Source organism: Pseudophryne corroboree, chromosome 1 (genome assembly GCF_028390025.1).
Source record: "Pseudophryne corroboree isolate aPseCor3 chromosome 1, aPseCor3.hap2, whole genome shotgun sequence".
NCBI classification, from domain to species: domain Eukaryota; kingdom Metazoa; phylum Chordata; class Amphibia; order Anura; family Myobatrachidae; genus Pseudophryne; species Pseudophryne corroboree.
In genome coordinates, this window is record NC_086444.1 from 1237330940 (window position 1) to 1237403028 (window position 72089).

Below are 72089 nucleotides of genomic sequence, written 5' to 3' on the forward strand. Positions count from 1 at the left end.
TTCGCTGGGCGGAGAATCAAGTAAGCGCACTGTCAGCAGTGTTCATTCCGGGAGAGGACACGACCTCCACCCGGGAAAGTGGTGACTTCATCAGGAAGTCTTCATGCAGTTTTGCAAATTGATGGAAACTGCCTCAGGTGGACTACATGGCGTCCCACCTCAATAAAAAGATAAAAAAGGTTTTACGCTGGGTCAAGGGACTCTCAGGCGATAGCTGTGGTTGCACTAGTAACACCATGGGTGTTCCAGTCGGTCTATATATTCCCTCCTCTTCCTCTCAGACCCAAGGGATGAGAATTGTAATAAACGGAGGAGTGTGAACAATATTCTTTGCTCCGGATTGGCCAAGAAGGACTCGGTACCCGGAACTGCAAGAAATGCTCTCAGAGGACCCATGGCCTCTGCCTCTCAGTCAGGACATGTTGCAACAGGGACCCTGTCTGATCCAAGACTTACCGCGGCTGCGTTGGACGGCATGGCGGTTGAACGCCGGATCCTAGCGGAAAAGGGCAGTCCGGATGCAGTTATTCCTACGCTGATAAAGGCTAGGAAAGACGTGACAGCAAGACTTTTTCACTGTATATGGCGAAAAAAGGTTGCTTGGTGTGTGGCCGGGAAGGCCCTACAGAGGAATTCCAGGGGGGTCGATTCCTGCACTTCCTACAGTCAGGAGTGACTATGGGCCTAAAATTAGGATCCATAAAGGCCAAGATTTCGGCCCTATCCCTTTTTCTCTCAAAAAGAACAGGCTTCACTGCCTGAAGTTCGGACGTTGTTACAGGGGTGCTGCATATTCAGCCCCTTTTGTGCCTCCAGTGGCACCTTGGGATCTTAACGTGTGTTAGATTCCTAAAATCCCACTGGTTTGAGCCACTTAAGACCGTGGAGCTAAAATATCTCACGTGGAAAGTGGTCATGCTTTTGGCCTTAGCTTGGACTAGGCGTGTGTCAGAATTGGCGGCTTTGTCATGTAAAAGCCCATATCTGATCTTCCATATGGAAAGGGCAGAATGGAGGACTCGTCCCCAATTTCTCCCTAAGGTGGTATCATCGTTTCATTTGAACCAACCTATTGTGGTGCCTGCGGCTACTAGGGACTTGGAGGATTCCAAGTTGCTGGACGTAGTCCGGGCCCTGAAACTTTATGTTTCCAGGACGGCTAGAGTCAGAAAAACTGACTCGCTATTTATCCTGCATGCACCCAACAAGCTGGGTGCTCCTGCTTAAAAGCAGACTATTGCTCGCTGGATCTGTAGCATGATTCAGCTTGCACATTCTGCGGCTGGACTGCCGCATCCTAAATCAGTAAAAGCCCATTCCACGAGGAAGGTGGGCTCTTCTTGGGCGGCTGCCCGAGGGGTCTCGGCTTTACAACTTTGCCGAGCTGCCACTTGGTCGGGTTCAAACACTTTTGCAAAATTCTACAAGTTTGATACCCTGGCTGAGGAGGACCTTGAGTTTGCTCATTCGGTGCTGCATTGTCATCCGCACTCTCCCGCCCGTTTGGGAGCTTTGGTATAATCCCCATGGTCCTTACGGAGTACCCAGCATCCACTAGGACGTCAGAGAAAATAAGAATTTACTCACCGGTAATTCTATTTCTCGTAGTCCGTAGTGGATGCTGGGAGCCCGTCCCAAGTGCGGACTCTCTGCAATACATGTATATAGTTATTGCTTAACTAAAGGGTTATTGTATGAGCCATCTGTTGAGAGAGGCTCAGTTATTGTTCATACTGTTAACTGGGTATAGTTATCACGAGTTGTACGGTGTGATTGGTGTGGCTGGTATGAGTCTTAGCCTGGATTCCAAATCCTTTCCTAATAATGTCAGCTCTTCCGGGCACAGTTTCCCTAACTGGGGTCTGGAGGAGGGGCATAGAGGGAGGAGCCAGTGCACACCAGATATAGTACCTAATCTTTCTTTTAAGAGTGCCCAGTCTCCTGCGGAGCCCGTCTATACCCGATGGTCCTTACGGAGTACCCAGCATCCACTATGGACTACGAGAAATAGAATTACCGGTGAGTAAATTCTTATTTTTCTTTACTGGAAATAACCGATATAGCGATTTAGATACTTTGTTTCATTTATCCTGCAATATGAGTCATATATTTGGTTCGGTTATACAGGGCTGTTCTTGGTAGAAAAGACATTTTTTTTAACCTATGTACAGTATATATTATATATGTTAAATATGTGTTTGTTTATAAGTAAGTCCATACATAAAAGTCAAGTTTTAGCAATTTAGTTGAAGAGTGCCCCATGAGAGAGAGATTTATTTTGTCTCTAATTCTGTGTACTTTTGTCCTAACTCTTCGGAGCACCACATTACTCTAATGAGGACCTGTGTCCTATACACAGGGAGGATATTTGTATCTATGATTATTTGCAAAGAAATATATTCATCTTGCATTTACCCCAATTCATAAACAAATGTCTCACTTATTAACTGGTGATCATACCAGTGCACCTACCTACCCCCTTTTTCTATATATTCTCACAGGTAAACTATGTATCTCATGTGTGTCATATTTATCATTAGTCATATCATCATTAGTCACTTATATATTCAAAACCCTCAATCAGAATATAGAACATGATAATCAGAGTGTCCCATCCAATAAGGTATTTCCACAGTCCCATGTCTGGCCTAGTGCCACTGCCAACTAAAATATCTGTTCATGAAGACCTTCACAGTACTCCTTAAATATATATTTCTCATTAGCATTAACTGAGCTATCAAATAGCCCAGTTTTATTACAATGACCGGAGGAACTTCTTTATTGATGTTTTGTTTTTTCCTATTGTCAAGTGGCCAGGATATGCCTGAAATAAGAAACACTTTCTGTACTTAATGCTTTTACTTGTGAAGTGAAGTAACTGTATTCTGAAGGTTGTTTTTTTGTTTGAGCTGTTTCGGGAGAATTTTCTTATTTGCAATGAGTATCATTAATCTCCATTGTCTGCTCCATTACATTAACAGCAGAATGAGTAATCAGCAGTACCTGTATTTGTACATATCAGTACTTGAAATGGTCCTTCAGTAAGCTTGATCTCAGGAAATTACAGACTATTATATAATCACCAGCCTGCAGAATATGACAAAAACGTTCCACAGGTATTGGTTGTGTAAATTTCACAGATATGCATATTTTCTTTTGCCTTTCCTTGAGATGATATCATTTACAGTAAAGTAATTTATTTCCAGGTGCATTTATAACTTTGATTAGTTTTATAAATAATATCTCAAACAGAGAAGTTTTTAATTTTCTCCTGGTGGCAATTCAAAATGTAGAACTAATAGAAAAGCTTCCGGTCACTGCCAACTAAGCTAACTGTATACTTTGGTTAGTTTGCATTTTACTGTCCTATTATTTTGTTTCACTTTCCCATTTAACAGTTATGAGTGTGGTGTGTGCAACTGATGTTTTATTCTAAGAAGCTGACATATTTTGTTTAAAAAGAAGTCCTGAAACATGTGTACTTTGAACATATGGTATTACATTAGGCATGCTATACCTACAGCAATAATCCTGTGCCTTAGCAATGACATACACTTTGGCCCTCATTCCGAGTTGTTCGCTCTGTAAAAATCTTCGCATCGCAGCGATTTTCCGCTTAATGCGCATGCGCAATGTTCGCACTGCGACTGCGCCAAGTAAATTTGCTATGCACTTAGGAATTTTACTCACGGCTTTTTCATCGGTCTGGCGATCGTAATGTGATTGACAGGAAATGGGTGTTACTGGGCGGAAACAGGCCGTTTTATTGGCGTGTGGGAAAAAACGCTACCGTTTCTGGAAAAAACGCAGGAGTGGCCGGAGAAACGGAGGAGTGTCTGGGCGAACGCTGGGAGTGTATGTGACGTCAAACCAGGAACGACAAGCACTGAACTGATCGCAGATGCCGAGTAAGTCTGAAGCTACTCAGAAACTGCTACGAGGTGTGTAATCGCAATATTGCGAATACATCGATCGCATTTTTAAGATGCTAAGATTCACTCCCAGTAGGCGGCGGCTTAGCGTGAGCAACTCTGCTAAAATCGCCTTGCGAGCGATCAACTCGGAATGACCTCCTTTATCCCATACCAAATCACACTGAATCATTCTATCCTCTGGAACTTGAAATAAATTTGGTTTTAGGATTTGTAAAAAGGAAATACATAAAGGTAGTGTTTTATCCTTCCTCACTGATTGTTTTCTGCAAACAGACAATACAGGAAACATAGGATATGTCTTAAAATTATTTGAAGATATTACTATACCAGTAGGTCTTAATCAGATTACTCATGGATGCTCTAACTGTATAGGTCAGTACATGAGAGATCTGTGAGTGATTTTGGGGTGACAGGCCATTTTGATGCTTGGCCAAAGTGATTCTGATGCTTGGCCAAAAGCCTTCCATGTCCTGATTAATCTTTGAATTTTGTCTTTTAGTTATTTTGTTTAAAGTTATGCTTTTTATATTTGGGTTAATATTTTTTCACTTTCTATACATATATAATTCACACTAGTGCATACAGTATATTTTCTCTTATGCTTTCTCTCTGAGCATCTGCATTTCTGGTGATATGTCATTGGTGATTTACAGTAGTATTTTTATCATGTTTGGCATTGGGTTTGGCATTGCAACAGCCACTAGTAGGTCATAATTGTATAGCTACTAGCAACTCCTTAACTACTTTCACATGTACATATTGGTTGTTTGTTGCTGTTATAAAGTCTTTTTTTATTACATGAATCCCCAAAATTATGTACTACCCTAAAAGCATATGAACTTTCTTTGTGAATATTTACTGTCCTCTCATCTGACATAAGTCATGACTTGGTTAATGCTTTTAATTCTGAAAAATGTGCTGAATTTGGTGGTAAAGGAGAAGTAGAGAAAACTTAGTGTAATTTTCCACAGCATACCCTGATTTTATTGTCTCAGTTTCTGTCTGCCTATGGCCACTGTCATCAAGATAGTAGACTAAATCAGGATTTTGGTATTTTAAACACTGATAAAATGACATTGAACATTTCAACATGAGAAGACTGTCAACATGTTCACAGCTTTAAGATCTGAAATATTAACATACAATCTTGATATTCTGCATGGAGAGATGAGTATCTTTTTTTCAGATCTGAAAACCTCTTAACCTAATTTTTTTTATATAATTGTGTCCCATAGGTATTGGGATCATGCATACCTGTGGTAATCCAAAATCAGGTGCAAGGTACATGTGGTTTTTTTTCTTTTTTATTTTAAATTATTAATTTATTCAATAGCAAAGTAAAAATATAAAAAGATTTCAAAAAGGGAAAACAAATAAATTGGGAATTAATTTCTAATTAGTGGCCAAAGGGTTTTCAATAAAATAATTAATTTTGAAGAATCTTTACTCTTCTCATTGGGGGAACTCATCATAGTAAGCTTATTGACATCTCCATCATTCTCTTGGGTTAAATAAACTATGTTTTCAATTTTGATAAACTTAGTGGACATTCTGGGATCACAGACCTTGCTCTGTCAGTCTGTGAATCCCATCGTGATTAGATAAATTATTGATTATCAAGGACAATACAATTAATTCCATTTGTACAGAGAAGTTTACATACTGTACATACATAATTAAATCTACTTTATCACTACTACACACATTATTTCCTTTATTTCCTTTTGAAACCATCTAAGAATAATAGCAATAAAAGCAAAAATATGATGTCCCAATATCTACTGTTTCCATATCTGTCACCTCTGTTATTGTTCCTGCAGCCTCGGACCTGGGTTGTGTTGCAATACTAAATATACTGTAACATTCCCGGGTGGGAGAGGTGAAGGAAAACTACTACTACTACTACTACTACTACCTACACTACTAATACTAATAATACTACTTCTACTACTACTACTACTACTACTACTACTACTACTAACTACACTACTACTACTACTACTACTACAACTACTACTACTACTACCTACACTACTAATACTACTACTACTACTACTACTACTACTACTACTACCTACACTACTAATACTAATAATAATACTACTACTACTACTACTACTACTACTACTAACTACACTACATTTACTACTACTACTACTTGCTGCTGCTGCTAGTACTACTACTACTACTACTACTACTACTACTACTACTACTTCTATCTATACTACTATTATTACCACCTCCACCACTACCACTAATACTACTACTACCACTACCACTAATAATACTACTACTATTACTTACTACAACCACTACTACTAATACTACTAAAACTAATAATAATAATAATAATAATAATAATAAAATAACATTTATTTCATCATAAAGTTCTTGTATATTCTTGGTTGTCTAACAAAATTTTAGCAACCTACCTCCAGTGTTTAATGAAACTCAAAGTGCTTGAGATGTTTAATTATTAGATCATATGTTTTACAGTATTTCTGCACAATGTACTGTCATTGTCTTGCCATAAAGGTGGCTCCATCAGAATATGCTGCACCAACCGGCTCTCTAAACAATCCCTGTAGCGAACTTACAGTTTTATCTCACTAATCTCAGCTAGGAAGCTATTCCATGTCCAGTCAAAATAATTTAATACACAGAAGTTCATGATGTTTTTATTTGTGTAACAAATTTTTGACAGATGCCATGTATCTAGGCTTACAATATATAACCTTTTACTGGGACACTCATGAAATACACAGGTTCTCTAGCTGAGTAATACCAGGTAAAATGCAAGTTTGTAGTCAGCCAGAATATGTGTGATTCATGTATCATGGTTTAAAGGGATAGTTTGGAACATCTGCATGTATCAGACACCAACTGCATTCCTACTGTATATGATATAATGTATTTCATCTTCTCTTACCATGCCATTTTTCCATGTGATTTCTCCTGATTTTATATTATAAACCTGGTCATCTTCTGATTCTTCAAAGGTGGTCACAGGCTTTATAACAAATTCATATGATGTGTTAGTTTTATAAATAACCCAGTTTGCAACTGACCACTTAGAGGGCAGATCTCCTCTCTCATTGAAGGTCATCTCTTCTCCAGTGGGATCTGTGTAATGAAGGTTTCTCATAGAGTGCCGCTTTCATTAGGAAATAAAAATGTCTGTATAAGTAATAGCACAAACACAGTAAATGTTGTGAACATACACATCCACTTATAGCATACAGTAACTGTGGCCCTAGATTTTATAGGCAATAAGAGAATGGGGACTATTCACTATACTTAGGACTTTTTAATACATTTAAATCAATGCTTTACCATCCCTCACCTCCCCCACTACCTACTATCAGTGCACAAGAACTTGCTTCCTACTTCAATGATAAGATGGATAGAATCCGAGATGAAATGGTATGCTCTAACTCAGCCAGTAACCTACTCAATTCCCTACCTGAACTCTCTGGCACTTTCTCTTCAGTTGAACCCACAAGTGAAGATAAAGAATCAACACTCTTTTCATCCTCCTACTCCACTATCTCTCCTCTTGATCCTGTTCCCTCACAAGTCAGTAAAACTTTGTCTCCTGTGATTATCCCAACCTTAACTAAAATCTATAATCTCTCTATCTGCTGGTATCTTTCCTTCTCTGTTTAAACATGCACTGATTGCTCACATTCTAAAAAAACACAACTCTGACCTAAACACACTCTCTAACTATCGTCCCATTTCTCAGCTACCATGTCCCTCCAAGCTACTTGAGACACTTGCCTACACTTGCCTTACACACATTCTTAACTCCCACAACTTATTGGACCCACTTCAGTCAGGCTTTCATGCCCAACACGCCACAGAGACAGCACTGACTAAAGTAGTGAATGATCTAGTCACTGCTAGATTGAAAGGCCATTACACACTACTTATTCTTCTAGATCCCTCTGCTGCTTTTGAAACTCTCTTCTCATACAAACACTGCAATCCCTAGGTCTTCAGGACACATCTATTTATTTATTTATTATTTATTAACAGTTTCTTATATAGCGCAGCATATTCTGTTGCGCTTTACAATTTGAACAACAGTAATAGAACAAAACTGGGTAAAAACAGACAGACATAGAGGTAGGAAGGCCCTGCTCGCAAGCTTACAATCTATAGGGAAATAGGCATAGATACACAAGGATAGATGCTATCTATTGCATAATGGTCCACCAGATTGCTAGGTTCTTTATGGGGTTGTATGATGATACCCCACAAAGTTATCCAAGTGTCAGGAGGGTTTGAGACTAAAGAAAGACAAGATATGTGATGTTATGAATACTCTACAGAGGATGTAATTAGATAGGGAAGCACTGAAGGTTATGTGGGTGGGTCTGGAATTTGATAGGCTTGTCTGAAGAGGTGAGTTTTCCGGGAACATTTAAAGGTTTGGAGACTAGAGGAGAGTCTTATTGTGCATGGGAGGGCATTCCACAGAGTGGGTGAAGCTCGGATAAAGTCCTGTAATTTTGAGTGTGAACAAGTAATGTGTGTGGATGAGAGACGTAGATCTTGTGCAGAGCGGAGAGGTCGGGTAGGGAGATATTTTGAGATGAGTGAAGAGATGTATGTTGGTGCAGTTTGGTTAATAGCCTTGTATGTGAGTAAAAGTATTTTATATTTAATACGGTAGAATACCGGTAACCAATGGAGGGACTGACAGAGCGGATCTGCAGACGATGAACGTCTAGCAAGGAAGATTAGCCTCGCAGCTGCATTCAAAAAGGATTGTAGTGGTGAGAACCTATATTTGGGAAGACCAGTCAGGAGACTATTACAATAATCAATGCGGGAGATAATGAGAACATGGATTAGAGTTTTTGCTGTGTCTTGTGTAAGATATGGTCGTATTTTGGATATGTTCCTTAGATGTATGTTTCTTAGATGGACACAGCCCTTACTTGGTTCTCACCCTACCTTTCTAATCACTCTTTCAGTGTTCACTTCTCTGATATTACTTCTTCTCTACTTCTATCAGTTGGAGTACCACAAGGCTCAGTCGTGGGTCCTCTGCTGTTCTCAATCTTTACCTCATCTCTTGGTAAACTAATCAGCTCCTTCAGATTTAAGTACCATATGTACGCTGATGATACTCAAATCTACCTATCCTCCACAGATTTATTACCATTTGTATTGGCTCGTGTCACTGGATGCCTGTCTGCCATTTCATCATGGATGTCATCTCGCCACCTCAAACTCAACATTGCCAAAACTGAATGAACTATTTTCACACCAGTCAAGAGTACTTGATATCTCCATAACTGTTGACAATGCGACTATCTACCCTACCGCACAAGCTCACTACCTAGGTGTCACCCTTGACTCTGAACTGTCCTTTGTTCAACACATTCAATATGTCTCTAAATCATGTTACATGCACCTAAAATGCATCCAAAATATGCTCTTATCTTACACAAGACACCTCAAAAACTCTAATCCATGCACTCATCATCTCCCGCATTGATTATTATAATAGTCTCCTTACTGCTCTTCCCAAACATTGGCTCTCACCACTACAATACATTTTAAATGCAGCTGCGAGGCTAAGCTTCCTCGCTAGATGTTCTTCATCTGCTGAGTTTCAGTGGAGTGGAGAGAACAGAAACCAGACTAGAATGGGACAAGCAGTGAGAGAAAAGAAAGGCAGAGAGGTGATTATAGACAATACGCTCAAGAACAAGGGCAAAAAGCTGTGCGCTCGGTGGGTGGTGATGTATATGATTGTCAGCAGCGACTTGGAGAGGGAATGCCAATCCCTCAAAGAAACATTCAATACAGACAGAAACCAAGTTGCGCTCAACAATCAGAAAAAAAACATTTATTATAAAAATTAACAGCAATTCTTCCGGGAGTACAATTAATATAGATAAATTATCATAAATCTATACGGTACAGAATCACTGTGTCCAAATGAATGGTAATAATGCAGGTATTATTTAATAATTGTGACATATGGCCCACAAACGGTATGATGTATTCAACAATAGTGGTAATAATTACACTCTTTTAAACGCCATATAGGTCTGTGTGCCAATAATAACTCACTTCTTATGTAGAAGTCCCAAACAGTCCTTGTTCCGTGCGGACATATATCAGTTCCAATATTTCTGTAAATGGAAATTGTCCTTATGGAAGGTTTTAAGCACTCAAATTTATGCAGGGATGGACAGATGAGCTATGTCCACCAAAATCAAACCACTGTAGTGGTGTTAGCAGGGACAGCCCGGAGTGATGTTAGTGCAGCCAGCCATTTACCCCCACACTGGGGAGGGAGAGCGGTGTCTGAGATGGCCGCCAGGTTGAAATGGAATAGAGCCGTGCGCAGGCTGTCAGACCCGGATCGCTGGATGTTGCCTCTGTGACACGGTGTGCATGCGCTCTCACCTGAAACGGCTGTGCTTACCTCCCACGGGCAGCTCCGACTGAGCCTCCCTGCACTTCACCTGCTGTGGGAGAGGGACTGTTGGAGCCACGGATATGTTGCGCTGGCTGTGTGTGAGAGCCAGCCATGCTCTGAGTGGCGATGTTGAAGTTACGTCTCCTTGCCGGGCTCCAAATTGACCTCACTTGAATGAACCGCCGACTGGGTCAGAAGACACCGGAGCACCGGCACCTAAGCGTCAGCTGGGCGGTATAGAGCTGTACAATACAGCGGCCATCAGGGACTGATCTCCTGTGTTGGCTCAAAGTGAGCTGGACTTCAGTTGATGAAAGGGTACACCTGTATCCTAATGCGTTTCAACGCCAACAGGGCGTCTTTGGAAAAAGACGTCCTGTTGGCGTTGAAACGCGTTAGTTACAGGTGTACCCTTTCATCAACTGAAGTCCTGCTCACTTTGAGCCAACACAGGAGATCAGTCCCTGACGGCCGCTCTATTGTACAGCTCTATACCGCACAGCTGACGCTTAGGTGCCGGGGCTCCGGTGTCTTCTGACCCAGTCGGCGGTTCATTCAAGTGAGGTCAATTTGGAGCCCGGCAAGGAGACTTAACTTCAACATCGCCACTCAGAGCGTGGCTGGCTCTCACACACAGCCAGCGCAACATATCCGTGGCTCCAACAGTCCCTCTCCCACAGCAGGTGAAGTGCAGGGAGGCTCAGTCGGAGCTGCCCGTGGGAGGTAAGCACAGCCGTTTCAGGTGGGAGCGCATGGACACCGTGTCACAGAGGCAACATCCAGCGATCCGGGTCTGACAGCCTGTGCACGGCTCTATTCCATTTCAACCCGGCGGCCATCTCAGACACCGCTCTCACTCCCCCGTGTGGGGTTAAATGGCTGGCTGCACTAACATCACTCCGGGCTCTCCCTGCTAACACCACTACAGCGGTTTGGTTTTGGTGGACATAGCTCATCTGTCCATCCCTGCATAAATTTGAGTGCTTAAAACCTTCCATAAGGACAATTTCCATTTACAGAAATATTGGAACTGATATATGTCCGCACGGAACAAGGACTGTTTGGGACTTCTACATAAGAAGTGAGTTATTATTGGCACACAGACCTATATGGCGTTTAAAAGAGTGTAATTATTACCACTATTGTTGAATACATCATACCGTTTGTGGGCCATATATCACAATTATTAAATAATACCTGCATTATTACCATTCATTTGGACACAGTGATTCTGTACCATATAGATTTATGATAATTTATCTATTTTAATTGTACTCCCGGGAGAATTGCTGTTAATTTTTATAATAAATGTTTTTTTTCTGATTGTTGAGCGCAACTTGGTTTCTGTCTGTATTGAATACGCTCAAGAAGTTTAGAGGCAAAAGGAAAGAGAGAGATGGGTCTATAGTTGGATAGAGTGTTTGGATCAAGGGTAGGTTTTTTAAGAATAGGGAAGACAAGAGCGTGCTTGATGGCTGAGGGGACAGTGCCTCATGAGATGGAGAAATTGAGAAGGTGGGTAAGATGGGAACAGGCAGAAGGAGAGAGGTAGCAAAGGAGGTGGGAGGGGATGGGATTAAGTGGGGAGGTTGTGGGGGGAGGAACGGATGAGGGCCATGACTTCCTCACCAGATACATGGGATAATAGATGTCAGAGTTGGTAAGAGGGAAAGGGAGCACACCCTGGGCTTGCTGTGCCCACTGTGCTGTGGGCCCAGTGGCAAGATTTGCTCACCACAGGTTCTATTCTCACTTGGTTGGTGGTGTAGACCCAACAACTGAGTGGGAATTACTGGGGGGGGGGTGTAGGGATTCTGACCACTGGTAAAATATTGGAAGGCAGAATTCCAGCATCAGTCTCCTTAATGCTGGGATACTGCCTGCCAGCATTATAAATTCATCCTATTTATACTCTATGCCCTGAAAATAAGCAGAGCCAATATATACTGATAAATATGCAGAACCACTGACTGGATTTGTGATAATTATGTCACCATCCAATCGATTTGATCCTAATGTCATGGCAATAGTGTTGCAAATCAAATTCAAGTACTCAATACTGACAATTCTCTCTTCACTCTCTTACATAAAGGGGATAAAGTGAGGGGGAACCTCAATTTCCCTGCACGGTAATTTCAACAGAAAATCCTGCCCCATCACCTACATCAATAGATGATGTAGATGGTGCTAGTGTTACTGATGAGCTGCTGCCACCTCCCTCTTCCTCAGGTCCTGGTGGCTCCACGGTCCTCTTCCATTCACAGCCCATCCCTCCTGGTATTCACACATACTGTACTGTTTCTGTTAGACAGCATTCATCCCTTCCTCAGGTCCCAGTGGCTTCCTTTTCTGGCACAGTGTATGTGATGTCATGCTGTCACCACTACTGAAGTGAAGAGGATCCATGAAGAGGAGCAGGCTCTGTGCATCTTGAAGACAAGATGAGAGGTGGCTGGAGGGACAAGAGAGGTGGGGAAGCTACTGAAGGGATACAGGTGGTGAGCTGCTGGAGTGACAAAAGCAAAGATGTGTATAAGCAGCACTACTGTGGTCATTATGTGTAAGTGTCACTACTACTGTGGGAATTGCGTATAAGGGTGTTATGGATCATTGGGTAAACTTAACTAAGGTTGACAGTCATTGGGTTGACCATGGAATGTCGACATGCATTAGGTTGACTGGGGTAATAGGTTGGCCTAGTCATTAGGTCGACATGTACTAGGTCGACAGGTCAAAAGGTCAACATGGGTTTTTGGACTTTTTTTGTGTTGTTTTCTTCGGAAAGTGATGAGGAACCCTCGCATGGCTCACTTTGCTCACCATGCTTCAGGCAAGGTACATCGCCTTGCTACCGCTGCACTTGGCACAGGTTACCATTCCCAATTGTAGTCCACGTGGATCGTCAAGTATGAAAAAGTCCAAAAAATGAAGAAAAAAAGTGAAAAACTAATGTCAACCTTTTGACCTGTTGACCTAATGACCAGGTCAACCTATTGACCATGTCGACTTAATGCATGTCGACCTTCAGTGGTCGACCTAATGACTGTTAACCTAAGCTGTGTCGACCTAATGACCGTATCCCATAAGGGGCACCACTACTGTGGGAATTGCGTATAAGGGGCACTACTGTGGGCATTGTATATAAGGGTACCATTGTAAAGTGCAATGTGAATATAGGGCACTACTGAGTAACGTAACTTGAATAAGGGGCATTACTATGTGGTGTAATATAAATCATGGGCACTACATGCGGTGTAATGTGAATAAGATTGTGCTACTGTGTAATTTGAACTGGGGGCACTATTATGTGATTACACTTCTTTCTTGTGAGATCAATGTCCATATATAAAGTATGGGAAGTAGGGCACTAATTTATAGTTTGCAGGTAGGTGCTGAAAACACTAGCACTGGCCTTGGCTCGACTTAATGTGAGGGGTGAGGGGTTGGGGGTTAGATGGTGGGAAAAATGAGTTCCACCACCTCTCCAGGACCACTTTAAGCCCTGCTTACATACACACAACTTACTGTTTGTTTTAATTCAAATGTTTTAGCTTTATTTTTATGCAGATTCATTCTGTCCAGAGCATGAGCCAGAGCATATACTGACATGTATGTATAGTGGGGCTTCGATTCTACAATGCCATAAAATGTCTCTTTAATATATTTTATTTCACTGCAATTATGTCCAGAAAAATTATGCATAATCTGATAAACTGTATTTTTGAAAATATTTTGTGAAAGACATTCATAAAACATCAACCAAGTATCTTCCAGTATTGGGTCATTTGGTCTTTCAAATGGGTTTGCATTGTTTATAAAATGATTAATGTTAGGAAAATTTTTAGGAGGCAATATAAAAATTAAGCTGTAATTTATGGATGGGAAGTAGATATCTTTCAAATATTTGACATTAGTCCATGTGTCACTGAGGATTAATGTGAAATTTTCATTAATAAATTCATTCTCTTCAAAAAAAATAAATAAATTTGCGTTACCAATACCACATAGTATTAGAATTTTAGATGTAAATTGTTTCATCTCCAGAAATTTCCTTCTATTAATTTTTTCTTCATCACATAATTTAATGATAAACTCAGTGCAGATCCCATGCTGACTCATCAGTTTACTCAGTTCTTGTGACTCCATGTCCCCACTACCATCATATGGTGTAATGATTCCAACCCAGTTCCATCCAAAATGGAGCAGACACTTAACAATAGTTGCATAACGGTCCTGATCATCTGGGACAATCCGGGAAAAAGTTGGATATAATTGTCTGTCATTTAAGACAGGGTCAGTGGCTCCAAAATTGATCTATGGAAATAAAGTAGACTGTTATAAGTAGTAGCTTAGAACAATAGCCTTAAAAAATGTAATCACTGGGGTGATTAGAGGTATTTTAATATAGTATTTTGTGAATTTGATATCAGTGGTCCAGCCAGTTGCTTCTAGTATTCTTGAGCTTTTGGACAACCCCTGCTCTCCAACCATTATTTGGCTGCAGTCAATATCCTAAAGTGGTAAATATATAAGGAAGAAAGTATATCTATCCAGTTCTGGTAATATTTCCAGCCCTTTGGATTGTGTGTTAAACTGCTACTGCTTACTTGAAAATTACTGTTATTGACCCAGAACTCTTTGAATACTCTAGTATCTGCAATCCTGACCTTGCACTGTTTCTGAACTTGTTTTTACTTGCTTCTTGTACCTAATGAAGATTGTTTCCCATTTGATCGACTCTCTTGACTATGCCTCTGTCTCCTGAATTCATATAATATGATATTTTAGTCATCCCTCGTATGTCACATCTGGTGCTTTCCTGGGGTATTATGGGGCTAATTCAGTAAGGATAGCCTTTCCCTAGCATGTGTGGGCTGCCCATCGCTGGGCAAGGCCACCCGTCATGCTCACCAAAGCCTCATAAATACCTGATGCCTCCTGCAACCCCGCCGACTTCTCCCTAATCATGGCGGCTGCATGTGATGTCATGCAGCCTCCGTGATCACGCCCATGACACGACCCTGTTTGGCCGACTCCACCCTCATTCATGACGCACCGCTCCAGTCTTCTCCCCGGAAATGGAGCATTGCCCGCCTCCCCTCCCCGCCCCATGACTGCCTTTGCCTGATTGACAGACAGAGGCTATCGCATTTTCTGCGGCTCCCCGCAGAAAGTGTGGGCACAAGCGGAGGCGGGTGCTGCACATGCGCCTGCTGGGTAAATTTAAAATTTCCCGTTGGATCGCGATTTGCAATCCAACCTGAATTAGCACCAATGTCCTCTGTAGCAAAACAGCAAAGGCATTACAGAGATCATTTACTACATTTTTTGTTGGTCTGAGTTTGCATTATCGTTCTAGTTTACGCATTTTTGAAACTCAGAGACTCACTAAACTTTAACACGGGAGCAATATCATAATATGAACTGCGAAATATGCCCAATTCAATAAATAGAAGTCAATACACTACCGAATCAACTCACAAGTCTTTTCTATAAAAAGAATACAGAAGTAGCCACGTTCATCGTGGCATGCTGCCGTATGTGTCAGGATTCAACTATTCACAGCCTGGTGACTGCCTATAAAAATTAATGGTGTGTATCTGCATGCGTGCAACTAATTTGTGGGCAAAGTCGTCACGCCGTCTGTGTGTGGCTATGTCTGTACAACACATACATTTTCAGGGTCACCATTGCTATTGGTCCACTGCTGGAGATTCTTACGGACCATCCGTTACTGACACTGAGGGTTTGGGACGCTTTCTCACCACTTCCATTAACTGGACACACTGCTACTATACTCTCCCTGCTGTGCTTGGAAAGCCCCGTTTTGCTGAGGTGAGACGCAGCAACTACGATTCTCTCTGCCGGATAATCTGATATAGCCGCTGCCGGCTGCCGAGAGCCACCTCCGCTAACTGCCATTGACGGGAAGCAGCATCTACAACTATGGGTGAGAACGGACCTAAATGCTAAGGGTGAGAAACAGCAAACAAAATCCAATTGCCTATAATTATCAACAGATTTTTCAAATAAACCTGTCGAGACACTTATACATGCCCTTATCAGTACGGATGGCATCAGCATAATACACCATTGTGGACTGCAATATCAACTATAATTGGCGCACAGGCCGTTTTCAGTTAACTTATCCTTCATTGTGAATGTGATTATTGTTTATGCATTTGTATTTGCACTGTTCCTTGATTTTAACTTTTAAACCAACTATTTTAGGTGGTCCTTTCCACCATACTTATTATTAAACGAATCTATATTTGTAAACAGCGCTCCTTTAATGTTTCCTATAGAACATTAATTGACATACATTTTCATGTTTAAGCCAAAGCATTGTACCCACCAACTAGTCAGCACAGGACAGGGATTTCTTGTGAAGTAGGAACCCCACATTAAAAGGTTTACCCCTCTCAAGTATACCCTAGGCCTGGGCTGAAGCTCAATGCCATCCCCTGCACCACTGGGTACAAGGTTGATAGTTGTGCATAGTGATGAGCACCGGAAATTTTTCGGGTTTTGTGTTTTGGTTTTGGGTTCGGTTCAGCGGCCGTGTTTTGGGTTCGAACGCGTTTTGGCAAAACCTCACCTAATTTTTTTTGTCGGATTCGGGTGTGTTTTGGATTCGGGTGTTTTTTTTAAAAAAACCTAAAAAATAGCTTAAATCATAGAATTTGGGGGTCATTTTGATCCCAAAGTTTTATTAACCTCAATAACCATAATTTCCATTCATTTTCAGTCTATTCTGAACACCTCACACCTCACAATATTATTTTTAGTCCTAAAATTTGCACCGAGGTCGCTGGATGGCTAAGCTAAGCGACCCAAGTGGCCGACACAAACACCTGGCCCATCTAGGAGTGGCACTGCAGTGTCACGCAGGATGGCCCTTCCAAAAAACACTCCCCAAACAGCACATGACGCAAAGAAAAAAAGAGGCGCAATGAGGTAGCTGTGTGAGTAAGCTAAGCGACCCTAGTGGCCGACACAAACACCTGGCCCATCTAGGAGTGGCACTGCAGTGTCACGCAGGATGGCCCTTCCAAAAAACACTCCCCAAACAGCACATGACGCAAAGAAAAAAAGAGGCGCAATGAGGTAGCTGTGTGAGTAAACTAAGCGACCCTAGTGGCCGACACAAACACCTGGCCCATCTAGGAGTGGCACTGCAGTGTCACGCAGGATGGCCCTTCCAAAAAACACCCCCCAAACAGCACATGACGCAAAGAAAAATGAAAGAAAAAAGAGGTGCAAGATGGAATTGTCCTTGGGCCCTCCCACCCACCCTTATGTTGTATAAACAGGACATGCACACTTTAACCAACCCATCATTTCAGTGACAGGGTCTGCCACACGACTGTGACTGAAATGACGGGTTGGTTTGGACCCCCACCAAAAAAGAAGCAATTAATCTCTCCTTGCACAAACTGGCTCTACAGAGGCAAGATGTCCACCTCATCATCATCCTCCGATATATCACCGTGTACATCCGCCTCCTCACAGATTATCAATTCGTCCCCACTGGAATCCACCATCTCAGCTCCCTGTGTACTTTGTGGAGGCAATTGCTGCTGGTCAATGTCTCCATGGAGGAATTGATTATAATTCATTTTAATGAACATCATCTTCTCCACATTTTCTGGATGTAACCTCGTACGCCGATTGCTGACAAGGTGAGCGGCGGCACTAAACACTCTTTCGGAGTACACACTTGTGGGAGGGCAACTTAGGTAGAATAAAGCCAGTTTGTGCAAGGGCCTCCAAATTGCCTCTTTTTCCTGCCAGTATAAGTACGGACTGTCTGATGTGCCTACTTGGATGCGGTCACTCATATAATCCTCCACCATTCTTTCAATGGGGAGAGAATCATATGCAGTGACAGTAGACGACATGTCCGTAATTGTTGGCAGGTCCTTCAGTCCGGACCAGATGTCAGCATCAGCAGTCGCTCCAGACTGCCCTGCATCACCGCAAGCGGGTGGGCTCGGAATTCTGAGCCTTTTTCTCGCACCCCCAGTTGCGGGAGAATGTGAAGGAGGAGATGTTGACAGGTCGCGTTCCGCTTGACTTGACAATTTTCTCACCAGCAGGTCTTTGAACCCCAGCAGACTTGTGTCTGCCGGAAAGAGAGATCCAAGGTAGGTTTTAAATCTAGGATCGAGCACGGTGGCCAAAATGTAGTGCTCTGATTTCAACAGATTGACCCCCCGTGAATCCTTGTTAAGCGAATTAAGGGCTCCATCCACAAGTCCCACATGCCTAGCGGAATCGCTCTGTGTTAGCTCCTCCTTCAATGTCTCCAGCTTCTTCTGCAAAAGCCTGATGAGGGGAATGACCTGACTCAGGCTGGCAGTGTCTGAACTGACTTCACGTGTGGCAAGTTCAAAAGGTTGCAGAACCTTGCACAACGTTAAAATCATTCTCCACTGCGCTTGAGACAGGTGCATTCCACCTCCTATATCGTGCTCAGTTGTATAGGCTTGAATGGCCTTTTGCTGCTCCTCCAACCTCTGAAGCATATAGAGGGTTGAATTCCACCTCGTTACCACTTCTTGCTTCAGATGATGGCAGGGCAGGTTCAGGCGTTTTTGGTGGTGCTCCAGTCTTCTGTACGTGGTGCCTGTACGCCGAAAGTGTCCCGCAATTCTTCTGGCCACCGACAGCATCTCTTGCACGCCCCTCTCGTTTTTTAAATAATTCTGCACCACCAAATTCAAGGTATGTGCAAAACATGGGACGTGCTGGAATTTGCCCATATTTAATGCACACACAATATTGCTGGCGTTGTCCGATGCCACAAATCCACAGGAGAGTCCAATTGGGGTAAGCCATTCTGCGATGATCTTCCTCAGTTGCCGTAAGAGGTTTTTAGCTGTGTGTGTATTCTGGAAAGCGGTGATACAAAGCGTAGCCTTGCCTAGGAAAGAGTTGGCGTTTGCGAAATGCTGCTACTGGTGCCGCCGCTGCTGTTCTTGCGCCCGGAGTCCATACATCTACCCAGTGGGCTGTCACAGTCATATAGTCCTGAGCCTTCCCTGCTCCACTTGTCCACATGTCCGTGGTTAAGTGGACATTGGGTACAACTGCATTTTTTAGGACACTGGTGAGTCTTTTTCTGAGGTCTGTGTACATTTTCGGTATCGCATGCCTAGAGAAATGGAACCTAGATGGTATTTGGTACCGGGGACACAGTACCTCCAACAAGTCTCTAGTTGCCTCTGCAGTAATGATGGATACCGGAACCACGTTTCTCACCGCCCAGGATGCCAAGGCCTCAGTTATCCGCTTTGCAGCAGGATGACTGCTGTGATATTTCATCTTCCTCGCAAAGGACTGTTGGACAGTCAATTGCTTGGTGGAAGTAGTAAAAGTGGTCTTACGAGTACGACTTCCCCTCTGGGATGACCATCGACTCCCAGCAGCAACAACAGCAGCACCAGCAGCAGTAGGCGTTACACGCAAGGATGCATCGGAGGAATCCCAGGCAGGAGAGGACTCGTCAGAATTGCCAGTGACATGGCCTGCAGGACTATTGGCATTCCTGGGGAAGGAGGAAATTGATACTGAGGGAGTTGGTGGGGTGGTTTGCGTGAGCTTGGTTACAAGAGGAAGGGATTTACTGGTCAGTGGACTGCTTCCGCTGTCGCCCAAAGTTTTTGAACTTGTCACTGACTTATGATGAATGCGCTGCAGGTGACGTATAAGGGAGGATGTTCCGAGGTGGTTAACGTCCTTACCCCTACTTATTACAGCTTGACGAAGGCAACACACGGCTTGACAAATGTTGTCCGCATTTCTGTTGAAATACTTCCACACCGAAGAGCTGATTTTTTTGGTATTTTCACCAGGCATGTCAATGGCCCTATTCCTCCCACGGACAACAGGTGTCTCCCCGGGTGCCTGACTTAAACAAACCACCTCACCATCAGAATCCTCCTGGTCAATTTCCTCCCCAGCGCCAGCAACACCCATATCCTCCTCATCCTGGTGTACTTCAACACTGACATCTTCAATCTGACTATCAGGAACTGGACTGCGGGTGCTCCTTCCAGCACTTGCAGGGGGCGTGCAAATGGTGGAAGGCGCATGCTCTTCACGTCCAGTGTTGGGTAGGTCAGGCATCGCAAACGACACAATTGGACTCTCATTGTGGATTTGTGATTTCGAAGAACGCACAGTTCTTTGCTGTGCTTTTGCCAGCTTGAGTCTTTTCATTTTTCTAGCGAGAGGCTGAGTGCTTCCATCCTCATGTGAAGCTGAACCACTAGCCATGAACATAGGCCAGGGCCTCAGCCGTTCCTTGCCACTCCGTGTGGTAAATGGCATATTGGCAAGTTTACGCTTCTCCTCCGACAATTTTATTTTAGATTTTTGAGTCCTTTTTTTACTGATATTTGGTGTTTTGGATTTTACATGCACTGTACTATGACATTGGGCATCAGCCTTGGCAGACGACGTTGCTGGCATTTCATCGTCTCGGCCATGACTAGTGGCAGCAGCTTCAGCACGAGGTGTAAGTCGATCTTGATCTTTCCCTATTTTTGGAACCTCAACATTTTTGTTCTCCATATTTTAATAGGCACAACTAAAAGGCACCTCAGGTAAACAATGGAGATGGATGGATACTAGTATACTTATGGATTGACGAGCGACTGCCGACACAGAGGTAGCTACAGCCGTGGACTACCGTACTGCGTCTGCTGCTAATATAGACTGGATGATAATGATATAAAAAATATATATATATATCACTACTGCAGCCGGACAGGTATATATTATATAATGACGGACCTGCTGGACACTGTCAGCTCAGCACTGCAGACTCCTAAAGTAAGCTACTAGTAGTATCAAGAAGATAGAAAAAAAAAAAACACCACAGGTAGGTGGTATACAATTATGGATGGACTAGCGACTGCCGACACAGAGGTAGCTACAGCCGTGGACTACCGTACTGCGTCTGCTGCTAATATAGACTGGATGATAATGATATAAAAAATATATATATATATCACTACTGCAGCCGGACAGGTATATATTATATAATGACGGACCTGCTGGACACTGTCAGCTCAGCACTGCAGACTCCTAAAGTAAGCTACTAGTAGTATCAAGAAGATAGAAAAAAAAAAAAAACACCACAGGTGTTGGTAGGTGGTATACAATTATGGATGGACTAGCGACTGCCGACACAGAGGGAGCTACAGCCGTGGACTACCGTACTGCGTCTGCTGCTAATATAGACTGGATGATAATGAGATTTAATATATTTATATATATCACTACTGCAGCCGGACAGGTATATATTATATAATGACGGACCTGCTGGACACTGTCAGCTCAGCACTGCAGACTCCTAAAGCAAGCTACTAGTATCAAGAAGATAGAAAAAAAAAAAACACCACGGGTAGGTGGTATACAATTATGGATGGACGATCGACTGCCGACACAGAGGTAGCTACAGCCGTGGACTACCGTACTGCGTCTGCTGCTAATATAGCCTGGATGATAATGATATAAAATATATATATATATATCACTACTGCAGCCGGACAGGTATATATTATATAATGACGGACCTGCTGGACACTGTCAGCTCTGCACTGCAGACTCCTAAAGTAAGCTACTAGTATCAAGAAGATAGAAAAAAAAAAAACACAACGGGTAGGTGGTATACAATTATGGATGGACGAGCGACTGCCGACACAGAGGTAGCTACAGCCGTGGACTACCGTACTGCGTCTGCTGCAGTGCTAATATAGACTGGATGATAATGATATAAAAAATATATATATATATCACTACTGCAGCCGGACAGTTATATATTATATAATGACGGACCTGCTGGACACTGTCAGCAGAATGCGTTTATAGAATAAAAACACCACACGATGAGTGTTTAACTTTTTCAGGCAGACAATCACAATATACTGGTGGTCAGTGGTCACTGGTCAGTCACACTGGCACTGGCAGTGGCACTCTGGCAGCAAAAGTGTGCACTGTTAAAATATGTACTCCTGCTATAACTGCTCCCCAGTCTCCCCCACAATTAAGCTGTGTGAGCAGTGAGCACTCAGCACAGTCAGATATACAGTATTACATAGATGATGCAGCACACTGAGGGCACACTGAGGCTGAGCACAGATATGGTATGTGACTGTGTCACACTGTGTATCGTTTTTTTTCAGGCAGAGAACGGATTAATTAAACTGGTGGTCACTGGTCACACTATCAGCAAGTAGTACTCCGTCCTAATATGCTCCCCAAAATTAGTAAATCAAGTGTCTCTACTCTCTACTACTCTCTAGTCTACTCTAAACGGAGAGGACGCCAGCCACGTCCTCTCCCTATCAATCTCAATGCACGTGTGAAAATGGCGGCGACGCACGGCTCTTTATATAGAATCCGAGTCTCGCGATAGAATACGAGCCTCGCGAGAATCCGACAGCGGGATGATGACATTCGGGCGCGCTCGGGTTAGCCGAGCAAGGCGGGAAGATCCGAGTCTGCCTCGGACCCGTGTAAAAAGCGTGAAGTTCGGGGGGGTTTGGTTTCCGAGAAACCGAACCCGCTCATCACTAGTTGTGCCTGTAAGATTTAAAGTAAGATTGTCCTTTACAGTGGTCCTACAGTTCCCAGGAAGCCTGCCCTACATATAATACTGTACATACATACACTACTGCTACAGAAAGTGAAGGAACTCATGGAGATTCCTAAACTTTTATCCCTTTCACCCAATCAGCCAATGCTACCATGGAAACATGCAACTGATTGGCTGTGAGTGGTCTATTTCTTAGCTGATCAATGTCCAGCTCACAGTTTGACTAATTCTGGGTACAGTAGCAATTGGATTGTGTGGTATAATTGGTGCTCAAGATAATGGATGGCTGCTGCCCCTGGGTTCACAAAGGACTCATCCCTACATCCTAGATCAGGGTAAAGACGTGGATGTAATCTTTTTAGACTTTGCAAAGCGTTCGATACTGTACCACACATGAGACTTATATACAAGCTACAAGAATCAGGGCTAGGAAACACAATATGCACTTGGGTCAAAAACTGGTTAGATAATAGGAAGCAGCGCGTTGTGGTTAATGGATCTTTTTCAACTTGGACTGAAGTGCTAAGTGGTGTGCCACAAGGCTCAGTATTAGGACCGCTATTGTTCAATATTTTCATTAACGACCTAACAGAAGGTCTAGAGAGCATGGTGTCAATTTTTGCAGATGATACCAAATTGTGTAAGGCTATAAATACAGAGGAGGATGCCGAGTCTCTTCAGAACGACTTAGTTAAATTAGAAGCATGGGCAGCCAAATGGAGAATGCGCTTCAACACAGACAAGTGTAAGGTAATGCACTGTGGTAACAAGAACAAAAATTACACCTACCTACTAAATGGGGTAAAATTAGGGGATTCTGTACTGGAAAAGGACTTAGGTGTCCTCATAGATAGCAAGCTAAGCAGTAGTACCCAAAGTAGGACTGCAGCAAAGAAGGCTAATAAGATATTAGCATGCATAAAACGGGGTATTGATGCTAGGGACGAGAGTATTATACTCCCGTTATATAAATCACTAGTGAGGCCACACCTCGAATACTGTGTACAGTTCTGGGCACCGTACTACAAAAAGGATATCCTGGAGCTGGAAAAGGTACAGAGGAGGGCGACCAAACTAATTAAGGGCATGGAGACGATGGAATACAAGGAAAGGCTTGAAAGACTAGGCATGTTTACATTGGAAAAGCGGAGACTAAGAGGGGATATGATCAACATCTACAAATATATAAGGGGACAATACACAGAGCTTGCGCGGGACCTGTTTTTGGTTAGATCAACACAGAGGACTCGTGGACACTCGCTCAGGTTAGATGAGAGGAGATTCCGCACAATACGGCGTAAAGGCTTTTTCACGGTAAGGACAATACGTGTTTGGAATTCCCTGCCCGAGGGAGTTGTAATGGCGGAATCTGTCAACACCTTTAAAAATGGGTTAGATAAATTCCTATTGGATAAGGATATCCAGGGGTATGGTGCATAGTCATGCATTATAGTTACTATTAATAGGGATAAAATGCAATGGCTGACAGCAGCATCAGTCAGAAATTTTAGTCAAATCATCATGCATAGGAGACCACAAATAGGTTGAACTCGATGGACAATTGTCTTTTTTCAACCTCAGATACTATGTTACTATGTTACATGGGTCCCAGAAGTATAATTGTAATAAAAAATGGTTTGATGTGAACCTGGGGGCGCTGATGTGATTCTAAATAAGGAAAGATGGATATGGTGTCTCATACACCATTTAATTTCTTTTTTTTTCATATAATCTGTCGAACTGAGTTTTTTGAGCATCTCAAGAAATACACAGCAAGAATACTACATTGTAAAAAGGAATACCAAGAGATAAGTATTTCCATCTGTCCTTATTTAGAATCACGTCAGCGCGCCCAGGTTCACATCAAAACATTTTTTTTTACGATAATTCTGGGTACACACTAGGCCAATGGATCAGCTAACTGGTTGATTCACTGACCTATTTGATGGTCAGTCAGGGCATAGAAAAATAGAAATATAGAATTTGACGACAGATAAGAACCACTTGGCCCATCTAGTCTGCCCCTTTTTTTTATCCTTTAGGTAATCTCAACCCTTTTTGAACCTTAATTCTTTGTAAGGATATTCATATGCCTATCCCAAGCATGTTTAAATTGCTCTACAGTCTTATCCTCTACCACCTCTGATGGGAGGCTATTCCACTTATCCACTACCCTTTCTGTGAAATAATTTTTCCTTAAATTTCCCCTGAACCTGCCTCCCTCCAGTTTTAGTGTATGTCCTCGAGTTCCAATACTTCTCTTCCTTTGAAGAATGTTTCCCTCCTGAACTTTGTTAAAACCTTTGATATATTTGAAAGTTTCTATCATGTCTCCCCTTTCCCTTCTCTCCTCCATACTATACATGCTAAGATCTTTTAGCCTTTCCGGGTAAGTTTTGTGATGTAGGCCATGCACCATTTTAGTTGCCCTTCTTTGTATACTCTCTAATGTATTTATATCCTTCTGGAGATATGGTCTCCAGAACTGGACACAGTATTCCAGATGAGGCCGCACCAATGACCTATACAGTGGCATTATTACTTCTCTTTTCCTGCTACTGATTCCTCTCCATATGCAACCAAGCATCTGACTAGCCTTTCTCATTGCTTTGTTGCATCGCTTTCCTGCCTTTAAGTCACTTGAAATAGTGACTCCTAAATCCCTTTCCTCCTCAGTAGTTTCCATTATAGTACTCTTGATACTATATTTAGCCTTTGGGTTTTTGAGACCCAAGTGCAAGATTTTGCATTTTTTTGCATTAAACTGTAGTTGCCATGTTCTTGACCATTTTTCAAGCCTAGCTCGGTCATCATTTGTTTTACCCCTCCCGGTGTGTCACCTGTACACAAAGCACAATGCATCAATATATCTACAGATATACAGTACATACCATTGGCTACACTGCATGGCTGATGCAATTTGTAGCAGATGTACATTTTTTAATCCCTGAAGCTTGAAATGTTATGTGGACATCTTTGCAACCAGCAACAATAGGGCAACATCGAACAAGGTCCAAAAGGTCCTTGCTGCCCTTGCAAGTACAGCACACACCACTCAGCACCAGCTGTTTAATTAGACACCTCCTTGTCCATGGTCCTCCTCACCTTTCATTGCTCCCTGCCTCCTTCTTTTGATGGGCCCTCTCAGGCTCCGCTATTCCTGGGAATGTCACAAAGAGAAATTTTGCAGGCTGTCAGGAATTGTACAGTAGGTAAAATGCATGCATGCTTCATAGTGTAAATAGTGTAAATCATAGAGCTATACTAAAACTCCTATAAGCTCCCACAGCACTATGTTTACACACATGCAATCTGTAATAGCATGCTTTATAACAAGCCTGGTTGTCATGGTGTTATTGGTGAAAAGCTATAACCACACATTACATAAAACAAGTGGGGAAAAATATTTCTTCAGGGCCCCTCTGGGCTAAGGAGACCTGAAGCTTAAGCTTTATGAGTTTCAAAGCAGATCCACCACCGCAAGAGACAGACCACTAAGAGCCATTTACCAACCTGTTCCCTTGGTGGCTAATCCCCGGTGTCAGAATTAGGATGGGTAGTGATTGGAGCATTTGTATCAGTAATAATCTGTGTTCATTATTATGTTATATTTCACCTATCTAATACATATATTTTGTAAATAGGTAAATATGTATTATGGTGAGAGGGGTAGACTCACATCTGATTTGTTCACATTCTGTTGAATTCAGCTCCCTCCAAAGGAGAAGAAAGCCTTGCACATTCTGCAGCTGCAGTAGAGATTTGGGACCCTGTGTTTTGTGGATTGCCCAGATCCAGCAGGAACTCAATTTAGAACAAGAAGAGTTTAAAATTCCTAAACACCCACTGTGCTTTGCACTGATGCATGTTAGAGGCCAGTGAGTAGGGTATAGTTTTTAGTGCCAGGGACTGTGGATGTTGGCTAAGACAGGAGTGCATGGCAAGGGTGGCTGCAAAGCATTACAGCGGACTGACTGCTGAGCACATGGAGTGCTAAGATTTTTTTAATGTTTCTAATTATGTACCAGTATGATCAGGCCCAAGCCTGAGTATGCTGCATCGTGTCTGATGCCAGAATAGACACTGGGGTAAATTTACAAAAAAAATGTGTTTCTGCTGATTTATGTCAAGATATAATTTGACTCACATTGGCAGTGTGAAATTGCAACTTTTTGAAAAAAAAAAACAAACAAACAGTAATTTACTAAACTACTGTGTTTGTGAGATTTAAGTTTTCCAATGTTAATGTCATTAGTACTGCAGGGCAGTGTTCTATGGGAGAGTTTAATAAAACACTGCTGAGCATTACACAATGAAGCCCAGCCTAATCTGTGAGAGTAAAAAAAAAAAATTGCATGGGATTCCCCTTGATAAATGTAACCTAATCCAAGCTCTTTGAGACAGTCCTGGTTGTTAAGATACTGGGAGCAAAATGTGAAGGAGTTCCCAGTATTTTGAAAACCAGCATTGCGCAATTTCGATTTTGTGAAGCACTTTATGAATCTTCAAAATCAATTGAAAGTGATTCGTTTTGATTTTACTTTTTTTTTTAATTTTCCTTAATTACTAAAACTCAATTTTACATTCAATTGTCAAATCAAATTTGATGTGGATTTATGTTTGGAATGGATTTAGAATAGAATTTATGAAATGCCTTGCTAAATCAAACCTCAAATCCCCACTGAAACCCCAAGCAAAATTGAATGTAAAATTGAACAGAACATCCTCATTGCTTCCTATTGGTCCAAATGCATCACATGCACTCATGACACTCTTTTATACATAAAAACACAGCTGATGTTTTTCATATTGTGGGGGGGTTATTTTATATTTGATAAAATATCAGATGATATGGGGCCTAATTCAGACCTGATCGCTGTAAACTAGGATGCGATCAGACAGCTGCTGCCCAGGGGGAGAGAAAATACATCCCTGTACAAGAATGTGAATGCATGTGAATGCTAAGTGAAAACTACAGTACGCCAGTCAGCGGACAGCTGCAAATCCATTCGCATTACACTCACCATCAAATGTTTTTTCCCTTCAGTGCAGTGTGTGTGCAGTCTGTGCGTAGCTAAATTCTTACTCCTCCAGTGTGAAAGAATCAGGCCGTAGCTGATGTCACATACCCTTCCTAAAAAAGCTTGGGCACGCCTGCGTTTTTCCGGACTCACCCAGTAAACGGCTAGATACCATCCACAAATGGCTGCTTCCTGTAAATCTCCTTGTGGACTCCGTGGTATTCAAATTTTCACCCGGTTTCTTCACTGCTATCCATCACTCATACACATTGCAGAGCATACGCATGTGCAGTAGTTCGAAGATCACATGTCGTGCAATAACGCACAACAGCAATCAGGTCTGAATCGAGCACATAGCTAGGACTAAGCTTACTCTAAATCTGTCTTTCTGCCTCCCTTCAACTTTTATGTGTTCACATTGTCAATTGTTGGTTAAAAAAGTCTGCCTGTGCCCTGTTTTTACATAATTTGTTTTTTTGCATGATTACGCAATTTATGGCAGCAGAGCACAATGTTGAACATTTTTCCAAATTTATATAAAAATTTACCTTTCAAATAAATTCTATTAGGAAAAAAATACAAAGATTCATTTTTACCTGGATTGGGTGTTTATATGTGTCTCTATCAGTTGCTTTATTAGCACATACTGGTATCTTACACAACAACCATCCCTCTGGCATTCGTCGCACAAGAATTTTTGCAGACAGGGATGAATTGCTGAGAATGTAAGCATCATGGGCTTAGTCAGGATAGCCGGTTACTTCACTCATGTTTATAAATGTCATGATATTTATCAGCCAAATTGACCAATATTGTGCTCAGGTGTTATCTATTGCATAAAAACATAATATGTTTGAAGTCTATAAGTAGAAATATGTAACTAAGCTGCTGATGGTGCTCTGTTTGTTCTTTTAGGGTTATCTCAGTCAGGTGGTGAGTTGTATTGTGTAGGTGGGTGCACAACATACCATAACCATGGCCATCCAATTTTGCTACTTCCACAATGACCTATACATTTCTCGGTACTTAAAAAGTCATCACTAACAATTTCCTATCATTAGAATGGGTTTAGAAGCCAAAATGTAATGTCTGAGATCATTCTAAACACTTGGGGATTTGAAGTTCGATTTGGATTTCGATTTAGAGTTTCATTTCAAATCGTACTTTAGCAAATTAGTGGATTTCATGTTGGTCTATGAGAAAACATCAATGTTTTTCAGAAATTTGATTTCTATTGGAATATGAGTTGAATCTACATTTAGAAAAGATTTGACATTCAATTTGGTCTTTAGAAAATCTGTTCAACCCAAATCAAATGGAAAATAAATTGAAACATAATGCCAAATCATTTGAATCACCAAAATTGAACATTAAATTTTGCCACTGGTTTCAAAAATATGGGTAAAAAAGACAGAAATTTTTAAAACCAGCACCAGGCTCCACTAGTCCACAGCTAGGGATACATTTATACAGGTCCTTGCAGCCTTAGCATTACCCTCCTAACTACTAAGTCATGGAGGGGTTTCCATGGGAAAGAGGGGATCCCCCAATAAGGGGGCCCCCCTCCAGGTACCAAAGGGCCATGGCTGAAGCCCAAGGCTGTCCCCAGCAACTACGGTTGGTGGGAGCCGGGCTGAGAGCCATTAAGTGTCAAATTAAGAATAAATATTGCCTTTTGCTGTGGAACTATAGGTCCCAGCAAGCCTCACACATGCTAGTACTTGAAGAACCACAAAAACCAGCAAGCGGGTAATGTTTTATTAAATTTGTACTATCATGGTGTCCATGTCCTGTGTTCATTGTAAAACATCTGATGCTGTGGAAATACAGGTACCATTGGGCCATTTAATGACCCACTTTCTGTTACTTGATGTTCAGGGATGCTTTATGGGACCTGTAGTTACAAAGCAAAAGACAATGTTAATTCTGAATTTTACATTTAATGGCTATCAGCCCGGTACCCACTGCCCACAGGTGCTGGGGACAGCTTTGGCTTTCAGCTGTGACCCTTGCATGCCTGGAGGTGGGGGGACCCCTTTTTGAGGTGGTCTCCTCTCCCCCAGGGACCCCTGGCCAGGGCTGACTAGTTGGAGGTGGTAATGCCATGGCTACAGGGACCTATATAGGTGTGTTACCCGGTTGTGGCATTATTTTTTTGACTAGTAGAGCCCAGTGCTTGTTTCAGAGGTACCGTGAAACCCTACATCATTTTCCCCTCATATTTTTGAAACAAGATTGGTTCAGAACCCGGTTTTGGGTCTTAAATATTGGGGACAACTACACAATTTTTCCCCGGTATTTTAACAACCAGGACCAGCTCAAAGACCTCGGGGCTGGTTTTATTCAAAGGTGTATTTTTATATACAGTATTTTAACTATTTAACTATTTTTTACACAGAGAAGCATACATGGATAGCAGTGATCCATGCATGATTCTCCAAACACACAGCCAAAAGCAGTTCTATTTGAAAGTTCTATTTCTATGCAAATTATATAGTTTTGTGTTAGTGTCTGGCTATGAGAATAGAAATCCTTAGTAAATTTCCATGTTGTGTGAGGTGCATGTGAAAATCCAACTGTTTGTGGCCAATGGTCTATTGATTCATATTTTTGTGGATGGCTGTATCTCAATACAAATTGGTAGAAATATGCCGTGAATGGTATTTTATAAAATTAAAGAGTTGCATTTTGTATGAAAAAGCAATATCGAATGAAATCGGGAACTTAATAAATTTACCCCACTGTGATTTACCGGATAATTGCCTACGGATTCCTAATTTCCAATAACCATTTTACAGTGTACATGATACAAGTGTTGCTAGAATACATCAGACCTTCTCTACATCTATACTTGGATTTTATTTGTAGTCTCAATAACCCTCAGTGACTCCTCTCTTTAGAGAAACTGGAGTTAATAACTATGACCAGAGGGAGTGTTTAGTTCCGCACAAGGGTTATATTGTAGACAAGGCTCCTCTTGGAGTGTGTGTCTTATACAGACAAATGGTGAAGTGTATACAGCATATTTCTTGGTCAGTGGTGCTCCCTGAGTCAGTAAGTCATGGATTACATACACAGAAGGTGAAGAAATACTTTTTGATAGGGCATTCTTATGAAAAGAAATAAAACATAACTTTTAATGGTCAATGTAATAAAAATATTTGAGACAAAAAGCTTTTAGGGTTGTTTGAAAACAGTTTATATATCACACATAGGCTGGGATCTAATGGTATCCAATGATAATGCCCTGAAAAGTATTGCGCCGCATCGGACATTAAAAATGTGCATCTATTTAGTGGAACTCAGGCAATGTAATGGCATGCATAATTTTCCCGTCTTCAGTGTCTCATATCTGAGGTGTCACAGAATTTAGACTAGAAAAAGTAAAAAATTTACAGATCAACCAAAATGTGTCTTTTAGTACAGTAGGACCACAGTGTCAGAGAAAGTTACCCAAGTCCCATGATTAAATCAGTATACACACCCTAAATAATCCCCAGTTCTCCGGGAAGCAAAAGCAGTTTATAATGATTTAAATGATATGTGGCATGGCTGTATTCAGTGTGTAATTGCAACTGTATCTAATTATGTTACAGTGTATGGCTGGAATACATTGTAGCATGACATTTTTTATGCAAATACGGTTGCTATAACACATAGAATATAGCCATGCCGCTTATTATTTAAATCAGCATTAGCTGCTTGTGTGACTTAGAACATTCATTTGCATCTATGACGCATTTGTGTGTTTAAAAAAAAAACTATTACAGTACGTGGAGTATTTGGAAATTATACACAGAATATAGGCATGTCACATATCATTGGATTCAGTTGGAAATGTTTGTGCAATTTAGTACAGTACATTTATATGACATTAATACACATTTCCTGAGGTGAAAACAATGTAAAAATGACGTGTACAGTACAGCATTTTTACCGATTTAAAGTTTTTTTTTGTTTTTTTTAAGTGTCCATGTATATTGAAAAGTTTTTATTTATTACAAATGTGCTTGAAAAGTGTATTTTTAACTGATTTCTAACATTTTCATAACAAACTTGGCCAAAAAACCCACCTCTAAATTCTTTAATAGTTTTTGGGCTGTTTTGTGTCTGACTTGCAATATCGGACTTCATTACATCTGCCGAGTTGTATACTTAACACGGGCAGAATATATGGATCTGTTTTTTTTTTTATCAGCCTCTCTACTTTAAAACCAAAAGCATCTGAAAAAACTGCTTTGTGGGCGCTTTTACATTAGTCAACTTTACAAAGCCCAATGTTTTTTTTTAAATGACTTGAATAAGCCAAGGTGAAAATATCAAAAGATATAATCAATGGTGTAACAGGTCTTGAATTTTTAATCCAAAATTATGATTGCAGACTGTTTAATACTATATGGGTACCTATTGAGGTATGTAATAAGCATACTATAACACAATGGTGGGTATTCACATTTTTTAAAAGTCAGTTGGGCGTTTGTGTTTTCCTATCTATCCTAGGAAAAAACAGACACCCAACTGACATTTTAAACAATTGAATTCCCCCAATATGTGATAAGTGTACTATACCACAGTGGGAAAGAGTGGGGTATTCTTGTACATATCCACTTGGAAAGCACCAGGTTTTAGGATCGCTGGTGTAACACCTGAAGCTGATGCTTTGTTGTCTTGATAGTTTTTAGTCAATGTCTGCTCAGGAAATAACAGAGGTGTCACAATTATGCATTTTATGTAAAAGGGTTCTTATCAGGATACTTTGAGTGTAAAGATTTTTCTGCTATGTACTAGACTTTGGTTCAATACAAATAAAATTCCATACACAAATAGGTATGTTACACAGTAATAGGATTTATATTGCAAATATAGAAAGACAGTGGATTCAGGTTTGTAGTATAACAATGTTGTTCTCAAAATACACAAGAATCTACAGTTATGTGGGTCAAAAACATAATAAGTATGATCAGAAATCTGATTAAATCACAAGAATGTGGTAATTAGCATCATTTGCATACCCAATGGGGTAATTCAGACCTGATTGCTGGGCTACTAACTTTTCTGTCCTGCGATCAGATAGGTGTCGCTCAAGGGGGAGTGCAAATTTGTCATGTAAGTGTGCGATCGCATGTGTATGCAGAGCTGCAAAAATCCAGTGTGTGCAGAATTACTCCTACAGTGAATTGAGAACAGGCTGATTGAGGCCGGAGCTGACGTCACACACCCAACCTGAAAACGCTTGGGACCATTTTCATTGTTCTGGACACTCCCCATAAATGGCCAGTTATCACCCACAATGGCCTCTTCCTGTCAATCACCTTGCAAACGCCTGTGCAATCAGAATTTTCACACCATACTGTCGCTGACAGGCGATGCCTTTTGTTGCTGGCCAACACTCATGTGCAATGCATATAATTGATCAAAATTGCAGCGGCATCCAGATCTTGGGGGTTATTCAGGTCACATCGTTTATCAATGAGGCTGCAACAAGGAAGGCTTTGGCTGCAATGTGCATGCACAGGCCCATCCTGTGAGCGCACTAGCAGCCAATGTAATATGATCGCATTGGATGCAAATGACTCTGCATGATTGATAGGCAGAGACATTCCTGGGGTGGGTGGGGGGTGGCAACAGAGCATTTACAGGGTGGCATCAGGGAAAAGCCGACAAGTCGGCAGCATTTTCAGGACTGCTGTGTGTCATCACACATGGCTGCTCTGATTTAAAAAATAGCGGATGGACTTCTATGGATGCAGCTCGGCTGTGTCGGCAGGAAGCAACCACAGCTTCTGTGACTGCACTGTAATTGCGCCACGATCCCAATTACAGCGTGATCACAGTGGGCGGGCGGTGGGTAACATACTGGGGGGCCTTGCCCTGTGATTGCAAGGATTGCAGGTTATGTTATAAAGCAGACTCTGCAATCCATACTGAATAGAGTCCCTTGTTTGAGCAATAAAATAATGCAGAATTGGACTGTGACCAATCTGCTTTTTGTGGTACAGAAAACACCAATATTTTCTGATTAAAATGCAGTAATAAAACAGAAGGTGGAAATAAACAATATGTCACAGTATTAGCCCAAGGATTTTTTGATCACTGATTTCAACAGCTTATTGGATTGTGCAAGAAGTGATAAAGTGATATCAGAAGATGAGTTTCATTTTTTACAGTGTACACATCCTATCACTCCAGTTTTTTATCACCTTCCTAAAATTCACAAAACACTTTTGTCACCACCTGGTCGTCCTATCATTTCTGGTGTGGGTTCCCTCACGTCTAATTTGTCACATTTTGTTGATGAGCACTTGCAAAATCATGTGACCAATTTACAGTCACATATCAAAGACACCAAGCATATTTTACAAAAAATGGTGGGACGGAGCTGGACGGAAGGGTGGGGTTTCCTCACCCTTGACGTCCAGGCTCTGTACACTAATATCCCTCACACAGCTGGGATTGAAGCAGTTGATTACTATTTAAGGAGAGATCCCAATTTAAGTATGGAAAGACGTGATTTTGTCAATAGTTCTATTCTGTTTATCCTCACTCACAACTATTTTCTTTTTGGTGACACTTATTATTTACAGGCACTGGGCACATCTATGGGGACCAGGTTCGCACCAAGTTTTGCGAATCTCTATATGGGCCGCTTTGAGGAAGAACATATTTGGAGCGGCCCCTATAGAGAGAACGTGGTCCTCTATAGCCGCTTCATTGATGATTTGATTATTATTTGGAATGGGGGCCCCTCTTTAGCACAGGAATTTGTTAATTTCCTTAATCACAACACTTACAATCTCACTTTTACCTACACTTTTGATTTTGACACAATCAACTATCTTGATGTCACTTTTTCTATTCAGAACAATCTGATTATCTCTAACAACTATGTTAAACCAGTGGGCACTAGTAATTATTTACATTATGATAGTGCCCACTTTAAACTGTGGATTAAGAATATTCCCAGAAACCAATTAATGCGCCTAAGACGCAATTGCATTCGTGATGAAGATTTCATTGCACAATCCAAAATTATGATTGGACATTTTGAGAGAAGGGGCTATCCACATAACCTTTTGGTTGAAGCCCTCACGTCAGTTTCATCATTGACGCCCCCAGAACCCATCTCTACATCAACAAATCATGCCGACACCGTGGGGAGTGTTCACTCTGCAAAACTGGACCGAGGTGACTCTACTATGGGTGAGCTAAAGTTCATCTCTAAGTTCAATTCCAAATCACATAGAATTAAGAAAATTGTCAACACCTATTTCGGTATTCTGAAACAGGACCCCATATTAAGCAATTCCATTGGCTTTAAACCAAGGATGATTTATAAGAAGAACACCAACCTTGGTAATATACTAGCTCCCAGTGATTTAAGATCTGAAAAATCCGCTAAGAGTAATGAAGCTATTTTCAACGCCTGGCTCCCCAATAGGCCTGCAGGCAATTTTAAATGCAATAAATCTGTTTGTTTGACCTGCAGTTACATGAGAAATAGGTCAACTAAGGTCACCTCCACTAGCAATGGAGTAAGTTTCCCAATTAAACAATTTCTTAATTGCGATTCTACATACTCTGTGTATGTCCTCCAATGTCCCTGCCAACTACAATATGTGGGCAGGACCATTAGATCCATAAAAACTCGCTTCAGGGAACATAGGTGCAATATTCTCAATAAATCCTTCAAACATAGTGTCTCTCGACACTTTGCCAAATGTCACAATGGAGACCCCAATGGTCTATCTGTGATGGGAGTCGAACAGTTCAGTCAAACAAAAAGAGGAGGAAATAGATTTAGACAGCTTTGCTTGGGCGAATCTGCATGGATTTTTAAACTCGATACTCTCAACCCTAGAGGGTTAAATGAAGCTATCGATTATTCATGCATCGATTAAATTATTCTAGCTGGGTTCTTGCCTGATGGTCCTTATGTCTCTGCTTTTTACTCATTTTATTTATTTCATTAATATAAATAGACTTTTTATTATTAAAAAAATTTTATTTTTATATTTTATTTTATTCCATTTTATATATGTATTCATTATTATTATATTTTTGAAGATCAATTCAATTTTATTTAAAAAAATTATATTTTTTCATTTATATATATATTTAACAACTATATATATATATTTTTTATTTATTTTTGATTATTATTACCATTATTATTACTATGAGTTATTATTACTTTTCATGAATCATCTTATCTGTTATGAACCACCAATTAATACGAATAAGTAACATCAGAAATGTGTAGGTATGTTTATTCGTAATTTTGTATACACATATGTACATATGTGCATGTTTGTAGATGTGTCTATCAGTATATTTAGGTTTATATCTTCACATTCAGAATCTAATTAAACACAAATAAATCAATGATAATTTGCTGTTTCTCACTATGTTCCATTTATTAAGAAAATTATTATATTGTTGTTTCTTGGGAATACCAATTAATCCTGGGTCATTGCCAACTAAGTGTATCTTTTGACCAGTATGGAGTTTAATAGGAATATTATGTTACCCATTCAGTATTAAATTGACTATAGATATTACTACGTTCAGAAGAAAATATCATCCTGGTTAATTTTATAATTATTTTACCATCTCTCTATTTACTCCATTTGGTATTTGTTTCTTCAATCCCATTGTATAGTATTATGATTATTAATTTACATTAAGCTAATTGATTTGATCATTACAATCAGGCGGAACTTGCTTGTCTTTTGCTTTGTATAGACAGTGTTTTATTTAATCTAATTTTATCTCATTAATCAATCAAGTATGCACACCAGGACCCCTAATGAGTATAGAGGTGGGTCCTTTTGAGGAGTTAAATACGGGCCACCATAGTGTGAGCCCCATCGTCTTGAGGAAGTCCCGGGATACGGGACGAAACGCGTTGACGTCACTCCTTTGCATTGCTCACGGACGCACTGAGTGTTGCCAGCCACTTTCACCCGCAGCGGTGTTAATTGAACCTGTTTAATCAGCCGTGGAGAACATTTGACCGGAACGCCAGCCCAGCGTACTACTGCAGCGTCACTACCGGCTCGCCAGGATCCTACCATCTGCACTTTGCTAGTGCCAACGGCGGATGCACGGTAGCTGCTCCGGTACCTCTTGTGCCGCGTCATTGCATCTTCCCGCAGGACGGGTAACTATAATCAGCGGCTTCTCCTCTGCACTGGGACGCCAGTAGCATAGAGGTACAAGAGCTTTCTCTCATTCATTCTCCATTAGGCTGTACTAACTGTCATTCATCAGTTTCAATTGATACAAAGAGACCATAATCAGGTCTATGTGGCAACATTGAAGTGACACTATCTACCAACTTTTTATTTCAGTGATTTATTCAGCAAACATATCAGTGTGCTTGAGCCAGTTTTAAACATTTGTTTTTACAATTGTTCTTTTATTTATCTTGTGTGTGTTATTAAATTTGTCTATTAGCAAGTTCCGCGTGAGTTGTTGATTGATTAAAGCAGACACCTATATATTTATATTTATTTATATATATTTTTATTCACTAAGTACCAAATAACCAAGCTCACTTCAAGCGCAGCACTTGTGTATATATTTTTATTTCTGTCTCTTGGGGGAACTAGCAGTCCTCCAGTGCTTGCAGCTGTTGTCTAGCTTTCTTTTAATTTATCTAATTAAGGTGCGCCAGGAGTGGGAGTGTTTACACACTCCCAAAAAACTTTTTTGTCTTTGTATATGTGCTATTCTCCCAGGCAGCACAGTGTTACCAATTTGGCAAATTGTTGTCTAAACTATAGGTGTGTGCTTATAATCAATTAGCTGTGGTCAATTGTGAGATATATGGCAGATTTCAAGAGCTATTCAGACAGAAAAACTAGAAGGGAGACGTATTTGTCCTCCTTTGGTATTAGAGATGTTGAAACCACCTGGTCAAAAGACAACCCAGATCTGAACAAGCAGTTTTTTCAGTTGGAAGATCTTCTTAAAGATGAGATGCGCAACTGGTGGGATGGGATATCTCTGCAGAAGTATATTGATGCCAAAATTATACCGAGAGGTCTTAGAATTTTCAAACATCTATCCATAAATGAAAATCCTGATTTACAGAAAAAATGGGAAGAGACTTTAGATTTGTGTTCCTTCTCACTGATGAAGCTGCTTGTTCAGTATAGGAATGAGAAAGTAAAACTTATTACTGAACAGATCGACTTATTAAAAGAAGATCTCATGCAATGCAAGGATTTAGCCTCCTTTAAAGATAAAGATGAACAAATCAATCTTAGGGTAGAGAAATTTGAGAAGGAAATTGTATATTCTAAGAAACAGAAATTTTCACGGGATTTATCTGATTACCAAACAGGTGTAGTCAGAACTTACAATAAACTTAAGAGATCAAATCATCTTGTTGATTATCGTCCCAAACCTAGAACTCCCTATAGATCGCAAGATAGGAGCAATAACTATACCAATCGATCCTCCGCTCCATCTCCTAGATATATTGATCCTCCCAGACGAGCAACTAATTATGAATCTAGGGCCAATACCTATCAAGATACTGGTACTAGACCTAAAACAAAGCAAATAGGCGAGGGAACACAATCTGATCAGCCAAAGGATTTTTACCAGCTGTCCAAATACCACCACCCCAACCCTTACGATTCCCTCGACGGCTCAACCTCAAAAAAACGCAGAGTAAGAGAGGAAGCAGAGGAGGAAGAAAAAGAAAGAATAAACAGAAGGGCGAGATTCAGATAGTTGAGAGCGGTATATTCAACCTATCACCCCATAAACTTTCCAATGATCAAATCTCCCTTCTCCAAAAAGGGTTACATTTTGCCCCTACTAAAGAACCCAACATTTTTGAGCTTTTTTTAGATCTTAATAGATTTACGAGAGATTTATGCAGAAAACGTTTTTTCGCCTCTAAAAAACTTAACCGTATTTCTGATCATCAAGATCAGTTACAAATACCGATCATTTTGGATGACTCTGATAAATTGGGGTTACATTGTTTAGAACAATTATACAGTGAATCTAATGATGAAGTTAAATTGTTTGATATAGATACACTGAAGGATCCTACAAATTTTCCCAAATTCAAGAGGAAATCTCAATTTTTTCCTCTTGAGCATAAAAGTCCAGCTATTACTATATTTTATAATAAGACCCTAAGTGATCTCAAATCTCTCTGTCATAAACCTCCAAAAAAACCCAATCTCCATCATTTGGATTTTTCCTCCAACCTGTCCAAAAAAGAGAGAACAGCCCTCAAGGAACTGAGGGAAACCCTCTCCCTTGTCATTAGACCAGCAGACAAGGGAGGGGGTATTGTACTTCAAAGTAGAGAAGACTATACCTCAGAAGCGTTTAGACAACTGCAGGACACCCATTATTATACTGTTTTGTCGGCTAATCCCACTGTCCCGTTTCAGAAAGATTTCAACAGCTTATTGGATTGTGCAAGAAGTGATAAAGTGATATCAGAAGATGAGTTTCATTTTTTACAGTGTACACATCCTATCACTCCAGTTTTTTATCACCTTCCTAATATTCACAAAACACTTTTGTCACCACCTGGTCGTCCTATCATTTCTGGTGTGGGTTCCCTCACGTCTAATTTGTCACATTTTGTTGATGAGCACTTGCAAAATCATGTGACCAATTTACAGTCACATATCAAAGACACCAAGCATATTTTACAAAAAATGGTGGGACGGAGCTGGACGGAAGGGTGGGGTTTCCTCACCCTTGACGTCCAGGCTCTGTACACTAATATCCCTCACACAGCTGGGATTGAAGCAGTTGATTACTATTTAAGGAGAGATCCCAATTTAAGTATGGAAAGACGTGATTTTGTCAATAGTTCTATTCTGTTTATCCTCACTCACAACTATTTTCTTTTTGGTGACACTTATTATTTACAGGCACTGGGCACAGCTATGGGGACCAGGTTCGCACCAAGTTTTGCGAATCTCGATATGGGCCGCTTTGAGGAAGAACATATTTGGAGCGGCCCCTATAGAGAGAACCTGGTCCTCTATAGCCGCTTCATTGATGATTTGATTATTATTTGGAATGGGGGCCCCTCTTTAGCACAGGAATTTGTTAATTTCCTTAATCACAACACTTACAATCTCACTTTTACCTACACTTTTGATTTTGACACAATCAACTATCTTGATGTCACTTTTTCTATTCAGAACAATCTGATTATCTCTAACAACTATGTTAAACCAGTGGGCACTAGTAATTATTTACATTATGATAGTGCCCACTTTAAACCGTGGATTAAGAATATTCCCAGAAACCAATTAATGCGCCTAAGACGCAATTGCATTCGTGATGAAGATTTCATTGCACAATCCAAAATTATGATTGGACATTTTGAGAGAAGGGGCTATCCACATAACCTTTTGGTTGAAGCCCTCACGTCAGTTTCATCATTGACGCCCCCAGAACCCATCTCTACATCAACAAATCATGCCGACACCGTGGGGAGTGTTCACTCTGCAAAACTGGACCGAGGTGACTCTACTATGGGTGAGCTAAAGTTCATCTCTAAGTTCAATTCCAAATCACATAGAATTAAGAAAATTGTCAACACCAATTTCGGTATTCTGAAACAGGACCCCATATTAAGCAATTCCATTGGCTTTAAACCAAGGATGATTTATAAGAAGAACACCAACCTTGGTAATATACTAGCTCCCAGTGATTTAAGATCTGAAAAATCCGCTAAGAGTAATGAAGCTATTTTCAACGCCTGGCTCCCCAATAGGCCTGCAGGCAATTTTAAATGCAATAAATCTGTTTGTTTGACCTGCAGTTACATGAGAAATAGGTCAACTAAGGTCACCTCCACTAGCAATGGAGTAAGTTTCCCAATTAAAAAATTTCTTAATTGCGATTCTACATACTCTGTGTATGTCCTCCAATGTCCCTGCCAACTACAATATGTGGGCAGGACCATTAGATCCATAAAAACTCGCTTCAGGGAACATAGGTGCAATATTCTCAATAAATCCTTCAAACATAGTGTCTCTCGACACTTTGCCAAATGTCACAATGGAGACCCCAATGGTCTATCTGTGATGGGAGTCGAACAGTTCAGTCAAACAAAAAGAGGAGGAAATAGATTTAGACAGCTTTGCTTGGGCGAATCTGCATGGATTTTTAAACTCGATACTCTCAACCCTAGAGGGTTAAATGAAGCTATCGATTATTCATGCATCGATTAAATTATTCTAGCTGGGTTCTTGCCTGATGGTCCTTATGTCTCTGCTTTTTACTCATTTTATTTATTTCATTAATATAAAAAGACTTTTTATTATTAAAAAATTTTTATTTTTATATTTTATTTTATTCCATTTTATATATGTATTCATTATTATTATATTTTTGAAGATCAATTCATTTTTATTTAAAAAAATTATATTTTTTCATTTATATATATATTTAACAACTATTTTTATTTATTTTTGATTATTATTACCATTATTATTACTATGAGTTATTATTACTTTTCATGAATCATCTTATCTGTTATGAACCACCAATTAATACGAATAAGTAACATCAGAAATGTGTAGGTATGTTTATTCGTAATTTTGTATACACATATGTACATATGTGCATGTTTGTAGATGTGTCTATCAGTATATTTAGGTTTATATCTTCACATTCAGAATCTAATTAAACACAAATAAATCAATGATAATTTGCTGTTTCTCACTATGTTCCATTTATTAAGAAAATTATTATATTGTTGTTTCTTGGGAATACCAATTAATCCTGGGTCATTGCCAACTAAGTGTATCTTTTGACCAGTATGGAGTTTAATAGGAATATTATGTTACCCATTCAGTATTAAATTGACTATAGATATTACTACGTTCAGAAGAAAATATCATCCTGGTTAATTTTATAATTATTTTACCATCTCTCTATTTACTCCATTTGGTATTTGTTTCTTCAATCCCATTGTATAGTATTATGATTATTAATTTACATTAAGCTAATTGATTTGATCATTACAATCAGGCGGAACTTGCTTGTCTTTTGCTTTGTATAGACAGTGTTTTATTTAATCTAATTTTATCTCATTAATCAATCAAGTATGCACACCAGGACCCCTAATGAGTATAGAGGTGGGTCCTTTTGAGGAGTTAAATACGGGCCACCATAGTGTGAGCCCCATCGTCTTGAGGAAGTCCCGGGATACGGGACGAAACGCGTTGACGTCACTCCTTTGCATTGCTCACGGACGCACTGAGTGTTGCCAGCCACTTTCACCCGCAGCGGTGTTAATTGAACCTGTTTAATCAGCCGTGGAGAACATTTGACCGGAACGCCAGCCCAGCGTACTACTGCAGCGTCACTACCGGCTCGCCAGGATCCTACCATCTGCACTTTGCTAGTGCCAACGGCGGATGCACGGTAGCTGCTCCGGTACCTCTTGTGCCGCGTCATTGCATCTTCCCGCAGGACGGGTAACTATAATCAGCGGCTTCTCCTCTGCACTGGGACGCCAGTAGCATAGAGGTACAAGAGCTTTCTCTCATTCATTCTCCATTAGGCTGTACTAACTGTCATTCATCAGTTTCAATTGATACAAAGAGACCATAATCAGGTCTATGTGGCAACATTGAAGTGACACTATCTACCAACTTTTTATTTCAGTGATTTATTCAGCAAACATATCAGTGTGCTTGAGCCAGTTTTAAACATTTGTTTTTACAATTGTTCTTTTATTTATCTTGTGTGTGTTATTAAATTTGTCTATTAGCAAGTTCCGCGTGAGTTGTTGATTGATTAAAGCAGACACCTATATATTTATATTTATTTATATATATTTTTATTCACTAAGTACCAAATAACCAAGCTCACTTCAAGCGCAGCACTTGTGTATATATTTTTATTTCTGTCTCTTGGGGGAACTAGCAGTCCTCCAGTGCTTGCAGCTGTTGTCTAGCTTTCTTTTAATTTATCTAATTAAGGTGCGCCAGGAGTGGGAGTGTTTACACACTCCCAAAAAACTTTTTTGTCACTGTAATATCTCAGCCTTACTCATATGGCAGAATGAGGCAGAATTTAACATTATCTGTGTATCCTGCCTCCAAAACATATCACAGTGTCTAAGAGCATTGTTCAGTTTGAAGAGCAGATCTGTTGTTGTGCAATGTTTTGTTTGAACTGTGTGGTTACTGATATAATTCAGAGATAATTATATAGAGAATATAAGGAAAATCTGGAAGTCTCTCAAATAATATGTGGACCTTTTACCTATGCTTTTCAGATCATTAGGGTTACTGCACCTGGTATTCCCAGGGAGTCTCCCACCCAGGTACTGACCAGGCCTACCACTGATTTTCTTTCAAGATCAGATGAGATTGGGTGTATCCCGTGGAGCATGGCAGTAATCTGCTGAATGAGAGAGTGCCCATTCCAGTAGATGAGAGACACAGGGGCGTACCTCTGCTTTCCAAACTTAGGACCTTACTTAGTGAAGATTGCAAATTCTGCTTTTTAGCAGAATTTGCAATCCTTTGACTCACATGCTGGAGCTGCCAATCGCAGGGCAAGGCCACCCAGCATGCTAACCGCTGCCCAATCTGCAATCACACACTAATTGCAACCTTGCCACAATTATTTGCGCAATCGCAGAAAGTAGGGAAGCCTCCTGCTGGCACAGCTTGGCTGAGATGGCAGGAGGGTCACTACCATCTTTTTTAACAGAGTGGCTGCGTGTGACATCACGCAGTCATCCTGATAACGCTCACACTATACCCCTTTTCACGCTACCATGTCTCCGTTTCCATGCCGCCACCCCACAATGGTCCATCTCTGCCTGAAATGTAGCGTTGACACCCCGCAACTACCTCTGCCTTTCAATCAGGCAGAGGCATTTTGCAAATACTGCTGGTCACCCGATGTCAATGCAGGCACATGAGAAGGATGGGTCCTGAGCATGTGCTCACGGGGTGAATGCCAAAATTCTGATTGTATCACGATTTGCGATCCAACCTGAATTGGCCCCTTAGTGTGCAGGTGTGTCATTGCAGAGATTTAGCACTAGCACATTTGGATGAGAGGACACAGAAATATAGCAGAAGAAAATAGATTAGACATCCACACTTTTGCTTCTACTTACACTTTATCCTATTATGAAGTAGAGGAAAATGTATGAGAGATCTAACAGTGTGGGATCCCCAAAGGATAAAAAGGGGTATAAAGAGAGGATTTTACCCTCTCTAAAGCATCATATCATTTTTGAGGCAAAGAATCGGATTGGATGAGCACAGTAACCCAGATGAGCTATCTAGATAGTTTCCAATTTAGTGGGATAGTGACATTTAAACAAGCCCTCTACAAGTGAAAAGGCCATTTGGACAGGTACCGGGCAGTGCACAACCCGGACCCACCTCTGGGGTACCTTGGTATCATATGCACTCATTTGGGTTTCTAATTCTTTAATTATTTTTGTACTATTTATACCACGGTAATGATCAATAATCTTTGTAAATTTAATAAGCAAACTGGATACAACACAGACATTTTTATGAGACATAGCACTAAGGAAATTACTAGCACATGTGAAGATTGCAATATTAATAAAATAAGAAACTGAGACATGGATCCACATTGAAAATAAATGAGATAAAGTAAAGTCTGACGTCAGACCATCAGCAACAAGGAGATTTATATAGACACCAGAGGGAACCAGGGAATCAGAAGTGGATGCCTGAGGTCAATTTAAAACAATCCCACATTATATTAGTAAAATTTTCATCTAAAAATGCCTGATGTGTCTATACTGAGAGGACAGTAGTAGGTGGACTTGGAGGTGTTGGAGGGACGGTGGAGGTCATAGTCCTCTAGCTTAGAGGAACAGCCAGGCTAGAGCAGTGGAGTTGTAACAACTGAGGCAGTGTGGGAAGTATGGAGTCCTCCTTCATAGACTCACCACCTGCTGTCCCCCACCAAGCTCTCAGGCTGCTTCCTGATTCAAGCGATGCAGAGGTTGGAATCACCAGTGACCCCAGGAAGCCACCATGCTGCAGAGGAGGAAAACACCTGTAGCTCTGGAGGCCAGTAACCAAGATGGCTCCTGCAATCAGAGCAGTCCGACTGTGCACCAGAATGTAGAGAGCAAGCAGGAGGAGTTCTGCTGATTGTGAGTAGAACAGGCAGCCAAGGGTTCTTGTTTCTGGATGTCAGCTGCAGGAAGAAATGGAGGTCCCGGCTCTGATAGGATGGGTAGAAAGCAACAAGAAGGGATGTTATAAGCATCCCCCAGCTTTGCCATGTGAACCCCCCGACTTGTGGCAAACAGGCAGGAAGGGTAGGGCTTTGTAAGTGAGGTAGAGGGTCATTGTGCTATGATGGAGTCAATATGGAGCAAGAGCTCATACAAGGCACATCTGCTCTAATAGCTGACCAGGCCATGCCCCCATACAATACATCTTTGGACACAGCAGCGATGCTAATGCTGCGAGAGACATCTGTAGGAAAAAGACACCTCCTGCCAGGATCTGCATCTGAGTGCTGCATCTGAAGGTGTAGGAGAAGAGAAAAATAGTATGTGGGTACAATTATTAAGCTTCAGTGCTCACCTATGAATTAGTGATGTGAGCTCTGGATCTATATGAAATCTCTTCAGGCTAGCTTGTTACATTCCAGAACTGCTCACTCATCCTTCATAAGCTTTCCTATCCAGTTACATCCCCTCTGTACAGTCAACACATATTCTCTCTCTTTCTTTTCCCATCCTCCTGACCCAAGGCCAAGATCACTGTGCGACCTTATTATACATCCAACCAAGAAACTTACCATCTGGTGGACAATTATGCAATAGATAGCACCTATCCTTAAGTATCAAGGCCTATTTCCCAAGAGATTGTAAGCTTGTGAGCAGGGCCCTCCTACCTCTATGTCTGTCTGTTATTATCCAGTTTTGTTTTATCATTATTGTTTCCAAATGTAAATCGCAACAGAATACCCTGCGCTATATAAGAAACTGTTACATAAATAAATAAAAAAATACGTTCAGTACAACACGTCAAAGATTTTATACTTTATCTACTGTATTATTTGTTCATCCATTATGCTTATAATGTATGTGTCATTTTGTGCTGCAGGATTATAAACAGCAACATTATATGTTTTTTATTATAAATGTATTATGTTATATTGTATCTAGTATGTCTTATGTTTGAAAGATCTACTGATGCGGCTTTCAGACATGTGACCCGGGAATTTACTGGGTTTAGCAAGCCTGCAAATTCCAGAATCTCTGCTCCATGACCCTGATCAGGAGCAAGGTCATGGACTCAGGTTGTTTTTCTTTCACACATGCAGAAATCCTGTGTTGATGTGTGTACGCATGCAAAAACCCAGTATATAGCTGCATGTGTGAAAGAGGTAATAGAAAGCTTAATTTGCTTTACCACTTGCCTGGCATGGCCACATCAGATGCAACCACACCAGGCTGGGCTTTCCCTGATATGGCTGCACCTAATGCGACCAGCCAGAAAGCTCACTGTGCGGCTGCAGGAAGAGAAGCCTCCTGGATCCCTTTCCCCCAAGTGCTTGTCGTTCTGCCTATCACTGCTGATCAGCCAACCCAGCAGAACGCCCCACTCAGCGGCTGAAGACATTAGCATCTGCTGGGGAAATGTACATAAAAGCAGCCCCTCACCTCCCCTGAGGAGCTCCAGAGGCTGCAGAGAGGATCTCGTGTCGGGAAACTGAAGTAGCGATGGTCACAATGTTCAGATTATCGATGGAAGCCATGTTCAAACATCAATGTTTTTACCAATGTTTCTTTAATGTTATTTCTTTTAAAGAAATTGTGTTGGACATACTTTAAATATATGTTCTTAACCTAATTCAGTCATAGAGAAAACCCCCAAAATTACCCTAACCCTAAAATATTCAGCAGTTTAGTGGTTAATGAGTTACCAATTGGTGTGAAACACCTGTGAATAATCTAGTAGCCACCTATTTATGGCAGATCTGGTGTCTATGGACATGTTTCTGCCTCCTGAATAAGCTGCAGTCTGCAGTGAAATTCACTAAGGATTACAGACTTTCACTTCTCTGGAATTGCTACTTTCCTCATCACTTTTAAGCCCTTTTATTCATATAGGCAGCAGGAAAGTATTCTCCTCATTATTGTACCATCTACCTGGCTTATCCCTCAGTCAGACACAGCTGGCCTGACAGGCACAGCAAAGCTGTTCTCGCTCCCCTCTCCGCCCCAAGGGGGTGCAGGGGTCTGTCCCTTCTAGTACCTTCCTATCTCTAGGTGCTGTTCAAAACCCCCTAGTCAGTTATCCCACCACCTGCGTGGAGCACAGTAGTGACCCTCCTGGCCTCTCAGGACCATTACACCACTGCATCACTGTGCCACTGCATCACTGTGCCAATGCATCTCTATTGCTGAACTTTCCAACAGTGGTTCTGAGTGACACTGACTCTACTGTGCCTATACATTATTTCAAGTTTTGTTCATAAATTAAATGATCATTTGATTTTTTTGTTATAAAAACTGAAGGAAATGTGGTGGCGGCTCTTAAATGTCAGTATTTTTGTTTTACTTACTTTGAGGTTAATAAATTTGTTTTTTTATCAGATTTGAATATTCTTTCTTTGTACATCCTAATGAAGGTCACTGATCACTATAAGAGCGTTAGATTTGAGTTAATTAGGTGCTAATGATGATTTTCTAACAGGCGTCTGTCAGGTGCACTGCGCCTGAACCCGGGAGTCCCAGAGGTGCGCCTGACTGAGGGGTAACACTCTGCATATGCATTGGTCTCTAGCACAGAGCTGTATTGCACCTGACAGCGCTTTCAGTGACCATCACCCTCCCCCCCCCCCCCCCCCCAGCACATGGGGCTGACTGTGCACCACCTGGACCAGAATTACAGCTCGAGACAGCTGTCAGCAATATCACTGGTCCCCGTATATATGGGACTGCCTGTGACCTTAGTAGGGACCTGCAAAACACACGACCACCTGCAGACTGATTGGCTTCTATCTGGTGCCGGGATTATAATATTTAGCAGCTACAGTGACTGATATCCTGAACTACAGCGCAGCTACAGCATAGTCTATCATATTCTCCACTGAGTTCTCCTGTATTCTCCTGCACAAGCTGCAGATTCACCTGATTACAGACCTGGGCAGCATTCCTACCGCACTGACACTGAGGTGTCTCAGCAGCTAGTATAGCCCATACACTTATTAGAGACAGAGCAGCATTGATTAGCAGGACTTTCTATAATTGGGCAATTAATGATGAATTCTAATTGACACACATATACATATACTTTTTAAGAAACAAGATATTTGCTATTCATTGGTTATTGAACTCGTGTGTGCAATGCCACCTACTATGCTTCTCTTTTTCCTATGTTGGTGTGAGAGGATCAGCAATCCTCAGGAGGTGTGCAGCAGCAGCAGCAATGTGTAATTGTTTCTGGGGCTTCCAGTGCTATTGGTGCCAGGATAACCTATTCTCTTTATCTGAAGGTGGATCATTGGCTCACAGGTTGTGGTGATGGCAGCATCAGTCTTCTGAATAAGCTCAGCGGGGAGCAGGGAATCTGTATCACAAGATGCAGAGCAAAGTTTCAGCACTGCCAGTAAATAGAGTCACTTTTCCCCTTTTTCGGGAATGCAAGCCAGCTCCGCCCACCCTCAAACACCGGAAGAATATTAATCATGCTACCACCCTTGAGGCACTGCATTTGATTACACAGGACCCGTTCTGCAGGTTGGGTCATACGTATGCACAGTCTACCCACAGTTAGATTTCTACAAGGGGGGGGGGGGGCATGACTAACTAGATGCCAGGGTAAATAATAGTGTTATAAGCTTTCCACAATGCAATATAAGTTCATAGTGACCAGAATTAATTATAAAGAACAGACTTACATGTATAAATAAAGTTCTGTCATCATAATATCAAGACATCCTAAATTATCCTAATAAACCTCCTAGCAGCTAAGGATTGCCCTGTGTTCCTCAATTATAAAAACCAACATAATACATAAATTTTACATAAAGACACGGAGACATGGATTTGGCAGAAAATTGTTCGCTATTTATTTAAATGAACTAATGTAATTTAATGACTGCATGAGATATCAAAATTCAAAGTATCTTGGCAACGATAGAACGGCTAAAAACAACCCTAACCCACAAACAAATCCCACTCTATAAAAACTGAAGCAAACCATCTAAAACACAAAAGGTATCCACTCAACCTCCTTGTTGACTACCCACCCGTAAAGGTGATGAGGCTGCCCCCATAAAAATATAGTAACATAGTAACATAGTATCTAAGGTTGAGAAAAGACAATTGTCCATCGAGTTCAACCTATTGGTGGTCTCCTATGCAGTTTTCTTTCAGGACTAATTTTGTCTCGTGCTGATGTCAGCCGTTTTGTTTTAAAGACAGCCATTTTGTTTTAATACCTATAGTGCGTGACTAAGCACCATAACCCTGAATATCCTTATCCATTAGAAATTTATCTAACCCATTCTTAAAGGTGTTGACTGACTCGGCTGTTACTACTTCCTCAGGCAGGGAATTGCAAACATGTATTGTCCTTACTGTGAAAAAACCCTTTCACCGCATTGTGCGGAATCTCCTCTCCTCTAGCCTAAGCGAGTGCCCACGTGTCCTCTGAGCTGATCTTATCAAAAACAGGTCCCGCGCAAGCTCTGTGTATTGTCACTTATATATTTATAGATGTTGTTCATGTCCCATCTTAGTCTCCTCTTTTCCAGTGTAAACATGCCTAGCCTTGCAAGCCTTTCCTCGTATTCCAGTGTCTCCATTCCCTTAATTAGTTTGGTCACCCACATCTGAACCTTTTCAAGCACCAGAATATCCTTTTTGAAGTATGGTGCCCAAAATTGTACACAGTAATCTAGATGTGGCCTCACTAATGATTCATATAATGGTATTATAACACTCTCGTTCCTTGCATCAATTCCCCATTTTATGCATGCTAATATCTTATTAGCCTTCTTTGCTGCAATCCTAATTTTGGTACTGCTACTTAGTTTGATATCTATGTGAACACCCAAGTCATTTCCCAGTACAGAATCCCCTAATATTACCCCATTTAGTTTGTAGGCGTTGTTTTTGTTCTTGTTACCACAATGCATTACCTTACACTTGTCGGTATTGAATCTCATTGTCCATTTAGCTGCCCATGCGTTTAGTTTCACTAAATCATTCTAAAGAGACTCTGCATCCTCCTCCATATTTATAACCTTGCACAATTTTGTATCGTCTGCAAAGATTGACAGCATGCTCTCTAGACCTACTGTTAGGTCATTAATTAAAATGTTAAACAATAGTGGTCCAAGTGCAGACCCTTGTGTCACACCACTTAGCACTTCAGTCCAATTTGAAAATGATCCATTAACCACAACACGTTGCTCCCTATTATCTAACCAATTTCTGATCCAAGTGCATATTGTGCTCCCTAGTCTTATGTGATGACACGTGATGACACAGCTGGCGCTTTGTGTCGCACAGTGGTAAAAGACACATTGTTAATTTCCTAGCCCTGGTCCTACACATGGACTTCACCAATTGCCAATATGTTATTAGTTATATGCTAGACAATATTGTATTGTATTGTGTGGGTATTATATTGTACAGTTATATTTTATCTGTTATATTTGGTATATGTTGTTTATTTGGTTATTATATATTCAATGTAATTGTTAACTGAATAAGTCTAGGCCAGAGTGTTAGTAACATAGTTAAATCAGTTCATTGTAATGTAAGTCCCCTAGCTGTACACTCAGATGTGATTAGGATGAGTAGGTTATGTAGTAAACAGGTTCTGTATGGAGATGCAGGTAATCTGATCCTGTGCACTCCATTGTGTACAAGAGTCCAGACACCTCGTCTCCACTCCTGACTGACCAGCTCGTGTGATGAATAGACAAAGGAGGGTATAACAAGAGGAGTGAGCTCTGCTGGAGCAGAGAGATCTGACAGAGAAGGTCAGAGAGTGGCAGGAGACTGGCTAAGAAGTAATGTTCTGTCAGGAGTTCCAGGAGGGATTGTCGTGTAGAATTGGATCACAGAAGTGTGCTGAGCTGTTTATAACCCATTCTGTTCAATAAACCACTGTTGGTTTTTCATCTACCACCATGACTGAGTGATTTGGAACCCGGTATCCTCACACCCTATATCTTGTAGCTTTTATATAAGTCGCATGTGCAGTACTGTGTCAAAAGCTTTGACAAAGTCTAAAAATATTATATCCACCTCCTTACCCTGATCAAGGTTCACACTTACTGTTTCATAAAAGCCAGGTAAGTTGGTTTGACATGATCGATCCTTAATAAATCCATGTTGGGTTTCTTTTAATGATCTAATTGGTATCAAGGAACTTCTGAATACTATCCCTTTGAAAACCTTCCAATACTTTCCCCACTATAGATGTAAGACTAACTGGTCTATAATTACCCGGTTCGGCTTTTCTTCCCTTTTTGAATATTGGTACCACCTCCGCTATACGCCTGTACTTGGGAACCATACCTGATATAACTGAATCTTTGAAAATCAAAAATAGTGGTCTTGATAGATCAGAATGAAGCTCCATAAGAACCCTTGGGTGAATTCCATCAGGTCCAGGTGAATTATTAATCTTTACATTTTTTAATCAGTTACAGACTACCCCCTCACTTAAATAAGCATTTAGCAATGGGACATTATTTTTGTTGAGATTATGTGTAAGACCCTGCATTTGGTCTTCTCTGGTAAATACCGTTGAAAAAAACTAATTTAGTTTGTACGCTATGTCATTATCATTTTTGATTAAGACTCCCAACTTATCTTTTAGAGGGCCTATACTCTCCTTCTTTGATGTCTTGCTGTTGCTGTATTTAAAAAAAAAATGGAATTTGCTTTTATTTCCTTTTCTACTAGTTTTTTAGTTTCTACTTTAGCCATTCTAATTTCTTTTTTGCATATTTTGTTACAATCCTTATAATGCTGAAATAACTCCGCATTCCCTTCAGATTTGTATTTTTTAGATGCTCGACTTATTTTGCCCATTAGCTCCTTTATCTTTTTGTAAAGCCGGACCAGCAGATATATACCAGTCAACAAAGGTGAGCGTACTTAAAATCAACCACCAATCGAACTCCAACCAATTTCTTAATCCAAAAACAGGTAACTTGCTGTTCTTTCCCGCCAAAAACAATATTTCTGCTGACCGAAAAACCGACACAAAAATAGCCAACGAAGAAACACCACCAGCAACATACAACAAAATTGTGAGGGATGGTGGGAAGATTGAAACAAAAGAGGCTGACCCAGCCCCCTCACCAGACTCAAAATACTACTAACCACCCCCACTGTCTTCTCCTATAGGACAAAAAACCCACCCCTTAATGTCTCCCACAGGCCCGCCCCCAGCCTATGAGGTCAAGGCCAGCTCTACCACTAGGCAGCTTTAGGCAGCTTCCTATAGGTGCCGGGAACTGATAGGGTGGCCTGCTGAGGCTGCCTGGAAGAAAAAATAAAGATGTCTCTGAAAGACCAGTGTTCTACTGGCGGTCATAATGCAGAGCAGTGTGTGTGACCAGCTAGCTGACCAGGGACTCAGGCACACCTGACTCCCAGACATAGAGTTAAACACCAAAGAGAGAGGAGGACAGAGCACAAGCACAGACGCAGTAACTGGCCAGCAGTGTCAGCCTTTGCTGAGTTACTGCCACACAAATATAGCCAAACCGTCATGACCAGAGCCTCCTACACAGCGCTAGATAAGAGCCAGAGCTGCCTGGCGGAGTAGGAGAAACTACGCCAAGGTGAGAAAGGAGCCCCCACCACCACATAGAGTGCAGGACTGCCCGCACAGTGCGAAATCCTGTATCATGTATCCTGTACCCTTATGTCTCCAGGTCCACCCCCCTCATGTCCCTATGTCCTGTGATACCCCCTCCTACCTCATGTGCCCAGGTATTCTGTCATTCCCCTTCATGTGCCATGGTCCTGTATCCTAAACTCCCCCTCTCCATCCATGTCCTATGTTACCACCTTCCTTCTCATGTGCCAAAGTCCTGTGAAAAACCACAAGGTCCTGTGTTCCCCCATAATGTCCCCATATCCTGTGTCCTTCCTCCGGTTCTCCACCTCCTTCATGTCTCCATTATGTCCAGTGACACCACCTCCCCCTTCATGTGCCCAGGACCTGTCACTCCCCCTTATGTGCATAGGTCCTATGTACAAACTCTCCCTCTCCCCCATGTCCCATGTCCCCACCTTACTCCTGATATGTCAAGGGCCTGTAAAAAAATAAACACGTTCTGTGTTAATACCACCCCTCATGCCCCCAGGTCTTGTGTATCTCCCCCACATTTCCCATGTCATCCTCTCCCCCCTTATCTGACAAGAACCTTTGTCATCCCCCTAAGTCCTGTGTCACCCCCCTTATGTCCACAGTTCCTGTGTCCCTCCTCCCCTCACCCCCTCATGTCTTGTGTTTTAACCCCTTCCCAATTCATGTGCCCAGGTCCTGTTTCAACCTCCAAGGTCCTGTGTCACCTCCCCCTCCTCATGTCCCTAGGTCTTGTGCCTCTCCTTCTCCTGCCCCACTTATGTCCCATGTCACCCCCCTGCCCCTCATGTACCTATTTCCCTTGTCTACTCCTCTCATGTACCCAGGTCCTGTGTCCCTCCTCCCCTCCCACCCTTGTGTCCCATTTCACCCCCTCAATCTTCATGTGCTCAGTTCCTGTGTCATGGCATCACCAGGCTCGTACATCCCTGCAACTCTTTGTGGAATCATGGGCAACAGGAGAGCGGTTAACAGCAGAGTGTCCCAGAGCAGCACCATATGGACTCAGGTGATTGTGATTGTGACAGCACTAGTCACACAGAAGCACTGGGAAGTGGTTACAATACCTCCAGGATACCGGTGATCACAATGCAGACACCGGAATCCAGACAAGCGGCAAAATGCCAATGCCAGAATACCAACAACAAAGGCAATTCTCCTTCTGTGGGTGTCCTTGACACCGGCAGACCAAAGTTTTGCCTAGGGTTCCAAGAAACCTTGCGCCGGCCCTGTATGAGGTTTATCCCACTCCTTTCATATTCTGTCATTTTGTTTTCCGTATTTACACAAGGTGAACTGGCAGTAATACAACAAGTATACATGACATTACATCAGGGGCATAGCCAGACCTTTGTGGGCCCCATAGCATAATTTTGAAGGGCCCCCTTCTCTTTTCTAGATAGAAACTTCTCTGCATCAGTTGTTCCTTTTATGCCCCATAGTAGTGCCCTTGTCCTTTCTATGAACTATGTTATAATGGTACCCTGTGCTCACATTATACCACATAGTATCCCCAGTTCACAATGTGTCACATTGTAGTGCCCCAAATTAACAATATGAATCATTGTATTGTTGCCATTACACATGCTACACATTGCCCTCAGTTCTCATTATGCCACACATTGATTAGTTGGCAATTCCATGAACCTGGTATACAAATTTATGATCTGGGTGACGTTAAGTTGGGTTACAGAGCCAGGCCCCTGAGCCTCTCCCCATAGCAACTCCACCCCCTGTATCCAATATACTGTAGCAACACCCATGACTACATTGCATATACAGGCGGCCACAGCCAAGAGACATGCATGTACTGTACCAGCAGAGGAACAAAGTGTCACAATGTCCACAATCACAATGACTCTCCAAAGCAACTTATATAGAGGTAAAGCACTTACTGTCACAGTATGGTAGGTGAAAATCAGTGGCACCAATTAGCTGCTATAATCAGAGATACACCAGTATTCATCATGCAAGTAAAGGAACACCTGTAAGTAAGCCCACACAAAATAGCCATGCAATTATAACAAGTCTCAATGGTGAATTTGTTATTTCATGGTAACAAACCTACTATATATTTGCAAAGTAGTCGTGAAATCTCAAGACCACCCAAAGCTGAATCATTACAGAATTCCTCACATCAGGAATACAGCACTGGGATGATCCTATAAAATAATCACTGCAGCAAAACAGTGAGGCCCCAAAATACAGATAACATGAGCCAGGGCAGAAGAATACCAGAAAGTATCAATGCAATTCCTATAAACATGCACTCCAGCCCCACTCAGACTCATGTGTACACACTAGAACACACTAGGTCTCATGCAATGTGGGACAAACTAATTGCATCTCAATGATGATGACTACAGAAGCATTACCTTGCAGGACATCAACCAAACATATGTCAAGTTACAGATGTGGTAATAGAGAGGCTAATTACACCAATGTACCCATCACTAAATCTAGTTCTAGCATGCTTCTGGAAATAAGAAGCCATCAGATATTCTAGCCATAAGATATAAAAGACACCAGACCCTCTGCACTATGGACCTTATTCAGTAAGGATTGTAAAATGTTCGATTCGCAATTCAGACGTTTGTTGAACAACTGTGCACACATGAGCAACTATAGCAACAGAAATTGCGTACAGTCATGATCGCAATGCAACCACTGTTACACTGAAAGGATGTCGGCATTTCTGGTTGGAAACCTGTCGATTACTGGGTGTGTCTGAAAAAAACGCAGGCCTGCCAAGGCATTTTTAGGAGGGCCTCTGACATCAGCGATGACCACTTCCAGCCTCTTGTGTCACAAGAATTTTGGAAGACCTTGCCTGGTGCAGATAGGAAAAATCTTTGATGTTCCAGTAATTGCGTATGGTTCTGCGATCCTACCGCATATTGCGATGTATTCCCAATTTCTGCATTGACTGTTTTTTTTATCTATTTCTGGGTGGCAACTATTTGATTGCATCAACTTCTTTTTAGCAGAAATTGCAATCCTTACTGATTAAGGTATTATGGGCAATAAACAAATTTGCAGGACAATTGTATTAATGCAGGATGTGTGTGCCCTTATACGTAATGAGCAGTATAGACTTATCACCGCTATGTTTACATGCATAAAGCAGAGTATTGAAACCCAAGACCCCCAGTACCAGAGTTACTCATATTATTCTGGAAGTATGTGCCACAATGATGAAACACCTCTATTTGTAATATACTGTAGCTGCACAACTAATGTATAAAAATACCGGGTGCAGGACAGAAATACAATGGTCGGGATATCTGCAGCGCACAAGAGGCATAGGGAAGAACAGCAGCCAATGAGAGACAGGTACATTTTAGGGAGAAATGTGAGGATATTGGCAGGTACTGTATAATACAATACAGATAAAATACAGAGATCACTTACCTGTGGGTACTGGTACAGACTCAGTAACTGGGCCATCACATGGCTTGTAAGAGAATCAGAATCACCAACAAATCCAAACACTTTCTCATGTTTCATACAGGAATAATTAGGAGCCTCCATCATTTCCCCAGACAATATCTGCAGGACATAGCATAAGGTATTCTTTGGATCCCCACAAGTGTCATATATGTGATAACCCAGAGTCACATTGGGGAGAAGATCGGGGTCCTTGTTAATTTCATCAATTGCAAAGATAAATGCCAGGATATTTCTGTACTCCTCAAGGTTAACGCTGCAAAATGTTGAGTATGTGCCACAATTAGTAAGCCAATCATTAATTGCTGATGTTTAGTTTCTGTAGCCCAATGTTTAGTTATCACCCTCAGGGGCAATAATTCATGGTGAACAGGTGCCCCTGAGGGAAGTGTCTATCATGATCTCTAACAGATAAACTTGAGAATTGGCTATTCAATTTCATGGACTTTCCTGTATCAATATATAAAAAATTCCCTACTCTGGCATCTGATGAATGCTGCAGAAGCAACTACACCATGCTTCTGGAGAGCCTCAACTTGTCCTCCAATCTCTCAGTGGTTCCAGAGCATAGATCATTACATGCTCATGGATGACCTTACCTCTATCATGAAGCTCCCTTCTTCTGATTTTATGGCTACATGGCATCACTGGTTAGTCTTTAAAGAAACCTGTTAATATTATGAACACATTTTCTTTTCCTCATCTACACAGTGTGAATAACTCGGATGACTCTCTTCCAGTTCTGACTTCTCCCCGTTTCCTTCCCCTTTTTCCTATCACCTATCTTTTGTAATTTCTTTCCTTTCCTTTCATTCCTTTTCTTATCCATTCTTTTCCTATTTACTATAGTTATCCTAGTATTGCTTGTGTCTCCCACTCACTCTTACTCTATGTTGTAAAATAAAAAGTGCATAGTGAGTAGAAAGTCACAAATTAAGCATAATGATAATTGGTACAGAATTCTGCTTTTGCATTTAACACAACTTTATCTCACACAGAAGCACAGGTCTGGTATTATGGGGAATAGGGGTGGGTGTCAGGATGCAACCCGTCAGCAAAATACCAGCTGTCAGGAATCCTGTGTCGGCCTCCTAAGTGCGAGGATCCTGACCGCAAGCATTGTGACAGCACCCCAGAAGTACATAACATGCTAGCCCCAGTGGTCACTGCACCCTTACATTGTACTTTTGTTGCATTAGTGATGCCACTGAGAACTATATATAAGGAAAAATATACTTAGCGGCTACCGAGTCTCAGAGTCTGTTTCTTGCAAATGTCGCTATTTGGCGCTAATTCAGACACATCTATATATTCTTGTATCTGCTGATCCACATTTTTATTTGTTCTTCATCATATTCTGTATATATGTGTTGATGTTTTAATAAAGTGTTAATATTTTTCACAGTCACTGATATATTATTATTTTTAGTATATATTCAGAATTTTGACGCTGTATAGTTCTCTTTTTTGGAAGTTGCATTTTTCAGCTGTAAAAGGATGGTTCAGGCCCTATGGTGGTTATACAGCTAGCAATCCTATGTATAGTACAGTAAATGTCTAGTACAGTAGCTGCAGAACCTCATTACTGCTAAGCACAAATCATTATACTGTTCTATAATTCATATTATAATTACAAAGAAAAATAGACAAGGTAAAAGTCAGTGTTAAAAATATTATCAACAATTCTTTCGGGTAAATATCAGGATAAAAAATTTTGATCCATAAAATTGTGCAGCAACTGTGACCATCAGGACACTTACAGCATAAACTTCTCATGTACAGACCACAGTCATCATAGTGTAATACTCACTCCTGATCTATCAGGCTGCAGCGATGTTCCCTGCTAGAGTCTCATCATATATACCTGTCACTGATCATTATAGTGTAATACTCACTCCAGATCTATCAGGCTGCAGCGATGTTCCCTGCTAGAGTCTCATCATATATACCTGTCACTGATCACTATAGTGTAATACTCACTCCAGATCTATCAGGGCTGCAGCGATGTTCCCTGCTAGAGTCTCATCATATATACCTGTCACTGATCATTATAGTGTAATACTCACTCCAGATCTATCAGGCTGCAGCGATGTTCCCTGCTAGAGTCTCATCATATATACCACTCACTGATCATTATAGTGTAATACTCACTCCAGATCTATCAGGCTGCAGCGATGTTCCCTGCTAGAGTCTCATCATATATTCCTGTCACTGATCATTATAGTGTAATACTCACTCCAGATCTATCAGGCTGCAGCGATGTTCCCTGCTAGAGTCTCATCATATATACCTGTCACTGATCACTATAGTGTAATACTCACTCCAGATCTATCAGGCTGCAGCGATGTTCCCTGCTAGACTCTCATCATATATACCTGTCACTGATCATTATAGTGTAATACTCACTCTAGATCTATCAGGCTGCAGCGATGTTCCCTGCTAGAGTCTCATCATATATACCTGTCACTGATCATTATAGTGTAATACTCACTCCAGATCTATCAGGACTGCAGCGATGTTCCCTGCTAGAGTCTCATCATATATACCTGTCACTAATCATTATAGTGTAATACTCACTCCAGATCTATCAGGCTGCAGCGATGTTCCCTGCTAGAGTCTCATCATATATACCTGTCACTGATCATTATAGTGTAATACTCACTCCAGATCTATCAGGACTGCAGCGATGTTCCCTGCTAGAGTCTCATCATATATACCTGTCACTGATCATTATAGTGTAATACTCACTCTAGATCTATCAGGCTGCAGCGATGTTCCCTGCTAGAGTCTCATCATATATACCTGTCACTGATCATTATAGTGTAATACTCACTCCAGATCTATCAGGACTGCAGCGATGTTCCCTGCTAGAGTCTCATCATATATACCTGTCACTAATCATTATAGTGTAATACTCACTCCAGATCTATCAGGCTGCAGCGATGTTCCCTGCTAGAGTCTCATCATATATACCTGTCACTGATCATTATAGTGTAATACTCACTCCAGATCTATCAGGCTGCAGCGATGTTCCCTGCTAGAGTCTCATCATATATACCTGTCACTAATCATTATAGTGTAATACTCACTCCAGATCTATCAGGCTGCAGCGATGTTCCCTGCTAGAGTCTCATCATATATACCTGTCACTGATCATTATAGTGTAATACTCACTCCAGATCTATCAGGGCTGCAGCGATGTTCCCTGCTAGAGTCTCATCATATATACCTGTCACTGATCATTATAGTGTAATACTCACTCCAGATCTATCAGGCTGCAGCGATGTTCCCTGCTAGAGTCTCATTATATATACTTGTCACTGATCATTATACAGTGTAATACTCACTCCAGATCTATCAGGCTGCAGCGATGTTCCCTGCTAGAGTCTCATTATATATACCTGTCACTGATCATTATAGTGTAATACTCACTCCAGATCTATCAGGCTGCAGCGATGTTCCCTGCTAGAGTCTCATCATATATACCTGTCACTGATCATTATAGTGTAATACTCACTCCAGATCTATCAGGCTGCAGCGATGTTCCCTGCTAGAGTCTCATCATATATACCTGTCACTGATCATTATAGTGTAATACTCACTCCAGATCTATCAGGCTGCAGCGATGTTCCCTGCTAGAGTCTCATCATATATTCCTGTCACTGATCATTATAGTGTAATACTCACTCCAGATCTATCAGGCTGCAGCGATGTTCCCTGCTAGAGTCTCATCATATATACCTGTCACTGATCACTATAGTGTAATACTCACTCCAGATCTATCAGGCTGCAGCGATGTTCCCTGCTAGACTCTCATCATATATACCTGTCACTGATCATTATAGTGTAATACTCACTCTAGATCTATCAGGCTGCAGCGATGTTCCCTGCTAGAGTCTCATCATATATACCTGTCACTGATCATTATAGTGTAATACTCACTCCAGATCTATCAGGACTGCAGCGATGTTCCCTGCTAGAGTCTCATCATATATACCTGTCACTAATCATTATAGTGTAATACTCACTCCAGATCTATCAGGCTGCAGCGATGTTCCCTGCTAGAGTCTCATCATATATACCTGTCACTGATCATTATAGTGTAATACTCACTCCAGATCTATCAGGACTGCAGCGATGTTCCCTGCTAGAGTCTCATCATATATACCTGTCACTGATCATTATAGTGTAATACTCACTCTAGATCTATCAGGCTGCAGCGATGTTCCCTGCTAGAGTCTCATCATATATACCTGTCACTGATCATTATAGTGTAATACTCACTCCAGATCTATCAGGACTGCAGCGATGTTCCCTGCTAGAGTCTCATCATATATACCTGTCACTAATCATTATAGTGTAATACTCACTCCAGATCTATCAGGCTGCAGCGATGTTCCCTGCTAGAGTCTCATCATATATACCTGTCACTGATCATTATAGTGTAATACTCACTCCAGATCTATCAGGCTGCAGCGATGTTCCCTGCTAGAGTCTCATCATATATACCTGTCACTAATCATTATAGTGTAATACTCACTCCAGATCTATCAGGCTGCAGCGATGTTCCCTGCTAGAGTCTCATCATATATACCTGTCACTGATCATTATAGTGTAATACTCACTCCAGATCTATCAGGGCTGCAGCGATGTTCCCTGCTAGAGTCTCATCATATATACCTGTCACTGATCATTATAGTGTAATACTCACTCCAGATCTATCAGGCTGCAGCGATGTTCCCTGCTAGAGTCTCATTATATATACTTGTCACTGATCATTATACAGTGTAATACTCACTCCAGATCTATCAGGCTGCAGCGATGTTCCCTGCTAGAGTCTCATTATATATACCTGTCACTGATCATTATAGTGTAATACTCACTCCAGATCTATCAGGCTGCAGCGATGTTCCCTGCTAGAGTCTCATCATATATACCTGTCACTGATCATTATAGTGTAATACTCACTCCAGATCTATCAGGCTGCAGCGATGTTCCCTGCTAGAGTCTCATCATATATACCTGTCACTAATCATTATAGTGTAATACTCACTCCAGATCTATCAGGCTGCAGCGATGTTCCCTGCTAGAGTCTCATCATATATACCTGTCACTGATCATTATAGTGTAATACTCACTCCAGATCTATCAGGACTGCAGCGATGTTCCCTGCTAGAGTCTCATCATATATACCTGTCACTAATCATTATAGTGTAATACTCACTCCAGATCTATCAGGCTGCAGCGATGTTCCCTGCTAGAGTCTCATCATATATACCTGTCACTGATCATTATAGTGTAATACTCACTCCAGATCTATCAGGCTGCAGCGATGTTCCCTGCTAGAGTCTCATCATATATACCTGTCACTAATCATTATAGTGTAATACTCACTCCAGATCTATCAGGCTGCAGCGATGTTCCCTGCTAGAGTCTCATCATATATACCTGTCACTGATCATTATAGTGTAATACTCACTCCAGATCTATCAGGGCTGCAGCGATGTTCCCTGCTAGAGTCTCATCATATATACCTGTCACTGATCATTATAGTGTAATACTCACTCCAGATCTATCAGGCTGCAGCGATGTTCCCTGCTAGAGTCTCATTATATATACTTGTCACTGATCATTATACAGTGTAATACTCACTCCAGATCTATCAGGCTGCAGCGATGTTCCCTGCTAGAGTCTCATTATATATACCTGTCACTGATCATTATAGTGTAATACTCACTCCAGATCTATCAGGCTGCAGCGATGTTCCCTGCTAGAGTCTCATCATATATACCTGTCACTGATCATTATAGTGTAATACTCACTCCAGATCTATCAGGCTGCAGCGATGTTCCCTGCTAGAGTCTCATCATATATACCTGTCACTGATCATTATAGTGTAATACTCACTCCAGATCTATCAGGACTGCAGCGATGTTCCCTGCTAGAGTCTCATCATATATACCTGTCACTGATCATTATAGTGTAATACTCACTCTAGATCTATCAGGCTGCAGCGATGTTCCCTGCTAGAGTCTCATCATATATACCTGTCACTGATCATTATAGTGTAATACTCACTCCAGATCTATCAGGACTGCAGCGATGTTCCCTGCTAGAGTCTCATCATATATACCTGTCACTAATCATTATAGTGTAATACTCACTCCAGATCTATCAGGCTGCAGCGATGTTCCCTGCTAGAGTCTCATCATATATACCTGTCACTGATCATTATAGTGTAATACTCACTCCAGATCTATCAGGACTGCAGCGATGTTCCCTGCTAGAGTCTCATCATATATACCTGTCACTGATCATTATAGTGTAATACTCACTCTAGATCTATCAGGCTGCAGCGATGTTCCCTGCTAGAGTCTCATCATATATACCTGTCACTGATCATTATAGTGTAATACTCACTCCAGATCTATCAGGACTGCAGCGATGTTCCCTGCTAGAGTCTCATCATATATACCTGTCACTGATCATTATAGTGTAATACTCACTCTAGATCTATCAGGCTGCAGCGATGTTCCCTGCTAGAGTCTCATCATATATACCTGTCACTGATCATTATAGTGTAATACTCACTCCAGATCTATCAGGCTGCAGCGATGTTCCCTGCTAGAGTCTCATCATATATACCTGTCACTAATCATTATAGTGTAATACTCACTCCAGATCTATCAGGCTGCAGCGATGTTCCCTGCTAGAGTCTCATCATATATACCTGTCACTGATCATTATAGTGTAATACTCACTCCAGATCTATCAGGGCTGCAGCGATGTTCCCTGCTAGAGTCTCATCATATATACCTGTCACTGATCATTATAGTGTAATACTCACTCCAGATCTATCAGGCTGCAGCGATGTTCCCTGCTAGAGTCTCATTATATATACTTGTCACTGATCATTATACAGTGTAATACTCACTCCAGATCTATCAGGCTGCAGCGATGTTCCCTGCTAGAGTCTCATCATATATACCTGTCACTGATCATTATAGTGTAATACTCACTCCAGATCTATCAGGGCTGCAGCGATGTTCCCTGCTAGAGTCTCATCATATATACCTGTCACTGATCATTATAGTGTAATACTCACTCCAGATCTATCAGGGCTGCAGCGATGTTCCCTGCTAGAGTCTCATCATATATACCTGTCACTGATCATTATAGTGTAATACTCACTCCAGATCTATCAGGCTGCAGCGATGTTCCCTGCTAGAGTCTCATCATATATACCTGTCACTGATCATTATAGTGTAATACTCACTCCAGATCTATCAGGCTGCAGCGATGTTCCCTGCTAGAGTCTCATTATATATACCTGTCACTGATCATTATAGTGTAATACTCACTCCAGATCTATCAGGCTGCAGCGATGTTCCCTGCTAGAGTCTCATCATATATACCTGTCACTGATCATTATAGTGTAATACTCACTCCAGATCTATCAGGCTGCAGCGATGTTCCCTGCTAGAGTCTCATCATATATACCTGTCACTGATCATTATATACAGTGTAATACTCACTCCAGATCTATCAGGCTGCAGCGATGTTCCCTGCTAGAGTCTCATCATATATACCTGTCACTGATCATTATAGTGTAATACTCACTCCTGATCTATCAGGCTGCAGCGATGTTCCCTGCTAGAGTCTCATCATATATACCTGTCACTGATCATTATAGTGTAATACTCACTCCAGATCTATCCGGCTGCAGCGATGTTCCCTGCTAGAGTCTCATTATATATACCTGTCACTGATCAGTATACAGTGTGTGACTGCTACACAGCGTGTGTGACATATACAGCAATGAGACACTGTGACACTGTCACCTCTGCAGAGCTGTCACATCATCAGTCACACTCACACCTGGAGAGACACCTGGTGGTAGCTGCACACATGTCGTGGGGTCTCTCAGTACATGTATGTAATAGGTGGTGTGTTGTTGGGAAATGTGTGTCCCTATTTCACTATTGTGATATTTTTTTCATGGATAACAAAACAATCAGAAAGACCCCTGTAAATAAGCCAATAAGCAATTACAGTAAATAGTTAAAACACAGAAAATACACAAAGAATGACCTACCCTATACATAAAGAGCGCAATTTAGACATGTTGTATGCATATTTATTCTCTACATTTTTGAAATGAGCAGATATCAGTCCTCCGATAATGATGTCTCCATCTTGGTAATATTTAAACTCAAATAAAGGCTTGAATGCAGCAAGGTGACACTGACTGGCTGAGTCCTGCTTTGTAATCCCATTATATATTATCAGCAGGATAACTGACCACAGGTAACAGGCAGAGTGTACAGGAGACCAGGACATGACACACACAGGCTCTGCTCAGTCACTATAATCCCTGACAGCTCTGCAGCTCCTCAGTGCTGCAGTTTATATACATTATCTGGGACTGATATAGGCCCAGAGCTGCAGCTGCAGAATGATAAACAACTGTATTATTCCAACTTCAATTTCAAGAATAACATCTATATTTGATTGTGTTTTAAATTTATAATCAGATATCTTTATTTCCTTAATTTTAAGATCTGTGTCTTATCAAGGATGAGTTTAATATAATTTATAAACAGAAAATCAGGGTTTTCATTGCTCCAGATGATGGGACTGATGTAGAGTTCCGTGTGTGTCACTGTGTATTGTGTGTATTGTGTAAATTTTCTCTACTAAGAAAATGAGATTATACAAATGCAGAGGGTACAGTGTGTGAGTAGCACTAGAGAAGTGTCCAGAGGAATCAGAGACCCAGGTAATCAAGGAGTAGTCAGAAAGCAAAGTCAGAAACAAGCTGGATAAGAACACAGAGTGGCAAATGACTGCACACATAAATCCGCAAGGGGATTTGGTTGGTATCCTGATGATAGGTTGCCAATGGTTAGAAGACTGGTGCCAAAATCCCAACACCGCTGAAAATCCTGATGCCGGATTCTCAACAGTCAGAATCCCAAATGTAAGTATGCAGGGGAAGGTTACGGTTAGGCTGTGGGGGGAGGTTAGGGTTAGTCACTAGGGGAAGTAAGGGGAAGTTTACGGTTAGGCTATGAGGGGAGATTAGGCTTAGTCACTAGGGGAAGTAAGGGGAAGGTTACAGATAGGCTGTGGGGGGATGTTAGGGTTAGTCACTAGGGGAAGTAAGGGTAAGGTTACTGTTAGGCTGTGAGGGGAGGTTAGGGTTAGTCACTAGGGGAAGTAAGGGTAAGGTTACGGTTAGGCTGTGGGGGGAGGTTAGTGTTAAACACTAGGGAAAGTAAGGGAAAGGTTAGGTTTAGGCTGTGAGGGGAAGGTTACGGTTAATCACTAGGGGAAGTTAGGGGAAGGTTAGGTTAGGCTGTGGGGGGAGGTTAGGGTTAGTCACTAGGGGAAGTAAGGGAAAGGTTAGGTTTAGGCTGTGAGGGGAAGGTTACGGTTAGTCACTAGGGGAAGTTAGGGGAAGGTTAGGTTAGGCTGTGAGGGGAAGGTTACGGTTAGTCACTAGGGGAAGTAAGGGGAAGGTTAGGTTTAGGCTGTGGGGGGAGGTTAGGGTTAGTCACTAGGGGAAGTAAGGGAAGGTTAGGTTTAGGGTGTGGGGGGAGGTTAGTGTTAGTCACTAGGGGAAGTAAGGGGAAGGTTACGGTTAGGCTGTGAGGGGAGGTTAGGGTTAAACACTAGGGTAAGTAAGGGAAAGGTTAGGTTTAGATAGTGGGGGGAGGATAGGGTTAGTCACTAGGGGAAGTAAGGGGAAGGTTAGGTTTAGGCTGTGGGAGGGGAGAGTTAGGTCTAGGCTACAATGGGGATGGCTAGGGTTGCTTACTAAAATGTCTCAGGATTCTAATAGTTGGGATGCCGGTGTCAGGATTCTGACCACCATGCAATCTTACTGTCGACATCCCAAACATGACTTTCCAGAAGAGAGTTGTGTATTCACTCTAGCCCAGGCTGCTGGTACAAACACAAGGGTGTGGGCATCAACTGCACTGGACACAATACGTAAATGCTGAGTTCTGACAACATTTTGCAGGGTGTATTCTTGCAAATACAGCTCATGGAGACCATGAAGAAAGTATATATACAAGTAATAAAGGGCAGGTACAAGTACACACGGATGATGACATGAAGTAAACCAGATGAAAATGCTGGTGATGCTGATGCATAGGCATCTCATGATGGGCACAGCTCTCCATATGTAAGAATATACTGTATGCTATTTTTCTATGTACTTTATATTTAGGTGACATATGGTAACTTCCATCTACCTAAATGTCATTTGCTTAAATAGTAGTACAGAACAGGAGTGGTGCAATCGTTCAAGAAATAAAAATCTACTAACATTTAAACAATACACCAACAACGTGCACTGAAAAGAACATCACAGTAATTGTAGTTTCCACACCCCTGACATGTTCTGTGCTGTATCTGGTTCTTGCTGGCCCTGGATTGGCCTAATCATAGCTCAAACATATGTGTCAGGAATCAGAAGTTATACGACCGATCATGGGAGAATAATCACACATGCAATGGAGAGGTTTCAGATGATTCACTTTAGTGCATCAGTTACAGTTATATAGACTTTGAGTTACATTGAATTACATTGGTTCCATTACATCCCCCAACAAGCCCTCCCATTGGATATTCTGCCTAGCACTAAGATAAGAAACTGCATCTACTAGCTGTTCCTTGTTTTGGTACAGACTGGTACAAGAATGTCAACATATCATCCTTGAAACTGTTTAAAGGGAAAGGGGAAAGAGGTTTCTTTTCTCTGAATTGCACATTCCTTGTCTTGTACATGATAGTCATGTAGCTGAAGCAGATAGGTTCATTAATAACATACAGTATAAGTGTAAGAAAATGGCTGGTGGTGTTACAAAATGGCGACTGTAAATGAAGAACATAAAGTTGACTTTCTCATCTGTCTGTAAGATCGTCATCTCTAGGTTATACAACATTGGTTATTACCTGGAAGCACTGGTGCAGGGGGAGAAGTGATGGCCCCTAATCTTCTGCAATCTGGCCCTGGCATTTACTGTTACAGTGTTGGTCAGTATATACACATGTTTGTATACACTTATGATCACATCCAGGGCATCTGCAAGGACAATTAACTATTTTCATTTGAACTCCTTCCCAGAAGGCATGTCTAGAAATGTTACTTGTTGCCTGGCCAGTGGTTTCTGAAGGTCAGATAATGGGTGGGATGTTCTTAAGGGAAATTGCATCCAAAGTCTATTATGGGACATTGTCCGCAGTTTCCATATGTTCTAATCCCTGGACATTGGGATTACGTTGTGGAATGTAACACCAGCTTTTATCCACATCCTTCATGATAGGGATCCAAACAGATCCATCCCAGCACCCCACTCGACCACGGTGGCACTCTGCACATGCACAGAGGGACTCCCGGACCAAAAGACATAGGTCAGGTGACCGGAGCTAATTGCAAAGGGCTTTTACAATACTAATCCCATATACTGTTCAGGTTCTTGATACCTGCACCAAACCCTATACTTGGTGTTATATGTGAGAAACAAGTGTCTATATGGTCTGTAAATACTTTTATTTTTGCAGTCACCATGCTCAGTATAACAGACAGTACAATATTGCATATATATTAGTACACATGTAATTTGAGTGATCACACAGTATTATCCATGTTCATAGCAGTAGCATGCATTCAGTGTAAACAAACTGATGTGTAGAGAAATGAATGCAAACTTGATGTTGTGTGATGAATACAGTAATAAACAGTCTTGACAGCAAATAATGTCTCTATTCCGGATATTTCCAGTGACAGTCTTTTCCTAAAGGGACTTCCGTGTCCCCCAGTATGAGTCTGAGCAACTGTGCCCAAAAGCAGTTCTTTCTCAATGAATGGTTTCCGATGGGGGTCATGTTCTGGGAGGCCGGCGTCACAGCCTTCCAGGTACAACTTACCCTCACAATGTGGTGCCTCATTTCCATTGCTCACTCTGCGGTGAGCCTCTGTGTAGCCACTTGCGTAACTTCAGCCCTCTCCATCCCCAGTGGTGATCCTCTTCATGCAGTGCTGGATGTCTTCCTGGCTCTGCTGCTGGGCCGTCGGGTCCCACAGGAAGCCGCACTGAACACCGGAAGTTGCATTGCTACAAGTCTCTGCTTCTTCATGTGTCCTATGTGGTCTCAACGGCCGCTCTACTCGCCAGCCGGTGAGGAATCGTATGGATGTGGTCTGCAGTGATGTGCAGGCAATGCAGGCTTGCAGTGTCTGTGTGTGGATCTGTTTCCAATGTATTTTGGCCACAAACAGCCTTTGTCAAGGACTAATCACATATGTTAGTACATGTTTGATTATTATGTATGTAATGTTTGTTGGAATGGATCACACCCAAAAGTTGTGCACTCATTTTATTTATTAAACTATTATGGCCAATTTATTGAATATATTTCATAGTTTTGAGTTAAAAACTGGGAGAACACTGTACAATAATCAAGCTGAACAGCCACTTCATGCCATAGGGACAACTTCCTTCTCTCCTGCTCTGGGCTTCACTGCCTCTATAACTTGCATCTAGACCATGGCTCATACAGAATGTATGTGTTTACCTCCAGTGACTGATATTTCTATACTGCTAGTGCCTTCACTTCAGTATCAGTATCTCCCACAGGATGACTCTACCTGTTCAGCTGGATCTTCCAAAGGGCTTGTGAACCCTGTCCCTGCCGTCACTCACTGCTACCTGAAACTGGATGCTGCACTTAGGGAGGCCATCTGTTGCTTACTAGGAGGGTAATTTGATAAGTGTGGTAAATTTCAATGAGATGGTGCTACAATCCCTTTGGTGACATGACACCTGGAAAGTTCAACTCTTCTAACACCCACCCCACCACCACCACCAACACCACCACCACCACCATAAGCCAAATTGGAGCCATTTAGCAGTTGCCACAGTAATGAACAAAAATGAATTCCATGCAGTAGATTAAAGCAGAGCTAGATGAAGTTCATGGGTAATCTGCTACTGCAATAGACAATCTTGAGTCAAAGAAGCAGTCAAAAGAGTGGACAATGCCTGGTGAAAATAAACTGAAGAAGGCAAAGACTGTTGTCTGCTAAAAAGGTGATGGCCACTGTTTTTTGGGAGTCCCAAGGAATTATCTAAATCAACTACTCACAAAAGGGTAAAACATTAAAAGGAGAGTACAATGCAACATTTTTGGACTGAAAGTAGAGCTGAAAAAAATAAATAGCCAAGATTGACGCACCAAGATAATGCACCTTCCCGTGAGTCAAATGTTGCAATGGTAAAATTACACAAATTGGGTTTCGAATTGATTCCCCATCCACCCTATTCTTTGGATATGGCTCCAAGCATTCTTCCTGTTTCCAAATTTGAAAATCTGTCTCAGTAGGAAGAAATTCTCATTGAATGAGGAGGTCATCACTGCCATCAATGATTATTTTACAGGGTTTGATACACCCTACTTTTCCGACTATATTAGAAAATTGCAAACTCACTGGACCATGTGTATCACCCTTGAAGGAGAATATGTTGAGAAATAAAGGTGATTTTTTTCCCCCAAAAAATAGTTTTAGTTGCTTTTTTACCCCACTTACTGTATCTAGTGACCATTATATTTCAGATGTGCCTCTGGAGCATTAGCCTGGTAGATGTTGGAGGTTCTAAGGGTCATGCCTTCTAATAAGTGAATTCTATCCTGACTATACTCTCCTAGCACTCACAACCTAACCCAGTGCATATATCCTGCACGTCTCTGGGGCTGTAGCTGTACTGCGTGTGACTCTTTTACTGCACCACTGACATTTTCTACCTGACACACAGCCATCATTTTATACCTGTTACTAAGCACTTCCTTGCACTCTCCACTAGATGGCCTCTGCTCTTTATTACTGCATGCTTGACAAATTTATTTAATGTTTTTTAGTGTATATTCTATATTATTCAATTGTGGACAGCCACACATATACCCAAGTGCCTTATCTAGCTTGGATGTATATTTGATTCTACTTTTCGTATTGATATTGTCTAATATTTTGCTACCTATGATGGACTGATCTGTGACAAGAGAGGAACTTATCTAGACCTTATTTGAGGACCCATACTGTATTTTACCTCTGTTTTGCCTTCAATGCTCTAAACATTATCTACTGTATACATGCAACACTGTTTTGTCTGTGTCACATCTCATTGAGGCCAAAAAGATGTTGCGGACACCGCACCGGTTACTGTTTGTTCATCACCAAATTCAAACCACAGAGTGCAGAAAAATCATGTCACAATCCGGGTAACAAAGCACTCTTACTTACCATCCAGGTGCATTCTTAGACTGTCCCTGCGCTCCAAGACTGGACTACATATGTGCTGTCTGCGTGCAGCACACTGCATGGCATCTCCACAGTCTCTCCTCAGCAATCCCGGTGATGCTGACATGACAGCTATCCAGCATGCCCCTCATGTCCTAGCGGATGGTGTCTCCTGCACTCTGTGGCCTCCACTGCCACCATTACTTTAAGCTTCAGCATGCTGTTTACAATCAGAATTTCTCTCAAGATCCAAACGTGAGTGCAGCCATGTTTAGGTTAATCACATGACTTTCCCCAGCCGATCAACTGCACACAGTATCCTCTCGGATTGCCCAGACAATCCCTGCTTTCCAGCAGGTTTAATTATACTGAACCAAGGCTTCCTGTTGTCGGTGCTATGGTTGTCTAGCCCAGTGTTGGATGTCTCTGCAATCTGTGGTTGTTTCTGTTTGCTGTCTTCAGGTATTCCAGCTCCTTTGACCTTTCTCCACTGAAAGACACCTGCACCAGTTTCTTTCCTGCGGTTCTGCCTGACTCCAGCGGTGTTCCAATATTGCCGCCTGTTACCAGCAGTGTTTTCACATCGTCTCCAGTTATCAGTGGTGTTCCCACATTATCTCCAGTGACCAGCTGTGTTTCCACATTACCTCTTTTTACCTGTGGTGTTCCTACATTGGCCCTCATTCCGAGTTGTTCGCTCGCAAGCTGCTATTAGCAGCATTGCACACGCTAAGCCGCCGCCTACTGGGAGTGAATCTTAGCTTATCAAAATTGCGAACGAAAGATTTGCAATATTGCGAAAAGACTTCTCTGTGCAGTTTCTGAGTAGCTCGATACTTACTCTTCCAGTGCGATCAGTTCAGTGCTTGTCGTTCCTGGTTTGACGTCACAAACACACCCAGCGTTCGCCAAGACACTCCTCCGTTTCTCCGGCCACTCCTGCGTTTTTCCCAGAAAAGAACACTGGAGTACCACTGGCTGTCTGTTTGGAAAGTCCATTTTTGGCAGGATCTTGCTGTTTTCACCTTCCTTTTGAAAGTTAGAAACATAGTAAATAGCTGAATTCTGATCAATCGAATATATGAGACTGGCTTGAAGCTTCGGCAGTCTCCTTTTTGATGTTTTGAAGTTATTCTTTGAAAAATCCTGAGTGTCCACTCTGATTGATCACATTTTGATAAATGTTAATACCAAAAGGTAGTCTACCATTGCTTTATGCGGACCAGCGTGGTTCTATCGGATAGAGGTTTATCTGACACGTGTTGTTTAAATAATTTATTTGGTAAGCGTGATTTATAGGTGTGGGAATCCCAGACGATATATTTGAGATGCTACACTATATGGCGATGCTTTATGTTTCCTGATATATAGATGATGGTGAGCACTTATGGGACAAGGAATCGATAGGTCCTAACATAAGTGTTATCTGGTGGAGAATACCTACTGGATAAGGTATCGAA

The 72089-nt window shown here is 41.4% G+C and overlaps 1 pseudogene; it reads right to left on the reverse strand.

Moving 5' to 3' along the window:
• Positions 1-43295: 43295 nt before the first annotated feature.
• LOC134937186 (5S ribosomal RNA) lies at positions 43296-43414 on the reverse strand (annotated as a pseudogene).
• Between the last annotated feature and the right edge of the window lie 28675 nt (positions 43415-72089).